Here is a 64,367-nt window from a genome sequence, read left to right on the forward strand (position 1 = left end):
ATATTGTACCAGTCCAGCACTGAAAGAAATGGAATTCAGCAAAATACCTCAACTGTTGCAGGTATGACTGTTTTGCATTCTTGTTCTTCCTTGAACTTCTTTGTAGTCTACTTCTGTCATGCTGCTGTGATGTCACGCTATTTACTCATGGTGGAAACACAAGCCAGATCAGGTTTTACCGTTCCAGACCATAATCTCTCCATCCCGAATGTTTGTGGTTAAACTGATGCAGCGCTTACATAACAAGTGTATTATAAGATAGTAGGAAGTGAAGAGTGTAACATTGCAAGGCCCATAATGTGCAAACATCTGTCCGCATGCTTTTGCTGGTTCCAGCTCCCGGTTTGTGCCAGCGATGATAAATCTTAGTGCAACAGTGTTGCACAATATTTTAGCAATAGTCCAAAAGGCCCTGTTCCTGTTTCAACATCACAGTGACCCACATGCACAGAAACAGGTCAGCACAAAGATGGTGTGGGAAGATTTTGACTTGCCAAGAATCCCCGAATTCGACCTCAATCCAAGACGTTTGGAAGCGGGAGCCGGTAAATTATCGCCCACTGCAGCTTCCGTGTTTGTGTCTGAGTGAAAGCAAATCCCTGTGGCAAGTTTTCAACATCTGTGTGCTGGGAAGACTGACACAAGAAGATATGGATTTAATTTCTCAATGTCCATATACTGAATTTGAAAGGCAACATTTGGCAGTTTGAGGGCCAAATTCCATACTATACTAGACTACACCATAATATACTTTTTGTACTTTTGTACATGTGCAGTTTTGTACACACTGCACATGTGCATGCTTTTCTAAATGTAAAAAAAAAAGAAAATAGTGTCCCCCTTCAACAAAAATTACCTTACAGTAGCAGAAGGATGTGGCAGCGACGGCCTTATTTGAGGTTTTGAACGCGAAACTCCATCCTTCCATCCATCATTCATGCATGCATCTTAAAGTGTCCACTGTCACACACACACACAGACACACACACATCACAATTAAACACACACATATTTCAACACATTTTGCCCGCAGAGGGTTTTTTTCTTTTTGATGTATTTACATCCTTTGCTGCTCCGCAGTGCACTTTGTGAGCACCCTGCTTTTTGTTAAAAGCACTTTGTCAATAAATTTGACTTCCCTCGACACTCAATACTGAGTCCATTAAGCCGCAGAGTCATGGGGCTACTCTGTGCACGAGTGCCACTGGTTCCAGTAAGGTATATCTGCTGAACTCTCATTAGCAAGCATCATGCGTAATTCTGGCACGCGTAATGCCATTAGAGGAGATTTGGCTTCTGATAGTTGAGTAATGGGATTAGCTGGGTCGTAAATCTCCAGGACCAGAACTAAAGGTCTTCCCCACTCAAAGGAACACAAGCACACAACCGAACCTGCTTCTTCCACCTGAGGAAAATGCAAGTCATTCCTGGTGATTATTTTTATTATTATTATTATTATTATTATTATTATTATTATTTTAAGGTATTTTTTTATATGGACTTATTGTCTGGGTGTAAGCCTTTCTGTGGTCATGTTCTTCTGACATGTTTAGAAATATCTGCATTTTCATACAGATTTTCATCATAACCTGACCGTTGTCCACCGTCGTGGCCACATTGTACACAGACACACATCTGCCACTATATTGGGTACACCTGTTCAACTGCTGGTTTCCAACCCGTCAATCACATGGCATCAAGTCACTGCAAGTCAAGCTTCTGAGGTTGCATCAAAACGTAAAATTCACAATCTATAGAGATAGATAGAGAGCGCAGTTCCTTGGGCAAAAAAAAAGACAGATGACAGAGGACAATGGCCAGACTGGTGTTACAGGAGACCATCACTGGGAACACAACACACTGAACCTTAACCCCTTACCTTGAGGTACGCACCAAGAAAAAGGCAAAGGAAAAATTATTTCTTTGTATTTTTTATTATTTTGTTTATTTACTTATAATAACAATAACAACAATCAATATTTTTATTGATTTGTTTTGTTTTGTTTTGTTTATTAGACCCTATAGTATTTTAGATACAGGCCTCTACCAAACGGTTGAGATGTCTCTTCATAACAAACCTGGTTTGCATAATTCATAAAGTACAACATTCAGAACAAGTCACATTAATTTAGTGTTAGTGAGTTCAGCTTGATGCATTTTTCAACGAGATATAGTGACTTAAAGTGTGGTCGACCAAATGGTTGAGTCGTAACCTTAAAGGGTTAAGGCAGATGAGCTACATCAGCAGCAGCAGAAGCAGACCACTGCCAGATGTCCCTCCTGACTTTATTAGATAACATCTGTACCTATAATAAAGTGAGAATTGAGCATAAATCAGCATGTGAGCATCATTGGCATTTTCATAATTACGGCATGTACGTGCAGTAAAAGGAGTCTACCATTTTAAACATCAACTTATTTTATACCTGGATTTTCAGGTATAATCAACAGCCACATTATATTTATATATATATGTATATATATACTGTATATTTATCCTGGTTTGTCATCTTTAAAGAGTGGGTACCCCAGAGGAAAAAGTTGGGGATACACCGATTTAGGTTTTCGATCTTGCACTGTAGCACGACAGCCGTCAAAGCGAATTTTTATATTATCATGTCTGTGTTCACCTGCAGCATGGAGAACTTAAAAAACAGAACTGACTGACAGTATGAAAACACTTAATGGCGTCTCATCAAGGCCACTGTTGAATCATTCATCATCCACATTACCAGCGAAGACCAAAGAGAAGTGTGTGCACTTTGCTCCAAGGTGAACGTATTTATCTTTTACCATAAGAAAGTCCTGGAATTAAGTCTGCAGAGGACACACAGCTGCAAACACTGAGTGTATATAGAATATTTCCCTTATAATATATGCACTTTTCTTTTCTGAGACACAGCCATTAAATAAATTTCAGGTCATCACGAAGGAGATACACAAATTGATAGAGTTAAGTAGCAGGTTATTCAAGTTTGAACTTGAGCCAAACTATCCACTGCTTTGGAGTGGATAGTTTTATTTTATTTTTAATACTGAGATTAATTTGACATGAACAGACTGAAAACTTCTCATTTAAATCTTATTTGATTAAACTGATATCTCGATGATTTTATTTGGGAATATATAGCAATTTGCAGTTGTGTAAAGGTAATACATTTGAATATATTGCAAATCACAATATTTTATATTATTTTATTTATTTATATAAGTATCGAGAAGCTACTGGTGATGCACCACAAGAACGTATATCAGGGATTGTTGTTAAACTTAATTTTACATGCTTTGTGTTTGTGTGGTTATCAGAGAAATACACTGCACAATGTTAATTTCGGCAGTGCAAACCCTGCAAAGTGCGGTAAAAAGTGAACGCACAGCTATTTTTAAAGGCAGAGTTCACGTAGGGTTCACCCTCTGTGACTGTAATTGCATTTGTTCATGTTTGTGACTCAAGACAAGGGAATACAACGACGAAGTGGGATCTAATTATGCTGCCCGTGGGCGAACGCAACTACGGCATCTTGATGAACCAGTACGTAAGTTCAAAAACCAGCGTCAGCCTTCCACTGCAGATGAAAGTCAACACTCCAATAGAGAACAGGTGACTCAGCTTCCAGCTTGGCAGAGAAATCTCCTGAGACCTCTGACCTCCTAATCGTTTAGCAGTGCTTATGGTTGGAGATCTGCTCCAGGCTATTAGAGAGATTAGTGTCACACAGATCTGGGGATGGGCCAAGCCTATATCTGTACCTGATGGTATTCTCAGCATTTATTACAGAACCCCATGTTGAAATGTGATAGGCGACATAGTAGCACATACCACTGCATGAAGCAGCTATATGTAGTTGCAATGTGTTGACCTACATGGAGTGTTAGGCTACATGTTATGAACATGCTGTAGATTCAAAGAGGGATATTTCAGGTTTGAGATCTCTTGACACATCACTGCAATTGATTAAGATTAGTAATTATATATAAAATGTATTATAATGTTTGTTTTATATTTCTCTTTAAATATTTATATTTTCATTCTGTTTAAAAATAAAAGTATGCATATGTATTATATAATGTGAGATATAGAGTATACTTAAATTCACATATTGTAACCTACAATGACCTACTAAAAATGTATTTCTTCAAACTAAATTGTTATTTCTTATCTTGAAAAAGAACCAAAACTAGCCGCCCCTCTCCCCGCTCTCGCAACGGGACAGCCTGGGATACAAAACGAGCGCCCGTCCTCAACAAAAACAATCCCCATCTTGTAAAGCAGTGTAGTCAAGTAAGCCAGGGTGAGCCAGAGCACTAGAGGAAGTCAAACAACTGTGCCTTCAAAACACAAAACTGGAAATGATAAAGAACAACATAAATGCGATAACAGTGGCTTGCACAAAAGCGTAGTGGTGATTTAGCACAGTAAACTTCGGACAAAGAAAACTATTTCATTAATACAAAACACTATTCCTCATGCACTATAAGTGCATGTTGTTTAGTCAGGACTGCCTGATTACTTATTAAATATTCTAAAACCAAAAATAGCAGAGGAAATTCCAACGATCTATTGATTAATGTATCAACAGATAAGTTGATGAACATTTTCTCCTCAGAATAAAGATTTATTTTTTAGTTGCTCTTGGATAGTCGTTACTTAACTGAATATCTGTGAAGTTAAGATGATTATTCCAAACAAGACATTTTAACCTTTTCTAGTTATAATTACTATGGACATTTATTATTTAACAAATGCCCATTACTGTACATTCATTCATTTGTTGTCTATCCTCCACATGAGGGTCGCTGGTGCCAATCCCAGCTGACATAGGGCGAAAGGCAGGTAACACCCTGGACAGTTCGCCAGGGCCACACAGAGACAAACAACAGATCTGGGTAAACTAAATGGTGGGCTTTTCAATTCTTATTTTGGGATAGACTTCGACTTACACAATTTTGAACATTGAAAAAACGATTATTTTTTGTTGTTAATTAAAAATAACTAATAAAAACTGACTTAACTAAATAGAAAAATTAGTACACACCCAATGGCTCTGTAAAATATTTTATTTTGAAAAGCTGTACCGGAAGTTGAACTAAAACTGGTAAACTTGACGTGGGCCAGTGACGCCATCTTGAAATCGTCCCGACCAGAGGAGGTGAGGAGGAGACGGACTTGAGAAAATTCAGTTCGTCCTAAAGTCGATAGCTCCATTAGCTATACGGATTAACAGCGCTTTTGTGGTTATTGTTATCGTATGATAGCGTTTCCACTTGTTCATTTCATTAATTTCGACGGGGAAAGACTGTGTGGCCCGCTCCGTAGAGGGCTATCACACCGGAGGAGGGAGCCTCGTAAATCGGTTGTTTCCCTGCTGGAGCGAGCAGGGCTCTGGTTGTGGCCGGGAAGCGTCGCCGGACTGTCTACCAATCTGAGACACGGTTACGGAATATAACAACACAAATCAAGATCTAAAACGTGCTGGTTTCATTGTAAGGAGACAATACATGATAATTCCAATGGTGTTTTGACGTTTTCATGGCTATGCGACGGAGCTCACCGAGGAGAAGTTTAATTGAAGAGCGGAGTGCGCTTGATTTCCAGTCCCGTGGATGTTAGCTCTACCCGGCTGTGGCTCTGCCCGCTGCTCTGAAGAAAAAAACAACAACAAAAAACTGGTTAAAAAGCAAAAGTACGCGCAAGTGAACGCGTGTGTTCACAACAATGCTGCAGACCTGGCATGTAAATGACAGCTCTGGCTTGAATGTCAACCAGCCGCCCTCCATTGCTCGCCTGTAAACCTGGAAATACCAGCAGTCATCTCCTCTTCATCCTCTTCATCCTCTTCCTCCCCTCCTTGTTTTTTTTTGGACTAGTGAGGCTTTGCATTACCTGGGATGCTCTGGATTTTAACATTTGAAGATGTATTTTTTGCAAAGACAGTGCTCATTGGAGCTGCAGGACATTTAATTTGACTCATTCGTGGGTTGTTGGTTTTATTTTTTTGGAAAAAATTGTGTTTTTTAAATTTTTTAATTCTTTTTCTAGTCATTGGGTCTGATTCGGATGGAAAATGGGAGACGCCATCAAACTGGCCTTCGCCGTTTTCCTCATCTCCTGCTCCTCAGGTGGGTGTGTGTGTGTATGTGTGTGTATGTGTGTTTGTCTTTTTTTGGGGGGGGGCATAATAAATGCATGGCGTATTGGAGAATGCAATGCAATGCTTGTTGTTACCTCTGCAGAATGTAATGCATAACATATTTGAAGAATGCAGTGTAATGCAATCCTGTGGAGGAACGAAGAGGGAGGGGGGATCCCACCACTCTGCCGTTTTGCCTCATTATTGGTGTGCATCTTCCCCCCTCAATGTTGATGCAGATGTCAATAGTGAGGTGTCCTAAGATGGTAGCTTGAGGAGCACCTAGTGAGCTCCAATTATTTATTTACCCTTTGTTTAACTGGATTCAGAAAAGACAGGAGACAAGTTGATTGTATTGTCCCCACATTTATCTTCTAACTATATAGTACATCCTACTATACAGATAACCAATCTTACCTTAGGTGATCATTTTGTCATAGGGATGTAATAATACTGCACTACCATCTTATTTGCTATGCAGTTTCCAGCTTGGTTATAACATTGGTAAAATGTGGTAATAAGTAGGGCTGGAGAAAATGTGTAATTGCTCATTTTATTATAGAAATTACAATTACATTTTTGTTTACGAAATCCTTTATAGGCAAGGTTCAGTTCAGTAGCCACCTTGTTAAGACAGATGGACATGTGATGGAGCATTTAAGAGATAATATTACAGAAATAGCCTATTTCCAATGCAATTTCTTGGCAATGAGAAATCTTATGAACCTTTTATTTTGGCAGAAACATGAAACAACAACACTTTCGTCATTATTTGTGTGACACAGTTTGACATCTCTGGTCAGTAGTTTTACGCAGCCAACAGGACAACAACTTTGACAGAAAATAGGTACGTGTGCAGTCAGTGGTCGCTATAACAGCAATTGGTTTAAGCGAAGGCTCCGAATCATTGCTAAATTGTTTTTAAAAAAAGAGTTTGTTTGCGAATCAAAATGTATCAATATAATTTTTTGTATTCTTTATTTTATTCTCTTTTATGTTCCAAACGCATTTTTGATTGTCATTACTAAGCTTTTACCTGGTGATTACTATGGAAATAAGATGTTATTATTACCATAATATGATTTCCCTATTGCAACATATTACCATATTGTCACTGTACTATGATATAAAGTTTTACTGTGCATTTAAAATCTTTTATTTACACTCATGTTGGTGCTACTTAAAATGAGTTGTTCAGGGTGTTGGGTGAAAAGGTCAGGGGATTTGATTCAATCTGTGTGTGTTGAACATGTAGTTGGTATTACGTGCAACGGCAGAATATCCCCGAGCAAAGCAGTTTTTCAGGCTGGAGTTGTGTGCGTCCATTACATGTTCTTTTCTCCCACTGATTGATACATAATGAATGTCAGCGGGGTTGTAGAGGTGATGCTGAGGAGAATAGGGTTAACCCAGGAGTGCTATTTTTCTGGTAGAGTGTAGATTGGTTCATGGATGTGGGTGGATTTCAATATCATCCTCTTTGATTGAGAGCTGCTGTCTTCATGCAGCACTGTCAGTACAGAAGCCAAAGCATGTGCTGTTTGTTTTAATCATAGAGATTGTATGATTTCTTTTCCCCAGCTAATGTTAATTCAAAACCCAAAGGATGCAGCCAAAGAGAACGAGTGTTTAACACTGACCTTTAATCACCACTAACCTTCCTCCACCTCTTAAGAGAATGTGGCCTCGCATAATATCCACGTTTACACATTCAAAACTGGGCAGTTCGTCAAGTGGGTCATCAAAGTTTTAAAACTGAGGAGGTCTGACACTTGTATTTGAGATGTATTTCATCATCACATGGCAGACGGGACAAAAGGGTGAGATTGCTTTATGCCTTAAATGCCAACATCTACAGCAAAAAGTATGTTGCATGCAGAGATAGATTCAGTGTGTTAACGCTGAGCTCAGTTTCACCACAGGTATCATCTGTGTTTGAATTAAAATGGAGGCAGGCTGACAATTTTTTAAAATGAATGTGTTACTTACAGCTATTTGCACATTCGTGTAACTTAAAGGTGAAGTAAGTAGTTTATAGTGCCATCTAGAGAAGAGGCTGAAATTTACAACAAAGAACTACTCCTCTGCTCACCCCCTCCCTTCCCTGAGCGCTACGGTATCCTCAGCCGGTCAAATGTCGTCCTCGTCGTCTTTCTCTGTGTCAGCTGATGAGGTTCGTGAGGCGAGGGAGAGGGCGAGCTACCTCGGCCTTAGCAGACGAATCGGAGAGAGTGGAGGCGGGACTTCCGCTACAAGTAAAGCGACGCTTGATTTGTTCTCTCGCGTTTGTCTATACAGGCTCCCGTAGAAACATGGCGTCGTGGCAATGCAGTAGCGGCCCGCGACCATGTTATTTTACATGACTTTTTGAAACACTACGAAAATGAAACAAAGAATATTATACAGCGACTAGACAATGCAGGAGCACATAATATGTATACAAAAGTGGATTTTGGGTCATATAAACCCATAAATACTACACAGTGTCCCTTTAAAAGAAGCACTTTTCTCGTGTTTTTGGAATTAAGTGGCAGCAAACTGTGCGGTTTTCAGCAAATACATTGTTCCTTTTAGGGAAAAAGTAGTTTCGCTCTGAAAAATGGAATGTGTGAACTAAAATACAGTCGTTCTCATGTGGCGGCAGAATGGTTTTTTAACAGCAAGCCAACGAGGGTGTCTTTGAGCATTTGAGTAAAAATTAAAAAAGCTTCTTGAGCCCAGTAATGGTTGATTTCCAGTGTAACCCAGGTGCTGACTGTACTGCACAGTGCAGTGGATGATTATTCCACTCGTTCATTACTGTCTGAAGAGGGAAATGAGTGGTTTGTTTTTGAGGAGGAATAATAATCGGAGATGAAATCCAAGTTGAATTTTCACATCTCAAGGCGGCACCATGAAACCTCGGATCAGGGATGGGCATTTGGCCCAGAGTGGTTTCATTCTATGAGGCATACTGCAACACACTGCACAACATTTCAGTTAATGTTAACATTTGCGTTCTAATAATCAAACTGCAAATTGATGTTCAATTTAAGTGGCACCAGAGAGAAAGTGATGAAATATTACATCTTAACAGAGATTGTGATGTTTCAGGATTTATTTTTCTGATTAATTAAGCCGTATTTTAAAACAAAATGTCTTTAGTTTTTGGGCAAGACGTGATATGCAATATTTGCAGGCTTTGAACTGTTGTTTGGACAATTACAAGATAACACAACAGACACTGCAGTTGTGTAATTCAATATTTTCTTGATTTTCTGACATTTTAGAGATTAAGGATTTGGCAGTTTAATCAATGATGAAATATATTTGCTTGTTGCATCCGTAAATGTTGATACTGTGTTGATAAATTGTGCAGAGCATGTTTGTGAATGAGTGACCTAAGTTATTAGCATTATTATTTGATTGAACATTTTCAAAGTTGTCTTATTAACCCTTGAAATCTAGCCATATGGTTTTATTTTGAAAGAAGTTAAATTAGACCTGCTGTAATGCTGCATTCAGCAGCTGCCCGATGCTTTATATCCATGCTTGCATGTCTAAATGCAGCTTGAGCACATGTGCAGAGGTTTGTTTGCTGAGGTGTTAATGTGACAGGATAGTAAATGAGTTCCTTTTCATTTTTCATTCTCAAACTGGAAAAAGAGGTTTCACCTTCAGGGAACTTGTAGCATGAAGCTGCAGCAGTCTCATGCTGGCTTCTCGGTCACCTGTGTAAAAGATGACCTCTACCTTAGATACAATGTGAACTGTGAAATGGTAAATATTTACTGTGCTGCCCTATGGCACGTTCAGTTCCTGTCAGATTTACTGAGTTTGAACTGAGGCCTGAGAGAAACAGCAGTGATTAAAAATCACCCATGTGTGTAGTCGCTTTCTTACTTTTTGTTTTTGGAAGCACTTGAATTACTGTGCAGTGACAGTATAATAATTACATGGTAACAATTATGTCATAGTGAAGTAATGTTATGGTAATACCATCTTGTTTTTTTTTACATATATATATATATATTATTTATGTTAGTCATTCCAAGATATTACGCTGATGCAAGCCAGTGATAGTTCTCATCACCAAGCTTTTACCTGAATATTACTTTGGAAATAACATTGTATTGTTGTATATTATCTCTTATTACCAGAACATGTTGTTACTTGTTGTTACCAAGCTGAAACATCTCTTAAAATCTATTTCTAGTAATTATTACAATACTATTACCATTGTACTGTAACATAGTGGTACAGTTTTTAGAAGAAGTTGATTCCCAAATGATCCACCTCGTTTTTGTTAACACAGTCAGTTATGCATAGAATCAGCGAGAAATATGAGGAGTATGTACATCCATCCATTTTCTACCGTTTTATCCTCCACAGCACGGTGTGCTGTCGCCGGTAGGTGCTGTGCCAATCTCAGCTGACATAGGGCAATAGGTGGGGTACACCCTGGACAGTTCAGTCCATCGCAGGGCGATTCATATTAAAGCAATATTTGCTGGTCATAATCCCATTTGTCTTTAGGACCACCACATATTCTGCTGCCCTGTTTCTATGTTAATTTGACTGTATGACTATACATGATTAGTCCTTGGCTCCACAGGTCACACTGTGGCCACTGGTTTGGTGAAAATGACAAGTAATGTTAAAGTTATTTGCTGCATGTTGCCACTGATAGATTGTAAGTGGAGTCTTGTGCTCCACCTCCACGTCAGGCCTCCTGTTTTGTGCACTGCAGCAGTTTGACACAGACATTGATCCTCGAGCATGCCAGTGTAAGGTTACATCAATATGGCGAGGATGAAGCGACTTTTTCTTTTTTAAATCCTCAGCAGCACAGCAGATGTAATGATTCAGTTTCATCTCTGCTGCACGTCAGACTCGACTTGAAACGGTATCTGAACTGGGTCGATCAACAGTCCCATTCCTTTCTGTTTTATTTCATTGAACAGGAGAATACTAATGTTTAGAGCTGAAACGATTAATCGATGGATCGATTATTAATCGATTACTAAATTAATCGCCAACTATTTTGATAATCAGTTTGAAGCTTTTTTCATGATTAAAACCAGATTTCTGATTGTTTCAGCTTCTTAAATGTCAATATTTTCTTTGTTTCTTTGCTCCACATAACAAAGAAATCATAAAAACTGAATCATTTTGGTTTGTGGACAAAACAAGACATTAGAGAACATCATAATCTCCAGCTTTGAAAAACACTGATCAACGTTTTTTAATATTTTCTGACATTTTTTGGACCAAACGGTTCATTGATTAATCGAGAAAATAATCGACAGATTCTTCGATTACGAAAATAATCGTTAGTTGCAGCTCTACTAATGTTTACCAAGAGGTTAATATCTCTGCGTTCATTAAGCCAAACGCAAGTTAGCAAGATTTAAAATATTGAAACTCATCTCGTTGACCAAAACCTTTGACCTTCCTGTAGAGGAAATAAAGAGATTATTTCCAGACAGTTTTTCTTAAATTGTGCCTGTGTTTATTGTTTATAACCCTGAGAAACTAAATTTGTGATTTTAACTTGTGAAAAGAATTGTAAATATTATTCTGAAAATACACAGACGTGGTTATAAGACCTTGTCTCTGTTGTCATTTGAGACACATTGACGCACTCAAATAATTGGTCAGAACATTTTGCATGAACAAAAGACAGAAAATACTTTTAGACTCGGATTTAAATGAGTAGGTTGTGAGAAATGCTCTAAATTGATAGTTTTAGCAAACTGAATGACACAAATGAAATATTTATCCTTTGCTTTTACAGAATTGAAAACACACCCTTGTTCTTGTAGTGAATTTAAACAAGCTAACGGTTTAAATTCTCCAAATATAAAACCAAAATTACATAAAAATATGAAACATGTAGCCACACCTATGTCTATACCTTAATGTATATGTATGTATATATCTGTGTATATGCATATGTATATATATATGTACATATATATGTGTGTGTGTGTATATGTATATATATATATATATATATATATATACATACACGTGTACATATATATGTGTGTGTGTATATATACACACACACATACGCTTTTGGACTGTGACTAAAACCACTTTAACTACCTGCCCTGCGTGCGTCTGCTTCAATGTTTTAGGCGTTTCCTTGAGCAGCCAGTGGCTGACTACCAGCTCTGTCCCATTTTCCCCCTCTATCTTTTCTAATATGTTCCCTTGCATTATGCATTAGGCTGTGAAAGCACAGGTGTATTTGTTAAGGCCAGATGTAGCCTCCATTTCCCATTGGGCCTAACTAGCCACACTGCTTAATTTCAAGGCCGTGTATCATTCTGTGCTCGAACATCATAAAAACAAAGCACTGCGCCAATTTGTGTTCATAAAGGTAAAAAGGTGACCAACGCCAGCATGTTGCTGGGTCCACCTGGGGAAGTTATGACCCTCCACCCATCAGAGCACTGGTTAAATTTAGACCACAGCCAGGTGTTCTGGATTTTGTGTGCAGTTTTTTGTGACAAATTGGAGCAAACTAGAAACTAGGTTGCATTTGCATTTGTTTGAGATTGACGAGTTAAAGGGGTTTTCTGGTAGCTTACATAGTTCTCATTTACCCCAATCTTTTGTGAGGAAATTGTGATGAACGGCTAAATTTCGACAAACTGTACATTTTCACAGAACAGGAATTGATTCAAACTACACAACGTTACAAAGGAAAAACAGAAGTGCAGGTGACCTTTAGAAAGTTCATTACTCGACTCAGCTTGTTGACATGTTTCTCTGGTTATTGAATTACATCAGTTCCTTGTGACGTAACTGATTATGTTTATCATGGAAGTTAACCTTTTGAAAATTAGACTGTGATGTTTTAACAGGCTTTGAATGGCCTCCAGCTCCATAAAACACTCTCACCAACGACTATCTAAACTTTCACTGCAATTACAAATAATCAAAACATATTATTGTTATTGAGGGGGGTTTCTACCACAGCAGCGATTTGTTTCAACTTGCTCCTGATATCACAGGGCTGAGTGCCTCACAGGCCAATACACTGATAAAGCACTGCAGAGGTTAAGTAATTAGAGGAAATCATTTGGAAAGCCAGTTTAGTGTAACCTTTTTTGAGGCGGACACCATCTGATGCAGCTTACATACTGCAAGCAAGCAAGTCAAAACAGATACAAAAGATTGTACATCCATAAAACACTCCTGGCTCTCTTTTTTTTTTCTTTACTTGGTTTTTATCAGCCATATCTTGACTATCAGCTGTGAATTAAAAGCTCCACAAGCAATGTTTTTCAGTTTCACCTCCTCCTTTACCTCTTAGCAGCACAACCTTACGCTTTAATTTTCAAGATTATTGTTTATAATAAGTAGTACTTTCTGAAACAACTGCAGAGGAGAGGATCAGCTTCCCGTTTAAAGTGCTTTATTCACATCCAGTACACGTTATTGATCTTGTACTATGTGTTTTTAGAAGTGGCATGGCCCTGAAAGTTTTTAGAAGTGGCATGGCCCTGAAAATTGTCAGGTTACAATTGAAGGTTTTTCAAATGAAAATGTAGTTGTATGAATGTAGCATAAATGTTGTAGGCTTGTAAGAAAAGGCAGCAATTGCACTATCCCTGGCTTTTAAAGGTGAAGTAAGTAGTTTATAGTGCCATCTAGAGGAGAGGCTGAAACTTACAACAAAGAACTGCTGCTCTGCTCACCCCGTCCCTTCCCTGAGCGCTATGGTATCCGCAGCTGGTCAAATGTCGTCCTCGTTGTCTTTCTCCGTGTCAGCAGATGAGGTTCGTGAGGCGAGGGAGAGGGTGAGCTACCGCGGCCGTAGCAGACGAAACGGAGAGAGTGGAGGCGGGACTTCTGCTACAAGTAAAGAGACGCTTGATTTGTTCTCTCGCGTTTGTCCTTACAGGCTCCGGTAGAAACATGGCGTCTCGCTGCTAACAGTGGCTATGCAACCGCGGCCCGCGACCATGTTATTTTACATGACTTTTTGAAACACTACGAAAATGAAACAAAAACTATTATATAGCGACTAGACAATGCAGGAGAACATAATATGTATAAAAAAAGTGGATTTTGGGTTATATAAACCCATAAATACTACACATTGTCCCTTTAAGACCATCTTTATTTTTGCCAATGTTTCTGATATTTTCTCCACATTCTGATTATCTTGTTATTGTGGAACATATTTGCTTCTGGAATGTGACTTGACTTTCGTGAGCAGTAATGTTGTACTTAAGACAACACAGACATGTCACATGCTGTAACTTAAAAGGTCACATGTTTGTCATCCGCGCCAGGTAGTACTCATCCTCTCAGCTAGTCCTTGGGCAAAATGTACTCGCTTAGCTTTTTGTAAGTCACGTCAGATAAGAGCATCAGCTAAAAGCCTAAAATGTAAATGCAGACTGTGCTTACCTCTATAATGGGAAGTTGATGGATTTCCTCTGTAACCATTACCCACTCATATAAAAACAAAACAGGGAAGATAATAACTCAAGGCTTTGAAAAAACATCATCACCTTTTGTGTTAAACCTGCGATTACATCTCGAAATGTAATATACTTATGTAACTTTATGAAAACTATTTTATAAACAGGACTATTTTAGTCTCTTGATGTGTTGGTACCCCAGAGAACAGTCCAGTATGGTCCTTTACTGTAATTAATGCATCCTGCAGATGTTGCTTTATGTGCTTGGGAGAGTCTCAGTCTAGACAGACTGGCTGCTCAGACGGAGAGGCCTGGCTTTGATCGTTGATTAAAAACTGCGAGCTGTACATTCATCATGCTCTTGTTTCAGGCTCTCCCAAGGGTCCTCACACCACGCTGCGTTCCCTCCTTCCTTCTCCGTCGTTTCGTCTTTGTCCATCTCTCGCCAAGATTCCTTGCTGTCATAAAGTCGCCCTGACCTCTTATCACCAAAACCACTGAAGGCTAATGTTGTCTGTGGGCCATCGTGGGTCTGTCATCTGGCCATTATTATAGTTATTTTGCGTTGAAATCTAATAAACGTCAAATTCCATTTAGGAAGCATTTATCACGTAAACTGCAAAAACATCCACATACAGTTGTTCAATATTTACTGTCCTGTTACCAACACAAAAAATAAATTTAAAGAAAGAGAAACTGATGAAAAAGCCGTAGATCAGAGCAGACTTGTGCTGTTCCAGTCTTGAAGCAGACTTGTGTGTTGACACTAGCTCACTTGTAGAACCAGCCGCAGTTTGAAATGCCAGTGAGGTAGTTGTGGGATTTGTTCAGTCTTGAAACTCTTAACGTTAGACAAGTTTTCCTTCCATTCAGCACTGACAGAAAAGAGACTTTTGCAATTTTAGCTGTTCCCGGTAATGACTGAGTCATCATCACTGGTATTGATAAACAAAACTATAAAACCCTGGAGAAACATTACAGTTATTCTCTGCATCAGCAGATTCAAATTCTTAGCTTACTGCACCTGTAATATAATCTCAATTAAAAATACACAAGTGTGGGTGCTTTTTTGGGGTTTTGGTGGCATGTGACCAGTGTGTGTCATGAATTTTCTCTATATATAAAGATGAGCTGGGAGTGGGTGAGGATGTGAGATAGCCCCATGGATGAAAGGGAGGATTTAGTGACTCTCAATATTTATTGGTTTGTCTTCTACAAACGAGAAGCCTGTGACTCGTGCAAACAGTGAACATAACTGGACGGCAGAGGACATGTCTGTAGACACATGAGATGACTTGGAATGCGTTAGTAACACGCAGCAGCAACAGCCTGTGTACTACTGTGGGGTAACCTTTACTGGTGAATGTATTTCTGTACACATGTCAGGGTGCGTGAAATGTAATCAAGAAGATAACATATTTGGAACTGATATACAGTGATCCAGAAGTCTGAGGCCAATTTGACACACTTTTGCTTCTTTTTACTGCTATAAAAACAGTAGAGTCAACCTTAAAAACCCAAAGTTCCTTTAATAAGTGGTCAGTACCATCCTGCAGGACATGTGCGGTGTCATTTACTTTTGTTTACTGGTAACATTTTTTGGTCCTCCTCACATTTAAACTTATCTGCTTAATCGCTCATGGTCTGACCTAAGTCGATACCTAACTATTATGTTCTCTCTCCCCTTTTCTTTTGTTGTGTAAGCAAATCTGCAGACAGTGGACCTGGTGTCACATTTTGTTTACCTTGACAGGATCTTCATTTACAATATACAATTGCGAGGCCACATGTCAATGTCTGCGTCACCTACAAGACGTGATCATGATGCACTATCAGATATGGATTATTGAAAATCTGTCTGAACTGAACTGGAGTCTCAAAGGGCCAATCTCCTCATATATATACATATATATGTATATATATATATATATATATATATGTATATATATATATATATATGTATATATATATATATATATATATATATGTATATATATATATATGTATATATATATAATGGTTCGTCTGTCTCTGTTTGTTTCCTCCCTCCTTCCTTTCCCTGTGTTCTTTGCTCATTGATTGCTTGTTTCATAAAAATAAATTGAAATGCTTGTGCTGTAGGCTATGTGATGTTGCAGTGTCACTGCAAATACAATATACAGTTCAGTTTTAAACCCAAGTGGCACTTAACACACCCTTCAAATAAATCCAAACTATTCAAGCACAGAGGCGATAGTATAGGGGCTGAAGTAAAGGCTCCTTCTAGATTACCCTGCGAGAGATAACGAGACTTTTTAAATTGCTTGTCCTGTGAAGAATGTACGGTATGCAATGGCCGACTGCAGCCCATTACACACAGGGGACACTGGGCTACGCTGGTATGTGCTCTTGTTGCACGGTACAGTCTGCGGTGATTCACGGCGAGAGACGCAGGCGCTCTTCTGACCTGTCCGGCAACCGGCCTCATCAGTGCTAATTGAGGCAGAGACCAATGGGCGTTTGTTGCTCGGGCATACCAGTGAGGATTAAAGGGATTGGATTCAGTTGCTGAGTGCAGTGGTTTTTAATGCCCCCCTCTCTACATGCACACACACACACAGCATGCCCCCTCCTTTCTGACATGGAAAGAGTGCAGTCTTTGTGACCGGCTCACCCGAGCCAACCCAACCACCCCTGCCATGTCACGACACCATCTGATTGCGCATTAACGTTGCCCTCCAGTGAGACCCAAAGGCCGCTCTGTAAAAATCACCGTCTACTGTAAAATAGTGTCTGACTGTGAGAGCTTTTATTCATTTCAGCTACAGCAGCTGGATTATCACAGCTGCGAGAGATAACATGGCATTGATATAACCATGCAACAGTGCCACCTTTTCCTTTAAAAGACACAGTTTCTTAGAAAGCTAATTTGTCTCTGAGCTCTTACTTTTGACACCGTCTTTTTCAGAATAAATAGTATCATTATTTGCATCAGATACCTGAGGATGAGCAAGTTCTTTCACATCAAGTGAATACTGATGAAGCACCAAGGCTAGCTGCTTTATGTACATTGCGCAGTGGGACCTTGGAATCCATTTCTAGCCTGCATGATATACAGTCAGGTGATAACCTCACCGTGGGCCAGAGGCCTCCCATGCTGCCTCTGGTGCCTAATGCCTGTGATAGTCAAAACAGCTATAAATGGTGTAAAAAACTCTTTATCCAAGGCAGCCAGGAGCTGCCCTGAAGGCAAGTGGTGGGTTGCATTTCCAAACAGCAGTGCCCACGTTTACAAGTCGGGCAGAAAGGATGGATAGTAGTTGTAAGGAAGAGAGAGAGAGTTTGGATGTGGAGATTTGTAGCTACATTCCGTTGTGTGTATTATCTTTTCAAGATGTGATCTTTTAGGGCTGCAGCTCATGGTAGTTTATATTACTGATGAGGCTGCGAGCTAGTTTGTCGATTAATTGATTAGTTTGTTCTTAAAATCTCAAAGAATTGTGAAAAAAGTCCATCATGGTTTCCCAAACCGTACAATGACAACATCCACAAGCCAAAGACATACTGTTTACTGTCATAGAACAGCAGAGAAAGCAAAAGCTTAAACCAATTAATTCATTATCCAAATAGTTGGCAATAAATATAGTTGTCAATTTTTTAATTAGTAATTGTTGTGACACTCATGCACAGGGATTTCAACCAATATTTATTTCCTTCACTGGTTTGTTTGATTGCTTTTGTACTGCCAAGAGCGGTTTCTGTTTAAAAAGAAAAAAAAAAGATTTGGTCTTGCAGGAAAATGACAGAAATATGCATGTAGCTTTTATGATTATTATTTTTTTTATCTATAGAAATTAACCCTGTGACTCATAAAACACCTTAAGAAGACGGTGTGAAATTCAACCCGATTGGTTTTGGGGTTTCCAATCCAATCCAGACCTGACAGCTTCCAAATTGAGTTCACCTGAACTGTGCTTGATCTGGAAACCACATCAGATATTTCTCTTTTCTCCAGTCCACGTGTGTGAAAAACACACCCAGAATCTCCCTCTCTGCTTCTCTGCTGCGCAACAGAAGTGGTGCAGATTATGTTGTGTACTATATATGACAGGGGACTTTTTAAAGATATTTTCATTGCTTTTTTTCAATGGGTGCAAGCAAGGTGTTAACACTACGAGGAAAAGTTTCTCTCCTAAATGTATGTGTGTTATTCACAAATTTGAAAGCTGTATTTAGTTGTGTCTTGAGTTAGTTATGTGGGGGAGGAGTGTCGAGTTGCATAAGCAGCAACAACAAGCATTGCTGGGAAGCCAGGAGGCAAACTTTTCAGACGGCAGTTTGAACCCTGGCCCCAGTGTAACTTCTGTATTCATTCCTTTAAAAAAAAAAATCATCACTCACGTTTGTTTTTAGCACCATTCTCACATGTTCCCACACAAACCACTGCCCCACGCACCTATACATCACCTCAAAACTAATTCACGTATGCCCCGGACGCAGATGATTAGTTGATCCTGAGAACAAATTCCATCATAAAGAACAATCCCCGCTCCTGGCAGGCACACAAAAAAAGCCTTGATAAATGACTTGTTTACCTACTTTGCTGTACATAGTGTCGAGTGTAAGCCTGGCCCGCCAAAATGCCACTTCATTATGAGGTGGCAGAACCTGTCCCTGTGACCAGCCACTGACAGGAAATTGGATGTTTAGTTCTTGTATGCTTCAGCAGGTTTTTGGCCAAAAAATAACTGATGACAAGATATTTATCCTGAAATGGCAACTGATTATTGGCAGATAACACATTTACCTGTGCTGTTCTTTTATTTCTGTATCTTTGGAGCTAAATGCTACCTGCTTTTGTGAAATGAACACTGCATGATGTAGAGCTCACATGGCCATGAAACTAGAACATAATGGTTTTACTTCTCACGTAGCGAAAATACCAGCTAATTCCAAAGCCTTCTTAAACACTGTGTAGGATGAATTACTGAGACAACTGCTGATGAAGAGGAGGCAAGTATACATTTATATTTATATAACAATCGCATCTTTTGGCACACGATGGTGTTCCTCTCTTTCGGCTTAGTGTTGCTGCTGAAACTCAGAAGGAAAAAACACAATCCTTCCACACTCCTAAATTAATCAGACACTTTATCTGTTTCACTAGCCAGCTTTAGTTTTGTAGGACAGACAACAAAACCACCAGGAGTTGCCTGGCTACCTGCCAAAGTGGTTTAGTCAAAAATTTCTCCAACATTTGCCAGTTGGTTAGTGGTCATTTCCCACCCAGCATGTACCTCACTGGCCTGGCTGCAGATCAGACCAGAACCATTTCTGCTGTGAGGCTCCTGCCTTGTAGCCCTCACTCAACTAATAAAGAGACATGTGCCAATACACGGGATCCAATGTAGCTCTCCCTTGTGGTTTTTGTTTCATTTTTGAAAGTCTGGCTGTGTTTTCAGTCGGGGCTGAGAAAGTGAATGTCATCTGAGTAATAAGAAAGTGAGTTTGTTCTATTACTCAGCTCAGGCTTCTCATGGTCTCACGAAGTGGCATGTTTAGAGAGGAAATTGCTTTGAAAAAATGACATAAAAAACATGAAATATAAATGCAGAGGGTATTAATAATAAATACTTTATAAAAGTTAAGTCCACACTCTTACTAATAATTTCCCTGGTTTGCCATTGACAAGTTGGTCTAAGACGTATCTTTGTAGTGGTTAAACCTGAAATAAAAACCAAAATATAAAAGAAAGTCATGACAGGTTGAGTTAAAGGATTTCTTAAAGCAAATACCTTCTGCCAGTAGAGCTTCCTGTGTTGTGGTGATTTAGTGATACATGGCATTGGTGTGAAGTGACGTGAATGAGTCATAAAGCTTTGCAGGGTTGAATAACTTGTATGGTTTTATTTGGAAATGGTACGTGAACTGCAGCCAGTGGCAAGCGGACTGTTTGACAGTCTTCAGCTCTGTCATGGCGCACCTTGCTACCGAAAGAGAAAGCATCCCCCTCTCTGTCTCACAGCCTCTATAACTCTAAGACTCAAGTTCTCTGAATTGCCTCAACCTAACATGACCTGTTGGCCGTGAGACAAAAGATTGAATTTTTAGAGCCTGTGGATAATCAGTAAACTCCTACAGTTGCAGCATCTCCGCCAAGTTCACCATCTTTTCCATCTTCATATTACACACTCTCAAGTGAATCACATTCCCTGTTTGCAGTGTTCTCTCTCAGAATTGACGGGAATAAATTGCATTATTAAGCCAACACTGGATATGTTTTGCAACAAAGCCATACAGCCTTTTTTATCGTTTATAATTTAGACAGTTGTATTTTCATTTATATCAGGCATAACATTTTATCTATTTTGATAATGGATGGATTGTTAATATTGTTGAGGATTTTTAAGAGATTTTGAAATAACTTTTACTGAAATGATAATGGGGAGCAAAGAAATGGACGTGGTCATCATGCATGTTTTTGTCCGACAATTGAATACAAAAAGTCTATCACTCACAATATGAGACATGGAGGAGTTGAGTGAAACATTTTTTTACGCATCTGTTGCTCGACACATTTAAAAGTGTATTGATCATGCTCTACAGCTTTTTGTAAGTGTAAGTTTGGTGCTGTAGGAGTCAGATATTTAATCACTCAGCATCAGCTAAATGCCTTAAGTGTAAAACCTAAAATGTCAGAGTGCTTTTTTTTCTTTTTTCTTAGCACCACGGGGCAGAAACTGAGAGAGAGAGAGAGGGGTGAGGAGAGGAGCAGTTTTTCAAAAGAAAAAAGCAAACCCCAGTGGACGTAGAGAAGTGGGTCGGGTGTGTAGATGTTTTGCAGGCAGGCATTGCTTAAATATCTGCAGCTTAAGTAGGTCACGGTTAACCTTGATAAATCTCTTGTATGACTGGACGAGAGAAAGGAGCCTCTCTGAAACACAATGTGGTCATTTCTTTTCTGGAGAGAAAGGAATTGTGTAGGGGTGATTTGACTGATTGAAACGCCATCTCCTCTCCCTGTAGATGTTCCTTTTCACTGATTTACCACTGAATGAACTGACCTTCTCGCCTGGTATCACCAGCCGTTATTATTAACGAGACATATTTATGGCGTCATTATAGTGCCATATTCCGCGAGCATAAAAACATAATCAGCGAGCAGAAAGACCACTCTCCGCGCGCTCGCGAACACTCTCCGCGCGCTCGCGAACTCTCTCCGCGCGCTCGCGATCTCTCTCCGCGCGCTCGCGATCTCTCTCCGCGCGCTCGCGATCTCTCTCCGCACGCTCGCGGTCACTCTCTACGCTCTCGCTGTTTCTCTCTGTAACTTCTGCTCGCTCGACTTTGCTGACTTTTGGCACTGGGGGGCGGGTATTGAATAGACGCCCCGTAACACCCCCCCTTTCTGATTGGTCACTTAAACGCCTGGGTCAGAGCCAATCCGAGGCAGAGTAGGGCGGGTCATCATTGCAGTTGGTGGCAGAAGAATGTGATTTAGAACGGAGAAAAAATAAGTAAGTAGAGGAACAGACAGATATTTAAATTAAGAACTTGCTTCAAGGGAGGATGGAGGCTCCTTGAAATCAAAGCACATGGGTTATCAAAACAGACTAGACTTTCATAGTTCCCATAGTTTCTGTAGTGGCCGTTTGTCAAACAAATAATGATTTCAAATCAAACTTCAAATTATGTGAATCAAAAGGCCACTGTTGCACAGAATAACCAAAACTAACTACTCACTAAACAAAAATACTAAACTAAACAGCACTAAATAATAACAATAAATAAATAGCTCCAACAGTTTCTATGGAAGCAAAACGTGTCTAACATTTAAACTGAAATGCATTTGCATTTCATGTTAAGAATAATAAATCAATCAATCAACCTATTTTATTAAAATCTCCTTGTCTTTTTCATTTTTATTAAAATGTCCTTTTCTTTTTCATTTTAATTAAGTGAAAGAATGAGTAGTTTTGAAAAAGTCAATTTTATTTATACTACTCATTCTTTCACTTTTTTCTCTGACATCTCCGTCCGCCGTTCTAAATCACATTCTTCTGCCACCAACTGCAATGATGACCCGCCCTACTCTGCCTCGGATTGGCTCTGACCCAGGCGTTTAAGTGACCAATCAGAAAGGGGGGGTGTTACGGGGCGTCTATTCAATACCCGCCCCCCAGTGCCAAAAGTCAGCAAAGTCGAGCGAGCAGAAGTTACAGAGAGAAACAGCGAGAGCGTAGAGAGTGACCGTGAGCGTGCGGAGAGAGATCGCGAGCGCGCGGAGAGAGATCGCGAGCGCGCGGAGAGAGATCGCGAGCGCGCGGAGAGAGTTCGCGAGCGCGCGGAGAGTGTTCGCGAGCGCGCGGAGAGTGGTCTTTCTGCTCGCTGATTATGTTTTTATGCTCGCGGAATATGGCACTATAATGACGCCATACATATTTATTTATTACCTATAGCCGTCTTTGTTATTGTGCTTTTCCTCGTTTGTTTCACTTTTTTATTTATACATGTTCTCTTTGTGCATAATGAACCAAATAAACATCGATTTAGTCTTTTCTAAGAAACAAACCTTGCGGCCCCTCAATGGCCTTTTTTTCTTTTCTTATCTTATTATTCTTTCTGAGCCTTATAGCTGCAAACAAAGTGAGGCTGTGCCACTCGTGTTTGACATTTCCAATGTGTCAAATATCGTTTGGAGACAAAGAGGCTACACTTATTATATGAATGTGTGCTTGTAGGTGGAAGCCCTATTGTATGCACTTGCACAATTGCTTGTGTAGGCTCTGCACTATGTGACTTTATTCCCTTTAGTGAACTCTGAGCTGCGACTTAGTCAGAAGATTGATTTATTCACTTTAATATCCTTCATATTCGCCATACTGCCGTACAGCTCTTGTCCACCTTTGGCACATGACACTATAGGCAGGCCAGCTTGTACTGTCACCTCATTTCAGTGAAGTGATTGATTTTAGCTCTTAAGAGCTGTATTTACAGCGGTGCTCTGTGTTTGCAGTTCACATGGCTCACAGCTCTTTCTCACACGGTGTAATATTGGAATGGAGGCATTATCAGTTGAGCTGTTGCACCTCAACTTGGCCAAAGGCAAAGGCAGCAGGCTTTTGTCTTGTTTATTGATTTTGAGCGTTGTCCTATTCAGAATTGCTGTATTTTATATCTAAACCTTTGATTTAGTCAAAGTCAACTTAATTCAGTCAGTTGAGCTGCATGTACAAAACACACAGAGGAATCAAAATTATGTTTTGTGTAAAATGTTTCTCTCAGTCGCCTATGGTGTAGTCTGGTTTAAAAAGAAAAGTCTTGGGTTTTTGACCAAATAGTTTCTTTAGACATTGAGTGTTGGTACAAAAAACAAATTCAACAATTAGACGTTCTTGGTCCCAGTTGCACAAATCTAGGATCGACTTGTCTACTTGTGCTTGTTGCTTTTAATGAAATTCATGCAGGACCTGCTTCCTCATCGTGTGTTGGCATTTCTTTTAAAACGCTCTGAATAAAATGTTAATGAGTATGTTAATCACCAGAGCATAACATCTGGGGGAATCAACATTAACATGGCTGATGAGCTAATGAGCTAACCCACTGTTTTACCTTCATCTCCCATCAGGCATTCACCTCAACACAGGTCAATTAGAAAGAATAGAGACCCTTTAAACTGCTACACATCCTAATGAAGTGGGACACTTATATATTCATAATATACTTTGGACATCAGTAGTTCTCTAAAGTAGTATTATGAAAAGCATCTTTTCTTGCCTGTAGGCAATTTGTCTGGACACCTATTTAATACCCATCATTCACCACCAGCTACAGACAGTCATCTTTATTTTCTCAGCCTGTAAGTGTAGTTGGACTATCCCTATAGGCAAACGTCAGCCTGAAAGAATGATGGGACTTCATAAGGTTCACACCAACCACTTGAGTTCTATATATGCGCTGTTTTCATTTTTCTTCCAGGTGTTTTTCACGGAGACATTTTGTGTTTTCTGACAGGGCGACTGGTCTCTTCAACAAATCTTCTTCACACCTAATCTCTGCACTTTTGAGTCTATTGCTCAAGGGTTTTTTAGCAATAGTTTCTGCCAAAAAAAAGAAAAGGTTAATGTTCTTTTTTTCCCTTATCTTTATTTCCCCAGCAGAGAGTTTAACTCATGGATGGTTTAACTATGACCATATATAAGGCGATGTAATCTTCCTTGTGGCATTTATTTGTTTATATTCATGTTATGGCAAATCCATACATTTTTTTACACAAGCATTTTTAATAACTTAACGGGTCTTCTTGCATTTTGCAGCATAAAGTTTATAGTTTTTCCGATGCTTGCACGTGTTTCTTTGTAAAGGCAAGTGATATTTGTTGAAACCCAGTTATTTTCAACACACAGTGGGCTCTGCTCAGTCATCAGTCCAGGCTATTTTTCTGTTCTCTGCTTTCGCCTCATCCATTTGCTCTCACAAGCAACAGTTCACAGCCACACCTGTTGCTGTGAAATAGTCCGGGGCTTCATGGGAAATGGATTTGACGAGAGAGAAAATGCCGTCAGTGCTGTTAAGAGGCGCTGTGACCTTGCCTGCCAGCGAAGTTGCCACTTTTTCCTCGCTTCCATCTGCAGCTGTTATTATCGCTGGAAAGAGACATGTGATGCTTCCAGAGCAGGTTGGCATTAACTGGATTGACTTAAGCAGCCATTTTACTGAAAAATACATGATCTCCCTGAAGTTAACCTCATAATGGAAGCTAAGCCCTAATTTCTGGAAGCTGCTGTCACACATTCAGGGTAGACAGGACACTCCTCTTCTGTTATTTCACTGGCAGAGGAGAGTGTGTAATAACCGCACAAAAAAGAGTATTATTCTTTTATTTGCAACACTTTAAAGTTAAATTATGGAGCACTTTCGAGACTTTAAAAGCTGCTGTAAATATAAGATGGCAAGGAGTGTAAAACCTTAGCAGGGTGGACAAATTAACACATGACAATTCAAAGGGAATTAAAGAGGTATACACAACAAATAGAGAATAAACAATCAAAATGTCAAGTAGAGCTTAAGCTGACGACCTCTATGTGCACAATAAACCCTCGGTAATCCCACATTAGATTTTAAAATTCAGCATTTAAACAAAGAAAAAACATTTATAGTGATGAGAACATTTGAATTATAGATCATAAACTCCGGTTAATGCAGGGATTATACACTTAGATTTAGTGTTTAAGGCTTTAGGCTGTGCGTTTTGATTTTGCTCACCTTTCACTTCCATCAACTGCCTGAGAAAGCTCCCAACTATTTGAAATTGCACGCTTGTGTTTTTTTATGAGTTGTTTTACACATATAAGTTAAGTCAAATTTTCACACTGGAGAGGAGCAAGCTGACTTTTAAATATGAATCTCTGGATATACTCAAGGACCTGTACTTGGACCAACAAAGTCAACGAGTACGAAGGAATCCGTGTTCCTAAACCATGAGGCTTGCAGCGACATAGGAAACAAACAAACAGAGGCTTATTATCTTCAGTCTTGTCAGCAGTCTGAACTGGACTACCTCCCTGACAAGTCATGAGAAGCAGCAACAGCGACGCTAAAAGTGACAAGCCGTCATGCATTTATTTCTCCGGATATCGGTTTGCAAAAACCTGCTGCCTGTCTTCATATGCAGGAAATCTGAGGATCCTTTATTTTGTCGGGAAGAAGAGGAGAAGTGGATTGGTTTACTTGAGTTGTGTTTGTGTCGAGATTTGGGTTTCATTGCTTGGCTTGTGTGTTTCTCTGTAACCTTGTCTGTCATACTTGACTGGTTTTTATGGTCTGTCTTAAAAAATGCTTTCTTGTTTATTTGTGTATTGACATGAGATATAGTTTTTTTCATGACGTAATGTGTTACAACGTCACTGTATCTCATACTTTGAGGATGCCCAGATTAAAATCTGCATTATCTTCTCTGTCAGTGACAGAGTAGGGCAATAATTCAAAAGCTGCTTCCACTTGTTTTCCAGGATGTACCTGGACAAGTGTCACATAGTCACAATAATCAATATTTTTTACCTTACCGTCCCTGAGGGAAGCCTCATCTACCTGGATGTTTTCTTAATAATGACCGCACATTCAAAGAATTTCACTAATGTCCTCTCCAGGTGCCATCCTAGGACGCTCCGAGACTCAGGAGTGCGCATACTACAACTCCAGCTGGGAGAAGGAGCGCACCAACCGCAGCGGCATCGAACCTTGTCGTGGTGAGAAGGACAAGCGTCGGCACTGCTTCGCCACATGGAAGAACGTCTCCGGTACCGTGGAGGTTGTCAAGCAAGGCTGTTGGCTGGATGACGTCAACTGTTACGACAGGTGCGTGTGGGTTACTGCAGAACATGCAAAGACAAAATTAAAGAGGATTTCTATAGGTCTTTAAGTCAGGCAACATTTGATTTGTATCTTTGTATCTTCAACCATAAGTGTTATGCTTTAGTTGTAGTCAAGTCTTAAAGGTCCCATATTATTCCCTATTTCTCCAAGTTAAACTAGTTCCCTGGTGTCCTAATGAACATGTCTGTGACATGCTTTGGTCAAAATACCATAAGGATGAAGCACCACAGCAGTTCAATCACCCTGCCAAAACAGCCCTGTTCAGAACGCTCTGTTTCATTGTATCTGGCTGGAAGTTTGTGTTGTGTGTTTGTGCTGCACTGTGGATAGGACCTCCAGGGTCCTAAATACAAGGATTTAAACGATTAAAAAGTTGATTTTGCATAATATGGGACATTTAACTATCTACTATTTATCCATTTACAGTAGAATAGTTTTTACCTATCACAGATTGACAACACTCAGAGTTCCAAAATGTTTGAGTTTGCATGGTTTTGTGTTGATATGTAACGATCGCTTTGAAGAACCTACAAATACACTTGAGATGATATATATGGGAAGTTTCATTTCAGTATACTACTGGTTGAAATCTGAACTAAAGAAGTGGTTCATGCAGCCTTCAGGAGCAAGCAAATTGATATTTTTGTGTCGTATTTTTCTCTATCATGATGCACACAGAACAACGGCAGCACATCATGAGGGCCGCTTGTCTGTAAATACTGCGGAAATCACCTTGAGCACAGTTTTTGTCCCTCTGTGTGCTCCTCCATCTGAATGACTTGCACAAGCCTACATTTTTAATTACCTCTGACAGATGGAATTTAAATTGCTGTGTGAATAGCTGTGTGTGTGTGTGTGTGTGTGTGTGTGTGTGTGTGTGTGTGTGTGTGTGTGTGTGTGTGTGTGTGTGTGTGTGTGTGTGTGTGTGTGTGTGTGTGTGTGTGTGTGTGTGTGTGTGTGTGTGTGTGTGTGTGTGTGTTCGCACTCAACCAAGTATGTAAATCAAGAACTGTAAGCAGATATTTTACGAGACAGTGTTTTTTGAGTGTTTTTTTGCATCGTTGCTAGAACATCAGATAACGGTTCGAGAATTTCCGCGTGTGTTTTTCTTTGATTCCCGAGGGGTAAAGTTGCAGTCCGCACAGATTGGGTACCTCATCTCAGACGGCGCCGCCTAGCCTCCCTGGAGAGTCCAGAGAAAGTTGAGGGCGGCTGCCACTTCCTTTGGCTTTTATCTGATCACTGTGTGATTGTGAAAGAGAGAGAGTGTGTATGTGTGGGAGTGTGTTAGTGTACATGTGTTTTATTTTCTGTGTATCAGTGTGTGCAGGAATTATTTTATAAATGTTTTTCTTTTGGCAGCAGTGCGAGGATAGAGAGGAAGGAAAGCAGTGTATGTTTGTGTAGTTGTGTGTATGTTTGTGTGTGTGTCTGCCTTTTAGAGGTCTTCTGCTGTTTGTGTGTACTTTCAAAGATGAATTGCTTTCATGTCCTGTTCAGCATGCGTGCACGTTTGTTTGTTTTTAATGTCTCCCTCCATGTCCTCTGCAGTAATGAGTGTGTTGAGAGGAAGGAGAGTCCCGATGTTTTCTTCTGCTGCTGTGAAGGCAACATGTGCAACGAGAAGTTCCTGTACGTCCCTGAAGTGCCACAGACTGACCCGCACCATTCAACTGCCTACAGTACGTACATTTACAGTTAAAGAAGACGTGTTATATGTCTTTGCAACACTCAGTAACGGTCATGGGAAAGGTAACTTTAAAATACTCTTTTTCCTCAGTACTTATAATTAATAATTATTTCCAACCACATGCATGATTTTACTTTGAATGCCTTTTGTGTAAGACTTTACCAGCTCTGCATTCAATTCAATCAATTTCCAAAAAGGAGTTTGAATTTGTATCATATTTGATACAGCGGATCACAATGCTCAAAGATTCTTTTTTTTCTTGAACAAAAAATACACAACCAAATCCAACAAAAACAATGCAGCAATGGAACTGGCTGGGTGGAAGGCTTAACATTTCAGCTATTTTTACTCATTTTACGGTTCACGACATTTTTATTTTGAGTGATGGTAGGCCTGAAAACAGTCATTCAGACAAAGATGCACTCTGCATTTCTCACTGTACAAGTGGCCTACGCAGTGCTTGCATCTCTGTTGGGTTTCTCTTTCGGGTTTCCCATAATTTTATACATCAGGTTCTTCGGGGGAAAAATTGTCACACTGCTCATGTGGCAGGCTCAAAAACTCATGTATCACATAATATGTGATACATGTTATGTTTGGCATTACAGGGTTAATATAATGACTTTTATTTGTCTTTCACCTCCGCACACAAATGTAAGCAATCAGACTTTTGCTCGATTTATATTATAAATTGAGCAAAAGTCTGATTGCTTACATATATGCTTGAGTTCACCTCAAAGTTACAGGTAAAAAATTATCGTGTAAGTCATAGTCTACTGCCACTTTGGTATATTCTTTATTAGATGCAGCCTTTTCTCCCTGATTAGAAAGGATGCTGAGAGTGGGCCTAATTTTATGTAACAGTTTAAGTCTTATGCAAAATATTCCTGATATTATTTAAGCATCAGTAGCCACGAAAATAGCTGATTAAAATGAATAAAATATTTATCATTTAAATCAATCATAAATCCTGTATTTGATGATAGCGGATGCAAGAAGATGGTGCTCGCAGCTTTTGATATTTGGTGTCGCTTTACACACCAGTGGTGATTTTGAAGCTTGTGTACTCATCACTTCTCAACTTAATTGTCCAAAAGGCCAGTTCAAGGCTTTCTCTTGTGTTCGGCTAAATTTGACTTTCTGAAACTTGTGGACGTAGAGAATAACAAACTCCCCAAAAACCCAGAGTCTTGATGATGCAGCTGGTGCAGCCACAGTGGCCCCTCACCCTTTCCCTTTCTCCTTCCCTCGTTTCCACCGTCCGTCCTAAGGATGCTAGTTGCGTCCGACATCTGAGCATCAACACTTTGACAGCGCTGCCGAATCAGACTGTCACACCTTGTAATGGGAGGACAGGCTGAGCCAGCAGGCGTCGCCAGGCGACTCCTGCTAGGGTCGGACACAGTTCAGAGCTCTGTTATTTTTGGCGGGTGGATTACGTTATGTCACGAGATGGATTCGCTAATCCTGCTGCGTGTGTTCGTGTGTCGTGCATTGATATGATCCCTAAGCACAGTGGCAGTAAGCTGTAAGCAGAGGTAATGCTGCACTTAGAGAATGGTGTCATCTGTCTTTCTTTACTCTCAACCTATATTTCACCCTTCCTTTATTCTTTTTTGTTTCTCTGGCCAAATCTATGATTTTTCATTGCCATTCGGATAAAATAAGTCCCACCTTGCTAACTTGTGTCCTTTTATCACCCTCTCCACATTTCTCTCCCTACAGCCACCTCCAACCCATTTTCCCAGAAGCCCCAGCTCTTCAGCACTCTCCTTTACTCCCTGGTTCCTATCATAGGCCTGGCTGCTGTCGTCCTCTTCTCCTTCTGGATGTGGAGACATCACAAACTGGCCTACCCAGCTGCCCTCGTCCCCACACATGTAAGTCTTTTCTGGGTGAGAAAATGAAATCCAGGTGAAGAAGTCTCGCAAAAACTCAAGCTTTCTGTCTTTTTGTCTTCATCTTTGGTCCACAACACCATTGTGGTGTGAGCTGCTTTGAGTGCAAAAAAAAGCTGTGAAAATTAAGCTCAACAATTAAATAGTTCAACATTTGCTGAATAAAATGCAGGCTAGTATTTGCCAGTAAGTAAGTTAAAAATAATCTAAGATTAATGGGGGCGGGGGGTTGCTTTTGAGACACCAAGTATTGATTTGTTATTTTTGGCATATTTTGCTAATCATTATTGTGGTGTCTCTTGTTATTCCCACCCCTAATTATGAATATTTCTTAGAGTTAATAACTATTAGTTTCTGCTGTAAACTTTGCTGTATGATACACTACAAAGAAGACTGCTCTGCCATCTCTATTTAACCAACCTTCAACTTCTGCGCTGATCCAGTTTCTCAGTGAGCTCAAATAGCCTTGGCCTTTCCTGCCCTGCACTGCAGAGGGACAGAGCTGTGGTCAAATAGAACGCACAGTCTGTGCTGAGAATTTGTGCTGGGATAATTGCTTTTTCAGTGTCGTCTTTTAAAGTTGGACAGAAAGATAAGTGGAGCCGTGCTTCTGTTGTTTTTTTTCTTTTACATGTTTCTTTTTTCTTTAAATCAAAAACACCTCAGACTTGCCTTTGAAGGCACCAGGCAAGAATATCAAGGAGATGAATTCAGATTGGGATAGTTCATAATGTGCCAGGAGGCTTTAAATCACTCATAGATTTAAGTGCACATTGTCCTGTTCAGGTTAAAGTAATGATTGGCAAAATGGAGTCTTGATCCACATGGTGTACTCATTCACCTTTCATGACGCTTGCTTATTCACGCATAAGCTGTTCCTGCTCGGCCATGCTTTCCCTTCCGCTGCTTAGTTTTTTTCATGTTTGCACCTGAATCAACCAGTTCCATCATGAGGCTGTTTTAACCCCGGCAGCAATGCAGAGCCTCCACCGTATGGAAGAGGAGTCACAGGCCGGTGCATTATTGATGAGGCTTTATATAGGCAAGCACAACTAAACACAGAGATGCTCGCAGCGCTGCCTCGCAGGATGGTGGTGGGTGGGTTTGTGGGTGGGTGGGTGGGCTGAGTGGAGTGTGGGGGAGGCATTGAGAAGAGACATGCAACAGTCACCTTCGTTATTATATTTGCACAGTGTTGAAAAATATAAGGAAAGAGCTAAAAAGGACACAGATGAAATATAATCAGAGATGCTAATGTGAACTGGAAAAACAACACCGCTGAGAGACTTATGAATCATCTTACCTGGAAACGCATGAATAAATAAATAAATACATTCCTAAAACAAAACAAGATCATGGCCAATGCAGGGTGGATCAGATAACGTATGATGACACAGTAAGAAAGGCGGGGGAGGGGGATCACCAACAGCTAAAAGACTGATAAAATCACAGGGGGAACAAAATGAAATAAAATAGCGAGTGTGCTGGAGAGTACTAGTGCATGACTGAGTGGGTGTACAAGGACAGGAGAGCAAAGGGCTCTACAAAGAGAGCAGTTCGCTCATGTGCTTTTCCACCTGTCTATTATTTAAAGGAAGACAAATCAACTATATTTGCAAGCCCTATTTATTTCACGTGCACATTCTGGTGTCAATTAAGGAACCCAGTTTAAATGGAGAAAGATACGAATAAACCAGTGGGTTTCAAAAGAAGATGGATGGAGTGGGAGGAAATATGTCGACGTGTATCTATTATTTCTATTTTGTTGTTGTTGCTGACAAATGTGTTTCTGTGTTGCGCCAGAGGCTGCACTTAAAAAAAGCAGAGGTGACTGTTTTAGTCACTTAAGCAGGTCACTTTGCAAAGTCACAGAGGATAGCTTCTAGCAACCGTTGAGTAAAAACACACACCTTCTGTTTCGTGACAAGTTAGTGAATCAGAGTGTGGAAAACCTGCCTGATGAAAATCAGATTATGCAAGAGGATTTTTCTCGATTTTCTATTTTCTGGAGAGCGAAAACTGCACTTGAGTGGTTATTTCACAGTGGTTATGTTCTGAGTTGGAGATCCTGGAAAAACTGTTAAAGCAGGCTACATTTTGAATTCAAAAGTCCAAGCCCCTGTCTTCAGACTTCCCTCCGAAGTTACCCCTACAGAGCTTTGGTTTCACAGCATCAATAACTATCAGTACCTTTGGGCGACATTAACGTTCAGATATCAGTTTGATTGATGCATCGCGATCCAATTATTTTTGGGTCGTTCAATATGATTGGATGGTGTTTTCCAGGTCTGACTGACATTTTTCATTTTTGTGACAATGCATTCATTAATTGGTTACAATCGGGTTGTGAAGAGGATTTTAAGCAATGGTGCCATCATGGACTGCATATTTGCCACCAAGCCTCCATTATTCAGACTTAAGTGTGAAATGGAGGCAAACTGGAATTGATTCACAGACCTCCACAGCTTTCACATGCACAAACCTGCAGCACTTTAACTTAAACCAGGACCTTTTTGTTTAGGCCGGGATCCCTTTTTCCTCATATTATTTTATCTTCCATTCAATTCTGTCTAGTATCATCACGTTGTTTATCTGGGTGCAGCTTTCCGATGATTTTTGTGGTGATTTTGGCTTGGTTGCTTTATATCTTGTACTTTCTCTCTGCTGGGATTCTGCATAGCTTAAGTCTATGGATTAGATATGCTACTATGAGTAGTTTACTTTTTGTTTGGGAGTGGTTTTTTTCATCCATTTTCAGCCATTTTATTAATTCATTATTGTTAATTAATACTCCCCCTAACATCTTCAGCTTCCAAATGGTATCCCATACAGAAACTTGATCAAATAGTCTCTCATCTAAGTTCTTTCTCATTTAAGTTTGAGTTTTTGTTTGTAGTCTTTCATCAGTTGCCAAAGCCTGTTCCAGAGTTGAGAAAGCTTATGGGCTTTCATTCTCTTTCTCAAATCACCATTTCAGTGGTACATGATTGTTGTGGGTATATTGAAACAGTAGGACGCATCTCTCATCAGGTTGCTTTTTTTCTCATCTTTGTATTCATTTGAGTTTGGTATCACTGTCGTCTAGTTTATTTTTTTTTTCTTTTTCCACATTGGTCGGTTCATTTTCGATTGCTTTGCTGAACACTATAATTTAAATTGATCAAATGAATCATCTTGCCTTTGTTGTCATGCTTATTTACAAACAGGCCCGCAACCCTTTGTGTGTCCCAGACCACAGCTTTGGAAGCCCTGGTCTGGAGCACAAGTGAGCACAAAAGGCTGTTCAGGGACGACACATCAACTCCGACTTTTTACCTGCTTCTATTTCATCCACTGACAGAAAATAGCAATAATTTCTCTGTTTGCTTCTTATGTTCCTTTTTCGACAAGCACGCCTTTCACATTATGGTGGAGGTAAGAGCAGTTTTACTGAAGTTGAAGCACTGTTAGCCCTCCCTCCCCCTTTTTTGGGTTCAGAGCTTGGTATGAATTCTCCACCCTTAATCTCAGAGCACAATTTTGTACTTTTTGCTTTTTTTTTTTTTGATTGCGTCTCGTTTACTTGGTTCGCAACATATTTTTGTCTGTTATATATTTTTTTTTCTGCTTGGGTTTATTGCATGGATGGATGTCTGTAGTGTTCCCTGCTGGAAATATATTGTGCATGGTGGAAAGCGGCCAACATGGCCCCTGAATGCAGCCCACCCCTCCTCACTTTTTTTGGTATGAACGTCCATCTCTGATGTTTATGTAATTCATTGTTTGTACTGTGACCCAGTTTCCAAAATGGTATCTGCTAGACCTATGGCTTTCTCATGCAGAGAGACAAAGCACAAGGTGTTTCAAAACTGAAACTGCAGCATGTTTTTCCCATTTTACATGCAGACTGAGGAGGAGTGCAGATGCATTTTGCAAAAGTAGGAGCATTGTCACTTACCTGGAACATTTTCAATTCAGAGAGCGTAAATGACTTGAGTACAAGAGCAGCATAAGCCTTTGCAAATGTGCCATGGCTCAGAATTGAAATACAAATAACTGAAAATGGGGGAAAAAGAGAAGGAAGCTCACAAAATAAAACCAAGACTCACTAAGAGGGCTAAGATTCTGCTCCGCTGTAATTTCAGGATCTCATCTTATTGAAAAGTCATGGCACTCATAACAGTGTGTACCTGACCTGGACCTAAACACAGTTCAAACCAAGCCCTCACGGACCTGTTGGGGTGTTATAGATGAAGGTGTAACCTGATTAGGCTATGGGAGATGGTTTAGAGTTGAGAAGAAAGGAATGAGGCAGCAGATTCTGTTTTCCTGTTTCCTGTGGTCTGCTGACTAAGTGTAATGCGCCCCGTTTTGAGGCCACGGCGCCCTGTGATCGGACAAGGGATCCAGTGACTCCCAAGGGACGCTGGGCCTGGCCGCCTCGTCAGGCAGAAGCCAGGAAAATAGACGAGAGTTTCCAATAAACAATGCAGATGCAAAGAAAGAAACAAATCCTGCAATAACTGGTGTCATCAAAGTGTTATCTTGGCCCAACAGAAGAACAACTATGACTTGCTTTAAACATGAAGCAGCTTTTGTATCCACCATCACATCATCACCCATAAGCCCATCAATCTTTTAACATCAAAATCATGGTCAAACTGTCATGTCTGCTGCCAGGCAGAGTAACTGAGCAGGAATTCACCCCGGACTCGGACGTAACCATCACGGTATTTTGATCACGGCTGTCCTTCAGTGGTCATTTTCTCATGCACCTCATGATCCGAGAAGGTGTCGTATATTTCACTCAACACAGTGGCTGCACAAAATTTGATATTTTTGCAGACATTCCAATGTCATTGCGAGACAGCGAGGAGGAAAGCATAACATGGTGCAGCCATCAGTCAGCAGGTTTACATGACACTGGGGAGAAAAAAACTAAAAGGTATAATTATTGTGTTCGTCTGACTAAAACCACTTTTAAGCCTTTTTAAACTGACTTGAATGATTATTTGTTTTTGAAGGTTAATGGGCCATTCTGAGACCAACCAGGAAAATGAGATATTGAATATCCACTGATGATGGTTGAATGTCCAACCTGATTTTTAACGACAGTCAAAATGTCTTCAAATGGTTTCGGGTGTTCTTCAAATAGACAGTTTTGTCAATCATGATTGACAACTAGTTTCGTCCATTAGGAGCCTAGTTGCAGGTGATGCCTCTGAATGTCTGGTTGCACAATGTCAACATGGTGCCGACTGAATCACGGTTCACAAGAGTTCAGATTCTTATGGGTGACATCACGACATTTTGCCTCTTTTTTTCTTTCTCTGATTTTAAAAAACAAACAAACAAATAAATAAAAAGGTAACCTGGTGTGATTGGCTCTAGCGCCTTCGCTGGTATTTTTAAGATTTTATTTATACGCCTCTCTCTTGCTTGAGAGAAATCTGTCGTTGTATACTGTTTGAAATGTTTTAATCATACTGTACACACCGTCCAGCACTAGCAAAAACACCAGACATATTCACTTTTATTCCCTTCTACTGCTGCAGGTCTATTGAAAAAGATTGAAATCAGATATCTGTCAGTTTTATGTCAAATGCACCACATACAAGATCTGAAATTACAGCCTGACACTACCAAGTACCAAATCCTTCAACTTTAGTGGATAAATCAATAAGGGTCACTCATCAAACAACACCATATGTTTATTATATGATTAACATGGGATAACATGTAGAGATCTAAACTAAGCTAAACTTCTAGTTCTTTTCTGTCTGAATGCCTGACTGCTCAACACTATACAAACCTTAAATCAGGAAAACCATATGTGAACAATTTCTTTGAATCAAATCTGTAAATTCCTTATTTTTGGTGCAATGTTTTCTTGTATAGGGTCAGGGTCCTTACATGGGAACATTTGGACTGCTCTGTAATCCAACCTCAGCACCGTCATGGGTAATTTTTCCCCATCATTTGGCTGGCATTTGGTGTGAAAGCGGAGGGTAGAGACAGCAGGTCTGCCTCGCAGCTCTCTGTCAGAGAGAGAAAAGGCTTTAAGTAAACATACCAGTTCCCACTCAAAGACTCCCCCCCCCCCCCCCTCCACTGCCCTGATGGAAATCCTGCTCCATATTTATACCAAAAAAACAACAAATACTTGTATTTTATTCATGCAAAGCTCCTTGTTAAATAAGCAGAACTTGTTATTATTACAAAAAATGCACCACCGTAGTATCAATAATACATTAGATTGGATTAATGTTTCTTTGAAGGTATTTGGTGTGTGAATGTGGGACTGAAACCAAAACGACTATTCCAGGCTGAAGAACACAAATCAATTATAACAAACCTTCCGAGAAATAAACTGGTGATAAAATAACAGAATAATAGTATTGAGGATGGCGTCATTATTGGCTGGGATAGAACTGAAGAGGAGCAACTTTGACTGTGTGCGTCATGTGTTGGTGGATTAGTTTATAAATGTTCAATATCATTCGTCTGCACATGTTTCGCCTGTTTATTTTACCCGTTACTTATTCATTTTATTTCATAACAGCATAAGGGGCTAAAAATAATGTTGCTTCATTTAAGTCTTTTTGTTGTTTAACTACTTATTAAACTGTAACGAGATTAAGAAATTGTAGTCTAAAATTTTGAAACATTTCTCTTAGTTCATGTTTTTAGGTGCAGTTCACGACCAGGCATCAGATTTCCACTTGATAAAAATCAAACTCATAAATTATATACAGTAAGCTTCGGTGGCAGCAATAATCTTGTTGGGACAGGTATTAAAAACCTGAAGCTACTTCTCCCGGTTTTACTACTCCTGCAGTTCAATGCGTTTTGGCTTTTTCCTGGCTGCATCGCTTTAGCTCATTTTTCACTGTGGGATGAAAGGGATATTGTCAGTGTTTGACTTGTGGAAAAGATTTTATGCCAAACAGTACATGCAGCAGCAGACTGCATGTACCTGTAAACTCTGTGCTGAAATGTAGCACATCCAAAGGAACCCATGAAAGTAAAAAAAAAAAAAAAAAAAAGAGGAGGCTTTTTTTACGGGAAGATAAGAAAACAGACCAGGATTGACAAGCATGTACTTTTGATATATTATCACAGTGTGTGAGTGGATCCTGTCTGTGGGCCTCAGGGTCTTAAAACTTGCTCCAGCTTATCAAGCACCTTGTAAGCCTTCAGTTCATGTAAAAACATGAACACTGCTGTGGTTGTTTGGAGAAAAAAAAGATTTTTCTTTTTTACTGACAGCCGCGACACAGAGGCACGGAAGTGAAGTCGAGATTTTTACAGCAGCATATCTGGTTTCATCAAAGGCCATCAGTCATGTGCTGGTCTTTCTACTCTACCTTTTATCCCTTGGAAATGTGACTCCCTCACTGTGTGCTCCTTTTTAACCTTCCCTGCTCAAGCCTCTCTCTCTCTCCCTCTGTCCCTCTATCCTCACTCGCCCTCTATCCACCTCTGAGAATTCACATATGAAAGTGATCAGCATAATCCTGATCACCAGCTGTGTTTAACATGCTTTAGACTTGAAACACTTGGACTCCATGCTTTTAATGTTCTTTATATGGGATTACACATGAATACACGACACAGACTTGAGATTTGACTTATCAGGGTTTCACAGAATGTCTTTGTTTAACCTTTTGATCATTCTAATTAGGAATTATAGCGTGTGGCCTTCTTCATATTCACCCATCTCGAGGCTTATAACGTCATGTGCCTTGCTCATGGTTAGTTTATATTTGAACTTCCTCTGCAACTCGTTGGCTTCAAACTGGCGTCTTTCCAGTTTCCTCTGTAAACTAAAGGCAAATCTGTTAGCAAATGTAGCCCTGAGGGTTTTTAACTGAATTTAAATGGAAAAACTAAATTCTACTTTGTATGCTGTGTCTTCACTGACAAAAAAAAGTAGCACGAATAAGCCTCAATTTAAAAATGCAGCATTTCTAATTAAGTCTTTATCAAGTGCTTTCACAATTTAATAAAACAGATAATATAATATAAATAAAAAAGAAGAAAGAAATGAGAGGGCAACTCGGCGTAAAAAGGATAAGAAACAATAATAGGAGAGAATCATTCCATGAAAACCAGTCTATAAATGTAAGGTGTAATATGTGATTTAAGATGCAATGATGATATTGATTCTGCCGGCCTGAGCTCTTCAGGCTCACTCTCTTTGAGACGAAGGATGCTCAACTTCATTGTAACCCAATGCTCCTAAAGCTTTATAAAAAAAATAAGAACATAGAATGACAATGTCCTCCCTTTTTTTCCACTCTCTCTGCAGGATCCTGGCCCCTTACCCCCATCCCCCATTATGGGACACAAACCATTGCAGCTTATCGAGGTGAAAGCCAGGGGGCGCTTTGGGTGCGTGTGGAAAGCCCAGCTACTGAACGACTACGTGGCCGTGAAGATCTTCCCGATTCAGGTCTGCGGCTGGACGCTGCACTTTTGACTTTGACTCTTTTTGTTCATCTCTGAACGGTGGAGATGCGAGGTTTGAGACGTCTGTATCTGTCTTTCCACTCTTGTGTAGGACAAGCTGTCTTGGCAGAACGAGTACGAGATGTACAGCGTGAACGGCATGAAGCACGAGAACCTCCTCCACTTTATTGGTGTGGAGAAGAGGAACAACAACCTGGACCTAGAGCTGTGGCTCATCACCACCTACCATGATAAGGTATACTACTCGTGATAGAGATATACCACAAGCAGTTTTTCATACAGTTCAGTATCTTCAATGCATGCCTCTTTCAATTGAATTACATGTTAAATACATTAGCATCAACATGCAGCAAAGGCAGTAGCTAGCTAATATTTTGTGGAATTAACTACACTGGTAAATAAACCAGATTTTAAAACTAGGTCTGAGCTTCGTGTAAAACCAAGTTTTTAGACTGGGAAATTATTGCTGTACTCGCAATACAGAAAGGTTCAAGGGTGAAAAGAAAGCTAGTAGTCAGTCAAACAATACTAAAGCTGAAATACTCACAGTTTTCCATCACTGAATTACCGATTATCTATTTGATTATCCAGAAAATCAAAAGATTATGTTATGGTTAATTGGAGTAAAGTTACAGGTGTTGTTACAAGTGCTGAGCTACATTTAGCTCGCATACAAAAATAATTTCTGGTTGTCCTGCCAGCTTTCTTTTTTCATTTGTGTACGTATTACTGCACCACTATCTTTACTTGGTTGTGTCCGTGTTAATGTGGTGATGTAGTGGTCTAAAGTGTATTGTGTCGTGCATGTTGTACACGGATCAAAGAATGGCCCTCGAGGGCAGGCTGCTTACTATATTGTAGAAAGCATGCTTTGATTCGTCAAGAACTTTTTTTTTTGTTTCTTTTAAAGCGGAACTCGACCGGAAGTTCCTATTAACGCTGTTTTTTTTGGTGTGTATCAGCATCATTACCTTGTTTATGAAACAAACAGTTCAGCCATTGCTGAGAACGCTGTGTTTATTGTAATCTCGGGGCTCAACGAGATCTCTGAAAATCCCGTAATAGTTACGTGAACAGCGTTTCTCCTGAACAGCAGATCGTCCTGCTCCAGGCACTAGTCCGGGCACATCCGGTTGCGTACATTGAACCGCAGAAGAAGAATAACGTCCGTTGTGGAGGTGTTTCACGAGAGACAGTGTCTTCTGACTCTGGGTCTGACTCCCGGTCAAAGTCATAAAAGGGACTGCGGTGGGGAGTCGTGACGAAGCTATTTTTAAACACTGTTAAAACAATGTTTTGACAATGAGTAGCAGTGCATCCACCGTTCCAGAAGGGGGAGCTGTGCTTCTGAGAGCTGGTGTGCTGAATAGTACTGGCCAATCACAAGCCTCTGTCTTCTGGGGGTGAAAGTTCACTCTGAAATATCCCGGCTGATGAACATCGTCAGAAAAGAGGATTTCAATCGACTCGTTTACAGCAACTAGGAGGTTTTTGACCATAAAAACAAGTTAATATATGTAAGTAGACCTCCATAACTAACATTTATGTGCAACAGGACCACTCTATGTGACCTTTAAAGCCTCCGTTTTCTCAGAGAAGCTAGTCAAGCTTTGAGCCCTGTCGGGCTTCTTCTCCCTCTCAACCACGGTCTTTGTAGCACTTGGGGCTTTAAGTCCCTCTGTGCTTTGAGGGTCATTACCGACAAAGTAGAGAGCGACTCTCCTACGCTTCACTTGCTGAAAATTTCCAGCCAGACCAAGAATTTGAATCTGCGTGCGTGCTTAAACAACCTTCCTTGCGTGAATAAAGGTTGAAAAATTAAAGGTTGTGGGCGTGGCAAAGAGGCTTTATCCCCAGCAGTACAACTCTTGGACTAATCCACTTAACCCTGGAGCATGTCTAAAAGTGGTACTCTGATTTGTAGCAGCTCTCCGAGTGGAAATAACATTGAAGGAATTTGTTTAAAGTAGTTCTAGGAAAGGTCATGCAACTGGAAATATATCAGAAACATGTTTAAGTGCCTTATCGACCATGTACTGCAATTATTTTGTAAGCCTTTGCGGGATTTATTGCTTAAAATTCGACCTTTTCCTCCTGAACAGGTGTCACGGTGTGTCGCATCTCAGATTCAAGCTTGTGTAACACAACTGCAACAGTGAATGTTTTTTTGACAGCTGATTTGTGGCACAGTGGTTAATGTATGCATTTGCAGCATGCAGTGGCTCGCCTCAAAAGCTTACGCACTCCTCTAAAATTCCACGTCTCAATCTTATCACATTTTCGATGATTGATTCAGAAAGAAAACAAACCAAAAATACTGAACGTACACAAGGACAAGCACACATAGGGATGTCTTTGTGAAAATAGGACAACAGCACTGATCACGAAACCTTTCCTCTACTACATGTGTTGGCGCTGCCTTCCCTCTAGTGACCAAACGGTTGAACTGCATCTCAATGGCCACTTGCCAACAGTGACCTTGTGTTTTATTGACATTTATTATGTAAGAGCAAAGATGGTGCGTGTAGGATAAGGAAGTAAACCGATTTAGCTCAAAACATTAGGACACAATTATCCCGTTATATTTAGATTTTCCCTGAGGTGACCGGTATCTAAAACAGTAACAGTAAAAGTCAAATATGTGCAGAGCAGAACAGTACTAAATCAATGTAGAAATGTAAACACATCTTTGGTGATAAAGCGCTTGTGTGTGTGTGCTTGGTAAACCTTTCCTTGATAAATTGAGATTTAAACAGCAGTTAGGAAACGACACAACGAATACATGACAACAGCTCTGTTATTCACCATGGACAGTAAATGTGACTAAATAGATCCACTGTGGTTTTAATCCATGCAGCGTCAATCATTCGGTAGGAGATACTAATTTAACACCTCTGAATAAAGCTCTGAAAGGCATTTCTTAGTTCTTTGATAAGTATTTCTTCCTGCTCATGAAAGAAAAAACTCAAATTTGATCGTAATTCTGTCCTTACTTTGTCACACTAAAGGTACACATCGTTAGATTCAATAAGATTCATTTTTCAATGTGGTTGTGCGTTAGGATTATTCCAAACATTTGCAGTGAACTTTTCCTCTATTTCTGCTTTGTTCTGTACACTGAAAACATATTCATGCCCTCCCGCTCTCTCCAGGGTTCACTGACGGACTACCTGAAGGCCAATGTGGTGTCCTGGAATGAGCTTTGCCACATGAGCCAGTCAGCAGCCCGTGGCCTGGCCTACCTCCATGAGGACATCCCAGGACACAAGGATGGACACAAACCCTCCATTGCTCACAGGTATGTTGGCCAGCTTTTATTAAGACTCTGCACTTCGTGATCTGCTGGACTGAAGATATTTCTTTTGTTGCTTCTTAGGGACATTAAGAGTAAGAATGTGCTGTTGAAGAATAATCTGACAGCCTGCATAGCTGACTTTGGCCTTGCGCTGACATTTGAGGCTGGAAAGTCAGCAGGAGACACACATGGACAGGTAAAATTTGCACTTAAAGGTCAAATTATTCACCACTCGCCCACATTTTCACTGCATTTTCTGCCAATTTAGGTTGCCTCCGGCTTCTCAGACTTACAAAAAGTAGCAGTATTATAGTCACCATTATCTTCGTACATGTGGGTGGCAGTTTTAAGGTGAAATCTAGTTTAGCTTGGAATGCTATGAGGAGATAAGTTTTTAAGAGATATGAGGAGATACATTTTTTAATATACACTTGTATGACACAGATTTGTTCCTTTGTGTTCAGCCATCACTTTAATGGTTTGTAAATCATGTTGATCTCATGTGATTTGTTCAGTTGTTTTGGTTTGATTTTGACCTGTAAGCTAACATGGTGCACATCCCTTGATAACTAGAACTTATCTGTGAGCTGTGCCATTACCCTTTTGTACCTTATGCAAAAACATTTGTCCCTTTGACTTTGTTCCATGTCAGGTGGGAACACGGCGCTACATGGCTCCTGAAGTCCTGGAGGGTGCCATCAACTTCCAGCGTGACTCCTTCCTACGCATTGACATGTACGCCTTTGGCCTCGTGCTGTGGGAGCTTGCGTCGCGGTGCACGGCTGCCGATGGTGAGAGTTTGAGTCTGTTTGACTGCTCCCACTGTGTTGTTTTGCTTCAGATTAATTTCAGTGTTGGACTCTGTGAACAGGCCCTGTAGACGAGTACATGCTGCCATTTGAGGAGGAGGTGGGTCAGCATCCGTCTCTGGAAGACATGCAGGATGTTGTGGTGCATAAGAAACTGCGGCCCTGTCTGCGAGACTGCTGGCAGAAACATGCGGTGAGTACAGACAACACCCTAATGTTGAGTGACTCCAAGGCTCCACATGTTGTGCATTCAGGGATGGTTATATGGTTAGTAGGTATTCTGTAGGGGCTGTAACGATATTCGTATCGAAATCGCGATACTCAGAGCCACGAACCTGTGTCGTGGCTGAGAAAACAGAATCGCGAAACGCCCTTTCTAACTCCCAGTTATTTTTCCAGTCAGCCACATGATATGAGCTGTTAGTGCTACCAAACTTATTTTTATTAGGGGTGTCAAATTATCGCATTAATTGTGATTAATTAATTACAGTTATCATTAACGCGTTATGTTTTTTAATCACGTTAATCTCTTCTTCACTGATGTCCCCACTACCGGGGGCAGCGTCAGACGCAGCGACAAAAGCGTCATAAAACCATGTCTAACTTTAACAAACACAGAGGTCAGAAACTCAGCTAAAAGCTCATATAAACCATTGTTCACCAAACACAGTTTAAGGTCCCCTATTGTGCAAAATCAACTTTTTAATCTTTTAGTACTTATATTGGGGACTCAGAGGGCCATACCAGTCCCCAAAATGTGAAAAAACAAAACTCAGTCATGTTTTAGTGGTTCCACTTTGTGTAAGTATAGGCGATAAAACATGCGATGTTTAAACCTCCCGACCAAGTGACGACAGTCACCGTGAATGTTGGCACCCCCCCAGGCAGAGTACTTCACAGCTCCACCATAGCTCCCCCTTGTCCCTGTGAAATACGAGACTGCAGACGAGGGAGGAAGAGCGGAGCACAGTGTTTTACACAAACTTCCAGCCTCAGAAGATTTTTGTGTCCAGTGAATATATTTTATTTATGAAAAAAATGTTCACAGGCTTCACAAGCCCTTTGTTGTTGATCGTGTATGTAAATTCCTATGCTGGAGGGACACCTTGAACGCACCAGTTACGTGCCTGCGGTTAGCGAGTGACATGTGTGGATCGGTGATATGAGGAGCACGCGTTTGAAAGCACTGCAGAAAGATGTATATGTTGTCCTACATTTCTTCTCAACCAAAGGCTCCCTTTCTGTCGTGTTTCCACGTCCTCTCCTCGTGTTGTTGATCCACACACCAGTTGGAGCCGCGGTTACACTGGTGCGTTCAGGGTCTTTTTCTAGCATTAATCGTTTTTTTTTTGGTTTTTTTATGATCGCGAAAAGCCAAAATTGTGGTCACTCTATGCATTACGGTGAAACGCAGTAACAACGGGTAAACGGACATTACTATGGGGTATAGGGAGCGGGGGTTGTGACGACGCTGCATGACAATAGGTGATAAGTGGGGACACTCCCCTGGAAGCAGTGGATATGTGTTTACCTGGGTCCCATTCACATGTAAATGATCAGGCACAAAACCGAGCGTTCTGAAAAAGGCTGTTTTGGCAGAGTTATTGAACTGCTATTGTGCTTCATCCTTATGATATTTTGACTAAAACATGACACAGACATGTTCATTAGGGCATCAGGACCTAGTTTAACTTGGGTATATATATTATACCCTATATATATATAGGGTATAATATGGGACCTTTAAAACACTGATGGATCGAACCTGCAGGAGCGGAAAAAAACAGTTCCAGCGCACACATTGAAAAGCGGCACCGGAGCGTCAGCGGGATTATGTAAACAGCAGAGAATTCACAGATTTTTATCACTCTACGAACAAGATTCACGGATCCAGGCCCAAAATAAGAGCAAAACAACAACTGACTTTCAAGAAATACAAGCGGAAATGTTGTCTTACCTTTGCTGTTTATCAAAACAAGTTATTTCCACTGGAACAAAACTGCTTCTAATTAAGAACTACACTTCCCAGCATGCTTTGGTGACAAATCCCAGTCTGATTGATCATTTACTTTGTGTTTTTCAACAGTATTATTTTGTTACAGAAAAGAGAGAAATCTTTGGTTATTTATTTATTTATGTTCAATCTGTTCACAGTGTTCCAAAATATTGTTATTAAATGTTACATTAAGTTGCTATATAATTAAATGTTGTTTAAATAAAATGTTTTTTAAATTTTAAATAAACCGTGGAATGTATCGAATCGTGGGTCAAAAATCGTGATACAAATCGAAATGTGAGTTTGTGTATCGTTACAGCCCTAGTATTCTATCTCCCCAACAAGTCTGGTCATTCTCCTCTGACCTCTGGCATCAAAAAGGCATTTTCACCCAGAGAACTACCACTCACTGGATATTTTCCCTTTTTTCTGACCATTTTTTTGGAACAATAGAGCATGAAAATCCATGTAGATTTGCAGTTTCTGAAATACTCGGACCGTGCCAGGTTCAAAGGTCATTTAAATCACCTTTCTTCTCCATGCCGATGCTCATTTTGTACTTCAGCTGCTCGCCATGACCATGTGTACATGCCCAAATGCATTGAGTCACTGCCATGTGACTTTCTGAGGAGATATTTGCGTCAGTAATCCATTGAACAGGTGTACCTAATACAGTGGCAGGTGAGGGTATTACCATTATAATTATTTTATACTGTTGTTTACTGCATTACTTTGTTTTTTAGATAATTTAAGGAAAACATTTTGTCTTTAAACGCCCCAAATAATGTAAAGAGTTCATAAAATGAGCAGAGAGGCTGTGAAAAGGTCATGGCACTGATCTGCTTCTCTCCCTCAGGGTTTGGCCATGCTCTGTGAAACCATCGAGGACTGCTGGGACCATGAGGCCGAGGCTCGCCTGTCCGCCGGCTGCGTCGAGGAGCGCATCGGCCAAATGCAGCGCCAAGCCCCCATCATCGGCCCCGAGGAGATCGTCACTGTTGTCACCATGGTGACCAACGTGGACCTCCCACCCAAGGAGTCCAGCTTATGATTGGCCAATCGGTTGACACCAGATGAGCTTGGAGAATCATGGATCAACACGAGGGGATGAACAGCCGACCCTGGTTGGTTGGCGGAGTGGTTTTTAATTTTGATTTTTTTCCTTTATTTACATTTTCCTTTTTGTTTTTTCTTTTATCTTTTTGTTCTTTTAAGTGCGGGCCGCTACTCACGTTCAGGAAACACCCTGCGCCCACCTCACTACATCAGTTGATATCCACCTCATTTTGATATGTGTGCCTAAGGATTTTAACATTTTAACAAAGTCAAAGCTCTCTCATGTCGAGCAAACGATTCAGGATATTTATGATGACAGGCGACATCGCTGAGTGACAGTGCTGATATGCTGGGACGTCGACACTCTACACTTTTATCATGTCTTGTTTTTATACACATATACACACACATACATACACATAGGAGGGCAACCTGTTCTGCTCGGTTTTCTATGGAGAGAGAAGATCTTGCGGAGGAACTTCACCGAACTCTCAGTGCATTTTAGTGTAACAAAAAAAAGAGAAAAAAATGAAAAAAAGAAAATTACCCAGCTCTCAATACATTTGCTGTTTTCTTGTGTGCGTTTTTTTTTTTTTTGAAGAAACGACTATCGTTCTGCCAATAAGCAACGGCTTTTGAATGTTTATAGTGTAATGCTGCTGTACATAGTGTATTATGGACCCAGACGACTTGGTGATCAAGCTTATTTTAAAGGGGGGAGGGGAGGGAGGGGTCCCTTTTCAAGCATTACAGCGGTAAAAAAAAAACCATAAACCTCCTTCAACCAGGTATACCTCAGTTCAGATGGACACAGTTTAAATTTACTCCCTCCCTCAGTTCATAGTCATAGCTCCCATCTTCTCAACAACCTTGGCTCTTCATGACAACCCAACAATCTGCCGTCACCCTTGACACTTGCGGGTGACCCGAGTGGACAAAAAGCCTTGATATGCTCGGTCATACACAACCCCAAACACATGTGCGCCGCTCCCCTTTTCCTCTCCCTTTCTCGTGTCTCAGTTTTAGTTTTGCTCCACTTTTGAGTTTTGACTTTCTAATAACTCTCTCCGGTTTGTTTGTCTGTTTTATTCTACTTGAGATTTTGTTTTTAGAATGGGGGGAAAAAAACACACATATACACACACACGCACCATGATGAATTTGTTGTTTTCAGTGATTTTTTTTCCGTTTTTGGTTTGCTGTGTCAACTGTCAACAGAGTAGTGATATCTGTTTGCTGACGAGTCTAATTTTGGCCACGAGATATGGATATAATAGTATATGTGTTTATTTCTCTCTGGATTAGTGCTGGGTACCAACTAATGATAACATTTTTTGGGTATTAGTACTGAATCAGAAGACACTTCAAGGTTGTCAGACTTGTGGAGCTTATTCTTATTGTTCTTTTTTTTATTTTGTGAAATCACTTGTGTGTGGTCTGATTCTATTTTGAAAAAAAAAAACCAGAATGACAACAACAACAAAAAAAAAGTCATCCAATGTGTTAAATTTTGGAAAGGTATTAGGTTTAAAAGTGCAGTTTGGAGGAAGTTTCCGGGGGGATACCCAGCCCAACTTTGGAATTGCACCTGTATTTAGCTGAGCCAGCTTGCTTTTGATTTGATTGCACTTTTTTGGATCACTATCAAGAGTCTCTGCTCTCTTTTGATACACCTCAGGAATCTTTGCTACTCACCACCTCCTTACATCTTCCACCCGTTCCTACTCATCCTTACCTGTCTTGGACTGGAGTTCTTCCTCTCTCACCAATTCTTATGCTGTCACCCTCCTGCCTCGTCTCTACATGTAAGGGTTGCTCAGCCATGCTGTCGTAAGAACAGTCCATGTAGATCCGACTAGAGAACTCGTTTGTTGCAAACACACAGCTTGGTTGTTGCCCCATGTGTTTCTCCATCTTTCCAAGCAAGCCAAATAAGGTCTAATTCTGACTCTGGTCATCAACTTAATCAGTCTTTCTGCTCTTTTCAGTGTTACCACCTTTTTTCGGATTTGATTTGCCTGTGTTGCCGTTTTCTTTTGAACTGGACAGATAGGTGGTGGACATCTTGGGTCGTTTGTTTCTCTGAGGTTCCTGAGAAACTGGTCAGACCTTTACTAGCTCTGAGCAACAAGCTGGGTAAAAGTACATTGCATGTCTTTCTTCAGATTTTAGCCACAACCTGCTTTAAGGTAACGGATTCAGTAGTTTCCACAGTAATGTTGATGTGATTTTCCAAAAAAAAGAGAAAAGGATAAAGTGCTTGTGAATTTGCATTTTTAAGTTCCTCACACAGGACTGACGGTCATGGTTCTGAAATCCTGCTGACACCAAAATCTCACAGCTAACTGCAATTAAGACGAGGGACGTCTCTTTCTCTCTTTCATCCTGGTGCCATTACTACGTGTCCGTATTAGTTACTCTTGTAGATGTCAGGCAAAACGGATGTATCTGTCATTGTTGTGAAGGTAGCAATGACATTTTTGAGTCTTGATTTCCTCTGAGGGACATTGAACACTGGTGCCGGCAGACCTGCAGTCTCTCCTCAAGCTTTGGGATGGTTTTTACAGCACGCTGTTTAAAATCAAGCATTTTATAATCAAGTCAATGTGGATGAGAGTATTTAAAACTTGAAGAAATGTCTTTCTGCTGACCCATTTCTTATTTATAGCAGTTTTAAGCAAACACTAACAGTAATCATGAGCCAAGTTAACATGTAAAACACTACAATTTTTATTTTTTAAATTTTGACAAAAATTCAAATCCGTTAATGAGCTTTATTATTTTAGATCACTCCCATGTACCGCATGTATTCCACGATACATGCTCTTATTTGCATTTTTCATTTTTCTAATACATACTTTAAATGGCCAAACAACTTCAGGAAGTGGATGAGACATAAAAAAATCAAGTATTTTTCAAGTTCAGAAACACTTAACTCCTGTTACACTTCTAGAGTGAAGAGAGTCATGTGACACACGTGTGAGATCTGAGGCTTAATGCAACGACAACAACACAGCAAACCTGAAGGAAGTTCAAGCCATCATCTTGTTATTCACTCACTGTAGCCCCGACTACGATATTGACATCGGTGTCGCTTCCTTTTGCCGCTGCTGTTTTTCAGTTTCGCTGCACTTCAGAAACAGCTGTGTTTGGTCCTTGAAGCTCGAACTATCAGGGACGATCAGTACTGCAAACCCCAGCAGCTCCTTAGTAAGTAACTACCTCACTCACAGGGATTTCTTTGGGGAAAAGAGCAAGGCCAAAAAAAAAAAAACAGATTATAACCAGGCTTCTCCTTTTTAGAAAAGGGATTCAAATGAGCAAATTTTAATTGGGGTTAAGTTGTGTTTTTTTCTCACCAGTTTGAGATGTCTAAGTTTGGCAAATTATTGCTTAAAAAAATAATGTTTATCCTTATAAATCATGTTTTGTTTTTTTAAAGCTTTACATAGATGAACAGCAGCAGGAGGATTCTTTATATCTCAGTGATTGCTGACTGACACAAAACACACCAGTATTAGCCCCGCCTTGTTTCTTCCCCCCACAAAAGAAAATGTCTACACCAGGGTTTAACAGCCAAGTGTTTTTTTTAAAGCCTCCAAATGTTGGTTGGTTTCCTGCCAAAGTGTCTGATAGTGTCAACAAACCTATCAGCCACAGATAAAACAACAGAATAATGAAATATGTGCCAGCATTTGGTTGGTGGTTTCATCCCGTGCTCTTTTTCGGTACATGACAGTGATCTTTATCTTTCCAGCTTGAGTTTAAACTGCGTGTGAACAACCAGCCCAAACTGACAAATACCATTCAGGGATTCAGTACTATGCTTTTCTAAGTTCTAGCGAGTTATATGCAACCAGTGCCGCAAACTACCCTACACTTCTGTAGGATCAGCTGCAGGAGTGACTTTCAATATACACACATACAAATAACTTGTAGCATTTTACTTTGTTTTCTTTTGTTTTGTTTTCTTTTTTTTTTATCCGTGACCTTGCATATTGATATGTTGTATTTATTTTTTGGATTTACAGGCCTGAGGTTGTGGGGATCAGAGCTCAGGTGCAACTCAGAATAATGTTGCAAGAGTTGGCACGTTTTATGGTTGCTGCCGTTGGGGGGGGGGGGGGGGGGGGGTTTGGTTGTAATTCAGGAAAAAAAAAAAAACAAAAAAAAAACAACTTTCATTGATTTTAAAAGATATAAACTGTAACATGCTTCTTTCTATTCAATCTATATGGACAGACGACGACCGAGAATGAATGTTCTTCAGGCTCCTGGATTCCAGTATTGTGTGTATTTTGATGGATTGAGCCCCGCCCTGTGTAACTATAGAGGGCTTTCGCGTTTTGGCTGGTTTCGTGTGATTGTGTCCCCCGTCGCCATAGAAACCAGTAAAGCCGATGCACACGGAGATCCATTCGTATGCCCCTTACTTGTACAGTTGCCTGCTTGTGACAGATTAGCTTCATTAGCTCCACCGGTTCCCCTCAGGACTTAAACTCCTTCACAAACCTGCTAAGAATCAACTCGACATCAAAACTGACCGTTGTCATTTAAGGGGGGCGAATGAATGGGTTTCTCAGTGTGAAAGGCTTTATGTGTTTTCTATCTTGACCTCCTCCAGCCCAGCACCTCACATTGCTGTGCATATAAACTACCAGTGAAATGTTTGAGTCTTGTTGCCCCCCCACTATTTTAAGCAGTCTAGGATCTGTACAGACATGAGAACATAAATACCTGTATCAACTATATACTCTGAGCTGAATCTTTATATAAGTGCGTGTTGAACTTCAGTGTTTCCTCTACATTCATGTATGCTTTTCTTGTGTTTTTGACTTGGCAGCAGGATCCGGCCTAGCTGCATGACAATTTTCCGATACTATGGAGAAAAAAAAATAATAAGTGGAGCTTTGTGTAAGCTGAAAGCTAGAGGCTCGTTGGTTTTGGAAAGAAAGAAAGCACTTAAGCAGAAAAAAATTCCTTGAATGAAAAGTGTTTAGCCCACGGTGTTCCACAAGGAACCTGTTGGGGTCCGCTGATGGTTGCATTTTGAAGAACCCCCGAAGCTCTTTAAGAGCAATTGCAATACTCCGTATGTGATAATACAATTGTCCACTACAGGTATTTCATTCCATCATCTCAATCTCCTGCTTTCTTCCACTGTTGGTTAGAATTTTAGAGGAAACATTGAACTCCAGTGACCTCACCACCAAGACAGTCTTGGCAGCAAGATGGATCTGGTTGCCAGGCCTGAAGTTTCTACAAACAAACAAAAAATAACAATAATTTAAAAGAAAAAACACTGAAGCATTTTGACCCCATATTTCTCAAGGCTTTCAAGTTGCATTGCTGATCCAGGATCTGACAAGGCAACCGCTACTGGTAATGGTGTTCGAAGGGTTTCTGGTTTTCACGGCAAGACAACTGTTTTTAAAAAGTCTCTAAAATGATGTATTGTTTCTTCACTCCTCATATATGTGACACTATGTTTAATGTTACTGACACAAATGTGAAAATGGGACAACTGGAAAAAAAAAAAAAGAAAAAAAAAATCCAAAATGTACTGGGTGTTCTTGGGCGAGAGTCTTTACCAGCTCCAGGGCTTTCACCCTGACCACTGACTTTTTAAGCTCCCAGTGTAGAGCGAGAGAGAAAAAGAGAATTCCCTTTGCGAAACATTAAAAGAATAGGAAAACCTTCAGAAACCCTGGACACGTTATCACAGAGGAGACAAAAACTGATCCTTGATCAGCGCTGTGACTCCTGGCTAATGTTAGCCAGCCATCGTTTTTATCAGCTGAAGAGATCCACGTGATGTAAATAAATGTGTTTTTAGATTGTGAATGCTGTTGTTTTTCTTTTTTCCGGCTGATTTAATCACATCATCTGAATGGCATTGTGTCCTCTAGTGGAGTGGAGGAGAAAAATAACGAAATGACTCTTATAATTTATTTTTTAAGGACCAGTGCTGTGATTGTGAATGATGATGATGTGTTTGTTCTCCTGGACCAGGTGAGTATTGATGACTGCAAAAATCCACCACTAGATGGCTGCATTCAGTCGATAAAGTGAGACTCTGCGCCTGTTAAACTGTAATTGTATATTTAAAAAAAAAAAAAAAGATAACATCCAAACCCAAGTAAAATATATGTATTTATGTATATACTTTTTATAATATATATTCTTGAAGCCATTTGCTTAGATTGGTTTAGGGTGAATGACATGAAATGAACGACATGAAAATTCCAATGATACAAATTTAATTTTTCACGTGATAATTGATTATTTACAGTGACCGTCACAACTTTCATGTAATGACATGAAACATATGCACTAATGGTGCGGAGTAGGCTGAACAGCAGCTATATTTTCCCCTGGTTATTATAAGTTCAGGTATAAATACACACATTTTAAAGTCCAGATGTGCATGGGAGTCTTAGCCGAATGCTGACATGGCCCACTGCTTCACGTCGGTGGGGCACAGTGGGTATTTCTGCAGAGCGTCCATTATCTGACTGTGGTCTAGCATGAGTCTCATCAGCTGGTATTCCTTCTGCGTTTTGGCGGCGGAGCCGTCGACCGGTCGGATCAACTCGAGCTGCTGCAGATGCTCAAAGGCCTGAGGACGACAAGAGGCATGAGGGAAAGGATCCGTCGGTATCGACTGTGGGTGAGAGGCATTAGAAACGGTATGTGAAGTTTTAAAACACAAAAAAAGTTATTTTATATACAGACCTTCATGATGACAGGCTGTTCGAAGTTGTACATGGAGTTCGACTTCCTCTGTAGGAACTTCTTAAACTCTGGACAGGAAGTACAACATGTGTAATTGACATAAAGCAAGTAAGAAGTGATGTAGTGTTTTTCCTACGGAGCTATTTTGGAATCTTAAGGTTTGTGAGGTTACTTTCCAAGTTGGAAAACCAACAAACTTGCGACTAGACACCCAGAAAATCAGACTTCCAACTAGAGCTGAAATAATTTATCAATGAATCGATTATTAATCAGTTACTAGATTGCTCGTTTTTAAACTATTTTAAAAATCGATTAATCGGTTTGAAGCTTTTTTCATGATTAAAACAAGATTTCTGTTTGTTTTAGCTTCTTAATCGTGAAAATAATTTAGTTGCAGCTCTACTTCCAACTATCACTGGAACACAATATCATTATTCCAACACTATGCCTTCGTACCATTGTGAACCATTTGCAGATTGAACGGCTCTCCTTCGTAGACATCATTGAGGTGTTTCATGGCGATGATCAGGCAGAGTTCCAAGATGGATAGACCTATGAAAGATTTAAAAAAATATATATGCATCTACATCTATCTATTCATCTGTTTTGCAGTGCAGAAAACACAAGTGATCTTTTCATATTTACCGTGGAGCATATTTGCCTTGGCGTCTACAAAACACAGCCTGCCGGCCTCCAGGAGGTCGGCTGGTTTGATGACAGGTTTGGCCACAGAGACACGACTCATACACAACATCTGTAGAAATACAAAGAAAAGAAAGTAGGACTATTAAAATAAAACGTGATATGATGATCAACATATGTCAGGTCATATTGGTATTGTGAGTGTTTCTGTCACCAGCAGTATGTGCAGTGAGCGATAGTTTTTGCTGGAGTTGAACTGTCTCCGTAAAACCTCCTCAGCTGATTTATCTTCACACAAAGTCTGTAAAGAGAAGACAGACAGTTATTTGTATGATGTTATTTGATTTTTTTTTTCTCCAAATTAGTCGAGATTAGTTCTGTGTGTTTTACCTTGATGCTGTCATTCCAGTCCTGAGCGAACTTAGCGTCGGGGAAATCCTGCGGCAGACTGAGCTGCCGTTGAACGCGCTGCAGGTACTCGGAGAACGTCAGGCTGCTCATCAGGTGGATCTGACGGTGGGAAAATCGCGACTTTACTCGCTTCTCCAGCAGCTCCAGAACATCCTGGAATCAAATGAAACATCAGATATTTTCTTGGTGGGGATTTATTTATTTTCTGAATGGGTGGAGAATTCATTGTGAGGTCCCACCAGTCTGCAAGTGATGCCCACCACAGCGATGGGTGCCTGGGCAGACTGGGAGACGTCGAACAGGTTGTAGAGTAGAGTCTGGTTCTTATGGTGAGCAAAAAGATCAAACTCATCCAGGATGAACAGCACTGGGCGGGTGCTGCTGCGATCACCTACACAAACCCCCCCAAAAAACGAAAAAGCATTGAACCAAACTTTTCTAAAAACAAGTTCTGTGATATTTCAGCTTCTTAAACATGAATATTTTCTGGGTTTAAGAGCTTGTTGCAGCCCTGCTTTGCAAAACAATGCAGAATGAGTTAAATGCTAACCTTTCTTTAATGCCTCCAGCAGGAAAGCCAAATTTTCTGCAAAACTTCCCTGAAATGAAGGGGGAGACGTGTTTCATTTTGTGTCAAATTTATTGAAACATGAATGACAAATGTCTTGAATATTCTCCATCTTACTTACAAACACTTTGTCGCCGACAACATTTTCCAGATGGAGCTGCCGTGTTATTTCTTTCAGCGCTATTCTGTCGTCAGTCTGCAGGAGACCTACAGTGAAGAGATATAATTTTAGACAAAAAACCTAACTCTAAATACTGTTCTTATATTCTGAATAAATTGAACACGGCACGGTTAAGGAACTGGAGCATGTACCGTTGAGATGAACCTGGAGCAGACTTTTCTGTGCTTCTTTATCCTCCAGCAGGTCTCTCAACACACACTTAAGCAGCTGCAGTCACAAAACCACACAGGGATGCCATCAGACGTGACAAATCTCCAGGGATTTTAACACACTTCAATATAATCCATCATCTTTTCAACCATTTTTGCACAGATGCCCATTTGGAGCCATCTGTGGACGCTCACCATTGTTTTTCCTGCTCCTCTGGGACCAACGATTAGCACGGAGTTGCTCTCCCCATGGATAGCTGTTCGCCTCAGCAGCTCCAGAAGGTGTCTGGAATTATACCGTTTTGTACTACAATACCCATCATGCTCCTGCATTTGCAACACCCGTATAAATGAGAATTGAGCTCCACCGTTGCCTTTCCGTGTAATGTGTTAAAAACTATTAAATCCTCAGTGTTGGAGGTGGATTTCACAACCAGAGCAACACCTTCACTCTTGTGTAGTGACGAAGTCAGACGGGAGCTCCTTCAGCCTCCAAACTGGGACAGTGCTGTCAGCCAGGTAAGACTTAACTGGGTCACTGAAACTCACACTGAGCTCGACGGTCTCTTTATCATAAATGACAGATCTACTACAGTTTTTGTCTAAAAAATCCCTCCGTTTTTTTTCTTTGCTTTTCTTCATCTTGCCTCTCATCTACACTGTGTCCCCATTTCCTCAAGTTTGGATTATCAACCAAATATCTATGTCTACAGTTTGTTATTGAGCTGCTTATATTTGGCTTGTGTACTTGTAAAGTTAAAGAACATTCAGGCTTACTTGTGTTGAGCTTCTGTTCCCTCTGGCTTGTCAGGGAGCTGCTGATTGCAGAGCCGCTCCCTCAACATATTCTGAACCTGCAAATAAAGTTGTATAAAGACACAGTTCTATTATTATTAGGATAATGTGTTGTCATTGAGCAGCTCTTTGTTTTGTAAATAATTATGGTTGACACAAACCTGTGTGATGCTTTCTCCTATAGGAAGATGAGCATCTTTTGCCTTCCTTTTACTCATGATGCTTCGATTCTAAACAACAGCATTGGAGTTACATGCAGCAACACAGAGGCAACAACTGCTTCGTCTCCTATAATTGTCCACGGAACTCCGTTACAGTATGCGTCAAAACAAGGTATGATTTGCTTTTTTATACATGTGCATTAATGCTGAGACACTGCTATTATGTTTAAACTGATGCACACAGAGTATCATTCAATTCGGCGTATGGCTACTGCAGGAGGTTTCAATGTTTCAATCCAATTCTCACCATAGTAATAACATACAACTGCTGCGGTTTTAGCGGATGAATTATAAAGCGACAAGCACACATTCAGATTAGGTTACATTTAGTTTCCAAACTCTATAGCGTTTATAAATGTATTTAGTCTAACAATGTGTAAGAAATAAACGACACATACCTTTCGCATTCGCGGGTATACACTCGGCCAGCGATGACTACTTCCTGGTTGGACTCATCTCAGACTCTGATTGGTTGAAGCTCGGCACAAAATAGGAAGTGAGACGGGAGGGATCAAATAAAAATTTTCATTAAAGTTGACGTGTTTTACAAACTATTTTACAAATAATTAGCACATACAGGATGTAAATAATGTCACTGTGTTAAATTTGCGCTACAGTAATTGTACAATTTGAAAACAAATCTAATTTCATGTGTTATAAAATGTTATAAAACATTACCTAATGTCAACTTAAAATCCAATTAGTTGAAAAGAAAATGTTTTGAGCTTTCAATGCCATCTCATAATCTTCATCTATGTATGGTGTATAAAATAAAATAAAAACATTTGTCTTTAAAATGTCTCTTTTCTCTTTTATGTCCCACATACATAGTAATTAATTAATTGTATCATACACTTATTTGCACTTAGTTTTCTAGTTCAATATATAGATTAAATCCTATGTTATACATTTTCTTTATTTGTTATATTCATTATTATTCACTAATAAATGTACGGTGCAGCCAAAATCAATTGTTTTTACAAAAATCCATTCTGGTGAGGTTTAGAGATGTGATGCACAGCACTTAAAATGTATTCCTGTAATGGTGGCATTTATGTGTAACTATAAATTACATTAATTAAAATGCTGTAAGACCATATGCCACCCATGCACTGAAAATTCTTTATATATATGTATGATGTAATGGTTCATCTGAATGGCGCATTCACCGTGATTATAAAGCAACATAAACACATCCTGTGGCTGACTGATGAAAAAAGCACAATAAAGCAGCAGATATCTCACAAATCGTCTCGCAGTCTCAGCTCAAGCTCAGCCTGTCACATTACTCTGAAATACGACTCTCCGCTCACACATTCGGATCTGTGTTTGCCCTTAAAAATACATGAAGCGGCCACTTTTGCAGCAGCCATACACTGAATTAATTGTGCATCTTCTCATGTTTGACCTTCACAAGAAAAAAAAGAATCGAGCATCTGCACAGTGAGTTGCATCTCCATTTCTTTTCACATGACTCTCTGGTTTTTGAGCATTGGGGGAATTATATTCATGTACACCTGATGACCGGTTTATATATAAGATTTCCATATCCTTAAATAATAACAATAATAATAATAACTGTACGACCAGGATACAACTCTTAGTTGCTTCAGAGCACCTTACCACAGTTAATGTTGGTTTTAATTTGGTTTGTTTGCCTCCAATAATTGTATGGTCAACGACTAGTTTTTACTGGTTTTCCTGTCCACGTATTATTCCACGTTGAATGGATACTAAAACAACTCGAGGTGTTACAGCCAGTAATGAAACCTTCCAGTTAATTTAATTAACATAATTTGTAGCTAATAGTGTTAACATTTATTAACACAATGCACCTCATTAAAGGTGACATAATACCTCCCAGCTATTAGCAATGAATCTCTTTATCTACTATTAAAGTATAATTATTAATCAGGCTTTTTTATGTTGCAGGGATTTTTTTCTAATCTCTGAATATGACAATGTATTTACTAAGTATTACATTAGGTGATGTAAGCACATAAATAGTGAGGCTAATGTGTAATGCCTTACAAGATACTGATTTCCAAACTACCAATTTTTCACATTTCAATTTGTAGCTCCACTGATTTTCATTCACGAAATGTAAAATCTCAGTTTGGGAAACTGTGAGGTATAACACCAAAGTAAATTCTATTTTCATCTCACCCTTATTTTGGCAGACCCATAACTATATAATATATATAAGTTGAAAAAATAGTGTTTGAGATAATCATGCCGATTTTGGTTGAAAAGGTTATTAAACTGATGGATTTCATCTGGAATCACACGTATTTGAAAAAACATTTTCAACCAAAGTAGCATTATATCCTTCAAGATACAATTTAAAGATGTTTTACACAGCCAATGTCATAACCTCTATTTTATTACAATATGGACAGTTATGTCATTGTTTCGGACATGTTTTATAACTGCAGACTGTAGATTACACTTTGAGTTATTTCAGTGATTTAAACAAAATAATTAAAAGGCTTTTTTTTCCCTTTTGGTTTTATTTGCAATTCCCTTTGTGCACCATGTGCAAATTGTCATTTTGCCTACTGAGGTTCTTCTGTGAGTATTTGCAAGCAAAGATGCAAGAGCAACATCAACATAGTTATTACAACATAGCTGTACATCAATACAATATACTCAAATGCTCAGCAACAAAGAACATGTGGACGCAAACCTGGGTCTTCTTGCTGCAAAGGCAATGGAAGTGTAATAACATTAGGGTGACATTGGTACGAAAGCAAATCATGTAGGTATTTACTCCACCTATTAAATATACAGTTTTCTCCCATTCATTTAATTTTATTTAATCATTTTTATACTCCCAACTTCAGCTGTGCATTGTTGGTGTATGAGAGTGAGCTGAGCTCTGGATGTAAACGTGCATCACCTCTCCCTAACTGCAGGCTGCTCCTCGACGCATGCGCACTGCGACTCTCCATCATTTCTAATATCCCAGTGTAGGAGAACCAGCAGAGGCAAGGGAACTAATGGGTATGCTCTTATTCTTATTTTTCTTCAGGTCAAAAACGCACTGTTTCTCGCTTATTACATTGTTTTAGCACCCGGATGCATTCGCCGATATAACTGGATAAAAACGGGACATTTGCGGTTCGATTTGACGCAGACAGAAACGTTAGTGTCTGAAAAGCGTCTCTCTCTTCTTCTTCTTCTTCGCTCTCTATCGCTCTCTCTCTCTCTTCGAACGCAACGGGTTTGCACGGCTCTTAGCTTGTATGCTAAGCTAACTAATGCTAACTCGGCCTGGCCCTGGCCTTCTCTGGCCCCTTTGGCTCGCAACCCCAGCGCGGGCCTATCCGCTTTTTACTTCGAAAATTTGAAGTCGGAACTCGGGTTGGGGGCCCTCAATGTGCGCGTGCCCTGTTGCGTGTTGCCAATTAAATGCCAAAATGCTATGAGCGTAGCCGAGCTCGCCCTCTAATTCATTTTCGTTACAACAAGCTAGCTGGCTAACTAACTAACGGTAGCTAGACAGCTGACGCTTGGTATGCTAACTGCTTTGCTAGTTAAGATGCTGTGTCCAGTGCATCCAGAAGCTCCAGTCAGAAAGGACCGATGTCGCTTGTTGACACGATCAGTCCTGACGCAGAGGCCCACAGACGGTGATGCTTTAACTGTAGGCTTATCCCGGTGGTTAAAGAAACTACCTTTAACGGTAAACGGCTGCTGCCAAAACGTTAATAAAGCAACACTTGGCACAGTTGTTAGGTAGCCTGGCTAATGTCACCAAGCTAATTAGATATTACCCAACGCTTAGGCATCTGTGGTAGCTTTAGTTCCATGCATGGGTTCGTTCGATGTTCTCCAGTTTTGGGGGAAAACTTTTATCACCTTGCGAGATACCCTGTGTAACTGTCAACTTTGAAGGCTGCTGCAGGAATAAAATGGCTAATTTACACTCGTAGCTAGCCTGAGCCAACTCCATGGGTTTTGCACGATTTTAATGCCATGTTGAGAGTGTGCGCTTCAATCTAGACAGCTATTAAATAAGCAGTAGTTAAGTGAGTGATGAAGTTGTGATAACTTGAGAAAAGACCAGGACAAATTGCGTTTTGGCGTTGAGCTTTTTGTAGTCCTGTTTATCATCATCAGCTCCACCATAGGGCTGATCAATCTACCAAAAACATATCCTCATTGCTATATTCATGTATATTCCTAAAACTGCTTGGACTGCATTTATTTTCGTACGTCACATAATAAACCCTAACTATTTTCATGATGTCGATAAAAGCACAATTAGCCTCTATTTTATCTGTATAGCTGGTGTTAAATGATGCTTCTCTGTTTATTAGCAATCCATTAGACAAAAACCAGCCTGTGTGTGTTAGCTAATTTGTAGCACAGGGTAGACAATGTTGTACTTTTATTTAACCACTCATGAACTCACAACAAGACGGCTTTGCGCTGTGGCAAATTCAGGGTCAACACATTTTTCTTGTCTTTTAAGGTCGCACTGGGCTGAGATTATATTCCCTTGATTTTACAGGTCTGAAAAATGTTTGCCCACTGTTATCGCAGTAGAGAAAAAAAAGTCCCCTCAGTACAGGACAAGGTGAAAATGTACTACGGTCTATATGCTGTAAACATTTGTTATTGTCCTCTTTGTCATTAGTCACAGGGTTATATTTACCAGTTGCTGTGTAAATGTTAGATTTTTTTAAATTCTGTCAGGAAAAGACAATGTAGTGAATTGTGACCTGATGGATTTTCATCACAGACAAAATAAATACTAGTCTTGCATCTCCTGTGATCGATAGAATAATAAAGAGCTGTTGTGATGCATTTACTTAACAGTAAAATAAAATGCTAAATGTAGCAATGGCAACCGCATATATAATAGGTCATAGAGAAAAAATACTGCCTCCTGACCATGAAGTCAAAATACACACAAGCTATTAAGTCTGGTCATATTCTTAAAAAGTCATTCATAAAGATTCATTCTTCATTTACATAAACTTCCATTCTTAATGCACTGCAAATCCAGTTACTAAACAAACCATTGGCTGGTGTCTTCCACTTGTCATTTTGATGTGATTTGTTTTTTTCTGTCCAAAACATTTTCTCTCTCTGAGACTGCATTGCTGTAACTCTCCACTGACTGTTTTTATGCCCTTTTCTGCATTAACTTTTTTCCCCCGAGTCCTCCTCTTGTTAAATGCTGCTTGTCTGATGTCTGCAGCCCAATTGAATTTTTTCCCTACTTTATGTTGGGGGAGGAAAGTGCAAAATAATGTGGATTCTTTGTCACATGTTTTCAATTTTCATCGTTCACCTTATCAAGTAGATTTGATTTACCTTCCCAGGTGCCAAAAAATGCATGACATTCACCCCAGTTTCTTCGATGACAGAAATCCGTGACTCTGCAGTGACGCTGTCAGGCTCCACTTTACCCTCCTATGTAATTTATTAAGGCAGTTTCACCCCAACGTAGTTATGTGATGGATGACAAAATTATTTTTGGCAGGTGGGAAATTTGCTGTAGGATTAAATTCAAACCACCCTTTTTTATTTATATTTTTAAAATTCTTTTGCACAGCCAGATCAATCACAGGTGTGATGTTATCAGCTCATTTAACAAAATAACGATACAGTACCACAGTCTCTGTCAAAGATATTTAAGGCTTTTGCATTTCTACAGAGGGACAGAATCAGGTTCAGTTGTTGCAGTGAACAGTTGTTCACTGTTTCTTCTCTTCTCTTTATTTTTGCAGTGATTGCACTCCATCTTGAAATTACTATACACCCCCCCCCCCATTGCTCTTATGCCTTCATGGCACAAAAAATAACTTGTATAACTCTGCTTATCACTGTGCTGGTTTGTATAATGTCCAGCAGTCTTTTGGTCTGCGCTATGTGTTAGGAGTATTACTTTGGAGTAGGGCTGGGCAATATACTGTACATGTTCATACCGAGAGCCGGTATTTTTTTAATCATATGAAAAAACAGAACATGTTTTCGGCTTAGCTGTAGAAGGAACTGTGGTATTAATTGCAGGAATGTTCAGTTTACTCCACCACCTTAGAAGAAAACACGTCTGAGGCCCCCCTTTACAAATGGCTTTAGAATGTGTTTTCTGTGATCAGATACCAATCGGATAGTGCTTCACCTCATGCATTTCCACCTGGCATGATGATGCGTCTCTGGCGTCCACATCAAGATCCGATAGCTGTCAAATCACAGTTATCCCCCACATTACGTCACCTCCCTCTCTGTGCACTGCCGTATCAACAAGTATTAAGTCGCGCTTTGTATGGACTTTTTGCTTTTCGAATCAGGGGAATAAGTCATCTTCGACGAGCGGAATACTGACGAAAGCAGAGAGAACGCAGCTGTCACGTTATCTGTACTTGGAGCCACCAAGTACCTCCACTTCGCTCAGTCATTGTGGGTGGAGCAGAGACACATCGCATTTACACTTCTGTTTAATCTGGTCACAGTGCGTTTCCGACCACCGCCTGAAGTGATTCGACTATTCGAGCAATACGAGCATGCACAAACTGTGCCTCTCTCTCAGTGGAACGCTCTGTCATGTTTATGCATTGAAAAATACCGTGATATACATTTTTGGTCTTGCCACCCAGCACTACTTTAGTGGATCTGTTGTATTCACTTGAAGGTTCATTCGCTGTAAAACCTATAAATATGCAAGGTTGTATTGTTTTCAACCTGCTCGTTGCCACATCAGCCCCAAGTACTGTTCTGTGCATCACTGGCACATAACAGCAGAATAATCTGCAGTCGAGTGCTGTATGTAAATTGTTTATTTCTGTGCGACAGATTGTACAGGAACAGGCTGTTAGTTAATCAAGTTTCATATTGCCAGTGACATCATGAAATAAATCTGCATTTGAAGATTCACACAGTCTGAATGACATTTGATAAGCTATAATTAGAGTGAACAAAATCAGATTTTAATTGTCTCAATCGAGCAAAAATTCCATAGGTTACACCGTTGGACAATAATGTACATGTTTTATTGATATTAACCTGAAAGGGAACCTGTGTATGTTTACAAGCTCTGTATCAACCACATGAAGCCGAGCATGCCAATATTTTTTTAAACCCCTTAAGGTTTTTGTGTGTGCACCTCTGCTCCTCCAAATGCAAGAAGGCTAAAAGTGTAACTTTCAAAAAAAATATCAATCTGCACTGAAAGGTTAGCAATTAGAAAGTATCGTAAATAATTTGCACAAGATAATTGATGAGTCATGAGTTGGGCAATGGGGGAGGAAATGTACAGTGAAATGGTGACATGAAAACATTTTACATATACATTTGTGACGGTTTCTATGACCTGAAGAAACGATCACACACCTACTCGGATGATGAGGTGCGACAGTTTCTGCTGCGTATTTTCCACATAAACAGGAGACATTTAACTGCTGCTTCATTTTCAGAACTGCTGGTAGTGTCACTGGGTTCAGTATCAGCTGCTCACAGGGCAGTTATGAGTCAGCAGCAGCAGCACTGGTGGCTGAGAAGAGGCTTTTCATGGGGCTTCGTCAGTCACAGACTGAATTCAGCCTCATTTACCTTGGCTTTTCTATCAGAGGGAGAATATTGGTTAAAATATTGTTAATTAAAAATCAAAAACTCATATCTTGATTAGTGACTTTCTGTGCAGATCTAATGTTATTTTGTGTGATCTCTAAGGTGAATCTTGGCCCAGGTTCAATTCTGTAAAATAAACATCCCAAGTATTGCCACCAACTGTACTGCAGTCCATTATAAACAAGTAAATATTGCCAGAAGATGTCTTCACTGGTCATGTTTGTCTGTTCTAAATGTATTTGGATTTACATATGCCTCCCTGATGGAGTGGACTGGAATCAGTTTCCATTCTTTTTCTGACTGATATTAACGTGAGTTCTTTACAGTTAAGGATGGAGTTGAACATAATTTTGTGGAACCTGAATCCTGTTAGTTTGAAACCAGTTTAATCTAATTTTAATCCCATAAATAACATCACTTTTATTCATTTTAATAGTGATGCAGGGACCAATTAACCGAAAACCACGATACTCACTCTAATTGGACTAGTAGTAATTAACTATCAAAGCTAAACCATGGAGACTCGTCTGTGTTGAATAAGTTTAAGGGCATTAATCACCTATTTTTACTGTTCTGTGATTTAACACTGACTTTCATTCATTTTAGTGCAGCTGCAGAAGCCACAGAAACAAAAGTAACAACACATTGAAAGTTACTACATCTACTACTTTCATGTACTACATCAGATCATCAGAGAATAGCCATTTAATTTTATCACAGATGGTTTTACTGAATCTTTAAGGTATCAGTCAGGAAACAGTGGCTTGATTCTTCCAACCTACCCAATTGATGCCCTTTTAATCGTACTTTTAATCAAAGCTTTCCTGCAAAATTTCAGTTTTTTCTTTCCATCTCAGAAGCGCAATATAAATAATTGGTTGTAAATGAAAACACTGACTGCCAGATATTAAATGGGTTTCTTGTTGTCGATTTTCTTGGAGTCAATTAAATTATGGATTTAAAATCTTGCAAAGAAATTTG

General features: G+C 39.9%; 2 protein-coding genes across 2 annotated transcripts; one reads left to right on the top strand and one right to left on the bottom strand.

Annotated features, from left to right (window-relative positions):
• Positions 1 to 5,957: 5,957 nt before the first annotated feature.
• Positions 5,958 to 46,677, top strand: LOC310937792 (activin receptor type-2A-like). The gene is made up of 11 exons (XM_083902153.1): positions 5,958 to 6,120; positions 26,683 to 26,890; positions 28,460 to 28,590; positions 30,324 to 30,478; positions 38,787 to 38,930; positions 39,039 to 39,182; positions 42,100 to 42,245; positions 42,324 to 42,438; positions 42,895 to 43,033; positions 43,114 to 43,244; positions 45,904 to 46,677. Exons 1-11 carry the CDS (start codon positions 6,066 to 6,068, stop codon positions 46,096 to 46,098), a joined length of 1,563 nt encoding a protein of 520 aa, XP_083758279.1. The 5' UTR covers positions 5,958 to 6,065; the 3' UTR covers positions 46,099 to 46,677.
• Positions 46,678 to 52,539: 5,862 nt separating this feature from the next.
• orc4 (origin recognition complex, subunit 4) lies at positions 52,540 to 55,802 on the bottom strand (the record flags this gene model as incomplete). The annotated part of the gene is made up of 13 exons (XM_083901350.1): positions 52,540 to 52,722; positions 52,839 to 52,906; positions 53,295 to 53,390; positions 53,484 to 53,592; positions 53,695 to 53,781; positions 53,871 to 54,044; positions 54,131 to 54,282; positions 54,442 to 54,490; positions 54,581 to 54,666; positions 54,772 to 54,847; positions 54,985 to 55,075; positions 55,567 to 55,643; positions 55,746 to 55,802. The coding sequence occupies 13 exons, from the start codon at positions 55,800 to 55,802 to the stop codon at positions 52,540 to 52,542; spliced, it is 1,305 nt and encodes a 434-aa protein (XP_083757476.1).
• Positions 55,803 to 64,367: the final 8,565 nt, after the last annotated feature.

The sequence above is a fragment of the Microchirus variegatus genome, assembly GCF_963457635.1.
Source record: "Microchirus variegatus genome assembly, chromosome: 1".
Lineage (NCBI taxonomy): Eukaryota > Metazoa > Chordata > Actinopteri > Pleuronectiformes > Soleidae > Microchirus > Microchirus variegatus.

Bases quoted from the DNA above. Each gene is read 5' to 3' on its own strand.
- LOC310937792 (XM_083902153.1), top strand. From the start codon at position 6,066: ATGGGAGACGCCATCAAACTGGCCTTCGCCGTTTTCCTCATCTCCTGC. The intron at 30,479-38,786 runs GTAAGTCTTTTC...CTCTCTCTGCAG, and splicing joins CTGCCCTCGTCCCCACACAT to GATCCTGGCCCCTTACCCCC. The intron at 43,034-43,113 runs GTGAGAGTTTGA...CTCTGTGAACAG, and splicing joins GCGGTGCACGGCTGCCGATG to GCCCTGTAGACGAGTACATG.